Source organism: Protopterus annectens, chromosome 14.part0, assembly GCF_019279795.1.
Source record: "Protopterus annectens isolate FY-2018-M chromosome 14.part0, PAN1.0, whole genome shotgun sequence".
In the NCBI taxonomy this organism is placed as follows: domain Eukaryota; kingdom Metazoa; phylum Chordata; order Ceratodontiformes; family Protopteridae; genus Protopterus; species Protopterus annectens.
Genome location: NC_056748.1, coordinates 739,153,364 through 739,225,452, shown reverse-complemented (window position 1 = coordinate 739,225,452; position 72,089 = coordinate 739,153,364).

Sequence of the window (72,089 nt, the reverse complement as noted above, 5' to 3'; positions counted from 1 at the left end):
AAATTAGCCCAAAATGGCCAATAAACTACTAACTTATGGGCTGAAACCACTCCTCCAGGGACAGATAGGCTGCTCAAAGCTCCCCTCTCTCACAGGTGAACAGAGACACTTCCTTCTATCCAAGTAAGGTATGGGCAACACAGAAACTTGTAACACAGCCCTGGATTCAGTAATAACCTGAAAACTGGACTATACTAGTTCAGGAAGGCAGGAAACAAGTATATATATATATATATATATATATATATATATATATATATATATATATATATATATTTTTTTTTTTCAGAAAATAGAGCAGATACAATCAAAACAACACTTTAAATGCACAGAAAAGGCTATCGCACTTTAGTGTGTAGCCGACAACAGTTAAACAGATTATTTAAACACAAAAATTACTTAATTCAAGTGCAGGCAGCAAATAAGTACAATATGTAGCAATAACAAACTTTTTAAATCACAGATTCGCTAAAAAAACTGGCGTTTTAGGCGGAATTAGTTAAGACAGCAAGAAAAGCAGAAAAATGATACTTAATCACTCCAAAGTCTCTCTTTTGTCTCTCTGCTGCAGTAGACTCTGCAGAACTCCTGGAAGGCACTTGCTGAGCAGAATACAAGCACAAAAACTGCACAAATGTGTTTTTTATAGCAGGGAAGTGAAAAAGAAATTAGCCCAAAATGGCCAATAAACTACTAACTTCTGGGCTGAAACCACTCCTCCAGGAACAGATAGGCTGTGCAAAGCTCTCCTGTCTCACAGGTGAACAGAGAAACTTCCTTCTATCCAAGTAGGGTAAGGGCAGAGACTTTCATGGGCTGATGATAAGGGTCTATATTATAACATCGAAATCTACAAAGATCAAATGTTATAATATTGACCCCATAATGTCGAACGCTGAAAACAGCGAAGGTGCAGGACACCGAATTCTTTCCCTGGGAAAGAATTCGGTGGGCCGTTGCTGTGGCTTCGCTGTTTTCAGCGTTCGATATGTTGGAACATTACGGGTCAGATTCAGGTAAGTGTGCGATTGTGTGTAGGTTAGGGTTAGGGAGCGGGTTAGGTGAGTTAGGGTTAGGGAGCGGGTCAGGTAAGTGAGCGGTTATGTGGACATTAAGGTTAGGGCGCGGGTCAGGTAAGTGTGCGATTGTGTGTAGGTTAGGGGGCAGGTTAGGTGAGTTAGGGTTAGGGTGCGGGTCAGGTAAGTGTGCGGTTGTGTGTAGGTTAGGGTTAGGGGGTGGGTTAGGTGAGTTAGGGTTAGGGCGCGGGTGAGTGTGAGATAGTGAAGGACCTTAGGGTTAGGGATGGGTTAAGGTAAGTGGATAGCTAGTAGTGTATGTAAAGTTTAGTTTAGGTTTAGGTGTAGGATTTTAAGTGTATGTGTGTGGATTGCTGTTTTTTGTGTGTGTTTGTGTTGTGTATGTGTTTCTTGGAATAGCAAATTTTTTCCCTAGGAAAAAAAATTGCTATTCTAACTGTTCGATGTTTTCGGATTTCGGTGTTTAGGGTTCGATATTATAACATTCGATCTTTGTAGATTTTGCTGTTATAATATAGACCCGATGATAATACCCTCCATTACTTGTCACCCTGACATGGACTTTCATGGGGTGATGATAATACCCTCCATTACATATCCCCCAAGTGGACTTAATCCTGGGGTGTTGATAATACCCTCACATTTTGTGTCACCCTGACATGGACTTTCATTGAGTGATGACAATACCCCCGTATTATGTGTCTCCCGAGAGGGCCTCATGATGAGTTGATGATAACACCTCACCATTATGTGTCACCCTGACATGGACTTACTTGGGAGATGATAACACCCTATTACATTTCTACTGAGTGAACCTCATCATGGGATGATGATAATACCACCCGTTACATGTCACCCTGACATGGACATTCATGGTGTGATGATAATACTCCCCCAATATGTGTCTTCCGAGTGGACCTCATCACGGGATGATGATAATACCCCCATTACGTGTCACTGTGACATGGACTTTCATGGGGTGATGAAAATACCTCACCAGATGAAAATACCCCACCATTATGTGTCTTCCCAGCAGACCTCATCATGGGGTGAAGATAATATCCCCCCAGTAAGTCTCACCCTGAAATGGATTTTCATTGGGTGATAATAATGCCATCCCATTACGTGTCTCTTCAGCAGCCCTCATCATGGAGTGATGAGAATACCCCCGATTACATGTCACCCTGGCATGGACTTTCATGGGGTGATGATAGTACCCCCATTATGTCTCCCAAGTGGAGCTCATCATGGGGTGAATGTAATTGTCAGCTATTACGTGTCACCCTGACTGGACTTTCATGAGGTGATGAAAGTGCCCCCCTTTACGTGTCTCCCAAGCGGACCTCATCATGGGGTGATAATACCCCCATTGCATGTCACACTGACATAGACTTTCATGGGGTGATGATACTACCCCATTACATGTCACCCAAGTGGACCTCATCATGGGGTGATCATCATACCTCCCCATTATGTGTCACTCTGACATGGATTTTCATGGGTGATGATACCCCCCATTACATGTCAGCCTGAGATGGACTATCATGGGGTAATGATAATAACCCCATATTATGTTTCTCCCAAGTGGACCTCATCATGGGCTGATGATAGTACCATCCCATTACGTTTCTCCCTTGCTGACTTCATCATGGGGTTATGATAATGCCCCAAATCATTTGTCACCCTGAGATGGACTTTGATCGGGTGATAATACCCCACATTATGTGTCTCCTGAGTGGACCTCATCATGGGGTGGTGATAATACCCCCATTATGTGTCACCCTGACATGGACTTTGATGGGGTGATGATAATATCCCCTCATTACGTATCTCCCAAGTGGACATCACATGGGGTAATTATAATACCCTCATTAAGTGTCAGCCTGACATTGACATTCATGGGGTGACAATAATACCCCCCATTACATGTCTCTGGAGATGACTTCATCATGGGGTGATGATAATAGCCCCTCATTACGTCACCCTGACATGGACATTCATGGGGTGATGATAATACGCTCCATTACGTGTCTCCCTAGTGGATCTCATTATGGGGTGATGATAATTCCCCCATTACATGTCACCTTGACATGGACTTTCATGGGGTGATAATACCCCCCATTACGAGTCATGCTGACATGGACTTTTATGGGTTGATGATAATGCCACCTCTATTACCTGTCTCCTGAGTGGACCTCATCATGGGGTGATGATAATACCCCCCATTAATTATCACCCTGACATTGACTTTCATGGGGTGATAATTTCCCCCTATGTGTCTCCCATACAAACCTCACCATGGGGTGATGAGAATACCCACATTACATGTCACCCTGACATGCACTTTCATGGAGTGATGATAATACTCCCCCTTTACATGACTCCCAAGCGGTCCTCATCATGGGGGTGATGAGAATAACCCCATTACATGTTACCCTCACATGGACTTTCATGGGGTCATGATAATACCCCTCCATTATGTGTCTCCTTAGCTGACCTCATCATGGGGTGATGATAGTACCCCCCATTACGTCTCACTCAGACATGGACTTTCATGGGGTGATGAAAATCACCCCCATAACGCATCTCCCAAACAGAGTTCATCATGGGGTGGTGATAATACCCCCGATTTCCTATCACCCTGATATGGGCTTTCATGGGATGAAGATAATCCCCCTATTACGTATCTCCTGAGTGGACCGCATCATGGTGTGATGATAATACCCCACAACTATGTGTCTTCCGAGCAGGCCTCATCATGGGGTGATGATAATACCCCCAATTATGTGTCTCCCTGACATGGACTTTCAATGAGTGATGATAATACCCTCCCATTACATGTCTTCTGAGGTGACCTCATCATGGGGTGATGATAATAGCCCCCATTACGTGTCACTCTGACATGGACTTTCATTAGGTGATGATAATACCCCCCATTGAGGTCCACCCTGACATGGACTTAATGGAGTGATGATAATCCTCCCCATTATGTGTCTCATGAGCAGACCTCATCATGGGGTAATGAGAATAACCTCCAATATGTGTCAACCTTACACGGTCTTTCATGGGGTGATGATAATACCCCCCGTTACATGTCTCCCAAGCGGACCTCATCATGGAGTGATGGGTATACCACAGATTATGTGTCACCCTGACATGGACTTTCATATGGTGCTGATAATACCACCCCAACTACGTGTCTCCCGAGCAGCCCTCATCATGGGGTGATGATAATACCTCCCCATTATGTGTCACCCTGACATGGACTTCATGCTGTTGTTATAATCCCCCAATTCCGTGTCTTCCGACCAGACATCATCATTGTGTGATGATAATACCCCCTATTATGTGTCACCCTGACATAGACTGCATGGGATGATGATAATCCCTCCCCATTACATGTCTCTTGAACAGACCTCATCATGGGGTGATGATAATAACCCCCATTTCATTTAACTCTGACATGGACTTTCATTGGGCGATAATACCCCTACCATGTATCTCCTGAGCGGACCGCATCTTGAGGTGATGATAATACCCCCCATTAAGTGTCATCCTGACATGGACTTCATGTGCTGATAATACCTCTCCATTATGTGTCTCAAGAGCAGACCTTATCATGCAGTGATGAGAATACCCTTCATTACGTGTTACCTTAACATGGACTTTCATGCGGTGATGATAATACCACACCATTACATGTCTCCGTGAGCGGCCCTCATCATGGGATGATGATCATACCCCCCATTGCATGTCACCCTGACATGGACTTCATGGGGTGATAAGACCCCCCTATCCATGTCTCCCAAGAGGAAGTCATCATCATCATGGTGTGATGATAATACCCCCTATTACATGTCACTCTAACAAGGACTTCATGGGATGAAGATAATACCCCTCCATTATGTATCTCCTTAGTGGACCTCATCATTTGGTGATGATAATACCAACCATTACTTGTCACCCAGACATGGACTTTCATGGGATGATAATACCCCCCATTAAGTGCCACCCTGACATGGACTTCATAGGGTGACGATAATATCTCCCATTCCGTGTCTCCCAACAGGACATCATCATCATCATCATCATGGTGTGATGATAATACCCCCCCTGTTATGTGTCACCCTGACAAGGACTTCATGGGATGAAGATAATACCCCTCCATTATGTATCTCCTTAGTGGACATCATCATTTAGTGATGATAACACCACCCATTACGTATCTCCTGGGCACACCTCATCATCGGTTGATGATAATACCCACCTATTACATATCATCCTGACATGGACTTTCATGGGGTGATTATAATAACCCCCATTAGTTGTCTCCCAAGTGGACCTCATCATGGGGTGATGGTAATACCCCCCATTTCATGTCACTCTGACATGGACTTTCATGGGGTGATGATAATAACCCCTGCCTATGCGTCTCTTGAGTAGACCTCATCATGGGGTGATGATAATAGCCCCATTACATGTCTTCCAAGGGGACCTCATCATCTGGTGATGATAATAGCCCTCATTATGTGTCACCTAGACATGGACTTCATGGGGTGATGATAATACCCACCCACTGCATGTCTCCAGAGTGCACCTCATCATGGGATGAGAATACCTTCTATTATGTGTCACCCTGACATGAACTTTCATGGGGTGATGAAATGCCCTCCATTATGTGAGTCCAAGTGAACGTCATCATGAGGTGAAGATAGCCCCATTACGTGTCACCCTGACATAGACTTTCATGGGGTGATGATAATACCCCCATTATACATGTCTTCCAAGCGGACTGTATCATGAGGTGATGATAATATTCCCCCCATTAAGTGTCACCCTGACATGGACTTCATGGGATTATAATACCCCCAATTATGTGTCTCCAGAGTGGACCTCATCATGGGGTGAAGATAACATGGGTACATGTTTTTTTTTCCCAAAGGGGATAATTATACATTTCTTGGCATTGAGCTTGAGCCCATGGCTCTGGCACCAAGTATCTGTTTCTGTAAGGCCCTTTTGTAGAGTATCCACATCATTTGGGGATTCAATAATGGCTCCCACTTTGCAGTCATCTGCAAACTTTGTTAGCCAGAGTCCCTTAGTGTTGGCCTGTACTTCAGAGAAGTAGATGCCAAACAAGAGAGGTCCCAGGACTGAACCCTGAGGTACTCCACTTGTCACTTGTCTGGAGCTGGATTTGGGGTCAGCTACTTTTACAGTGTGGGTTCTGTCAATAAGCCAGTTGGCAAACCATCGAGTGACGTAGGGATTAATGCCCAGCTTAGTAAGTTTATCTATGATTCCAGAGTGTGGGATGGTGTCAAAGGCCTTGGCGAGGTCCAGATAGGCTGTGTGGACTGCCTTACCCTTGTCCACGGCTCTGGAGACTGATTTGAAGAAGTCAATCAGGTTCAGGAGACAAGATCGGCCCTTCACGAACCCAAACTGGGTGGGATCCAGTGTTTTAAGGTTGCCAATGTCTTTGTTTATAAATTCCATGATAATACGTTCCATGGCCTTGCAGATTAGGCTCATCAGACTGATTTCCCTTTTGGGAAAAAAACATGTACCCATGAATTACCACATAGGTGGCAGTACACTAATAAGAGACTTAGGGACACAGGTGGACAGTGGTCTTACCTTCAATAACCACATCGTCACAACAGTCAGGAAATCCTTCTATGTGGCACACCTCATCACTAAGGGCTTTTCATCCAGAAAAAATGAGGTCATTGTCCCACTGTACTCATCCCTCATTAGACCCATTATAGAATACAATGCCCTGTTTGGTATGTACCTCTCAAGACATCTGCAAGAACTTGAAAGGCCGCAGAAATACCTCAGTAAAAGAATCACAGGCCTAAAGCAGATGACCTATGCTGACCACCTTAAAAAACTCCAGCTATACTCTGTCACATATTGTCTACTCCAAGGCAATCTCTGCTTAACATACAAGGCCATGTCAAACCCAGAGCTGTTGGACATGCTACACTTAAAGAAATCCCAATCCCTCAGAGCCACATGCTCCAGGGATCTAAACCTTGTCATCACAATAAACAAAACATGCTGGCGGGAAATATTCCTGACCCAGAGACTCCCCAGACTCTGGAATAGACTGCCCATACATGTCAAGCAAAGCACCTCTTTGGCCCTCTTCAAAAGGAACCTTGATAATTGGATGGGAGAAAGGAAATTCACCCTGGGGATCACGTCAGTCGCCCTGCTAGACAGGGGTTCAGGGAAGTAAATAGTGTGGGAAGAAATAGCCAGGGAATTGTTATGGCTAGACTTATATAGGCCCTAGGGCCGATAGCCTAGTCCCAACCTATGAACCTATAATACCCTATTACATGTCACCCTATCATGGACTTTCATGGGGTGATTATAATACACCCATTATGTTTCTCCCAAGTGGACCTCATCATGGGGTTATGATAATACCCCCCATTATGTGTCATGCTAACATGGACTACATGAGATGATGATAATGCCCTCACATTACGTGTCTCCTGAGCGAGCCTCATCAGGGGGTGAAGATAATACAACCATTACATGTCAGACTGTCATGGACTTTCATGGGGTAATTATAATACCCCCATTACGTGTCTCCTAAGTGAACTTCATCATGGGGTGATGATAATACCCCCATTATGTGTCACCCTGACATGGACTTTCATGGGGTGATGGTAATACCCCCTATTACGTGTCTCCCAAGCAAACCTCATCAGGGGTGATGATAACACCCCACTCAATGTCTACTGAGTGGACGTCATTATGGTGTGATGATAATACCCCCCTATTACATGTTATCCTGATATGGACTTCATGGGATGATGGTAATACCCCTTCATTACGTGCCTCCTTAGCAGACTTCATCATGGGGTGATGATAATAACCCTCCATTATGTGTCTCCTTAGCAGACTTCCTCAAGGGGTGATGATAATACCCCCCATTACATGTCTCCCGAGCGGACCTCATCATGGGGTGATGATAAACCTCCCCATTATGTGTCATCTTGACATGAACTTTCATGGGGTGATTATAATATCCCCACATTACGTGTCTCCCAAGAGGACCTCATCATGGCATGATAATAACCCCCATTATATGTGACTCTGACATGGACTTTCATGGGATGATGATATTCCCCCATTACATGTCTCTCAAACAAACCTTATCACGTGGTAATGATAATACCCCCCATTTCATGTCACCCTGATATGGACTTTCATGGGGTGATGATAATACTCCCCGACTATGTCTCTCCTGAGCGGACATCATCATGGGGTGATAATAATACCCCCCATTATGTGTCTCCCAAACGTACCCCATCATGGGGTGATGATAATACCCCCATTACATGTCACCCTGACATTGACTTTCATGGTGTGATGATAATACCCCCCGATTACTTGTCTCCAGAGCGGACCTCATCATGGGGTGATGAGAATACCCTCCATTATATGTCTCCCAAGCAGAGATCATCATGGGGTGATGATTATACCACACAATATGTGTCACCCTGACATGGACTTTCATGTGGGCTTGATAATACCCCCCATTACATGTCTCCCGAGTGGACATCATCATAGGGTGATGAAAATACCCCCCATTATGTGTCACGCTGACATAGACTTTCATTGGGTGATGATTATACCACCCCATTACGTGTCTCCTGAGGAGACCTCATCATGGGGTGATGATAATACCCCCCCATTACATATCACCCTGACAAGAACTTCATGGGGTGATGATAATACCCCCCATTCCGTGTCTCTCGAGCGGATGTCGTCATGGCGTGATGATAAAACCCTCCCTATTATGTGTCACTCTGACATGGACTTAATGGGGTGATGATAATACCCCCATTGTGTGTCTCCTGAGTGGACCTCATCACTGGGTGATTATAATACTCCTCCATTATGTGTCACCCTGACATGGACTTTCATGGGATGATGATATTACCCCCCATTACATGTCTCCAGAGTGGACCTCATCATGGGGTGATGATAATACCCCCCCATTACATGACGGCCTGACATGGACTTTCATGGGGTGATGATAATACCCCCCATTCCGTGTCTCCTGAGCAAACCTCATCATGGTGTGATGATAATATCCCCCCATTATGTGTCACCCTGGCATGGACTTTCATGGAGTGATGATACTACCCTCCATTACATCTCTCCCGATTACACCGCATCACAGGGTGATAATAATAACCCCCCCATTATGTGTCACCCTGACATGGAGTTTCATGTAGTAATTATAATACCACCCATTACATGTCTCCCGATCAAACTTCATCATGGGCTGATGATAATAATCACTCATAATGCGATGGACTTTCATGCTCTGATGATAATATCCCCTAATTACATGTCTCCCGATCGGACACTATTATTGGGTGGTGATAATACCCAACAAACCACAACCGAAAACCTTCCCAGAATAAAGGCGCAGTAGTAAGGATAAACAGCAAACTTTAAGTAGCAAAGCTTTCAGGTATCCAGTACCCTTCTTCAGTGCTTAATAACCAGCATGAAATAATCACAATTCTTATACATATCACTTAATCACACAGCCAATAAAAAAGAACAATTTATAATATGATAAGTGCTATATAATACGTTTTTTTAAAGCTATAGACTCCTAAAACCTATATACAAAATTTTATATGCAAAATCTTTGTAGACAATTTTAACCTAAAGAGTCATCTGTTTGAGTTTTAAAACAGGTTTAACCCAAACCATCTGATTAACACCAGACGGATATTCAGCATGTAGTCGTAAAATCCATTGATATTCCTTATTTTCTAATTTAGTATTTAAATCTCCTCTTCTGATAGATCTCATCACAACTTCCATAACCCTAAACTTGAAACTGTGGGTGACATTTTCAGACACCTGCTTAGCTAAGGAACTAGACAGTACACCCCTTTTAATTTCAGAATTATGCTCTATAATCCTGTCCTTTAGACATCTATTTGACTTGCCCAAGTAAAAAACATGTACATTTTGTACAGGTAGCCAGGTAAATAATATTACTAGTGTTGCAAGTAGCAAAACATTTAAAGGTAAGGAAATTTTACTATTAGGAGGCATAAATGTATTATTTCCCTCAAAGAGAGCACAACAACAACAGTTGTGCAGGAAAATGTACTGTGCTTAGACCATCTTTTTTGTGATTTCACTATCTGCATGTCCTTATAGCATAATCTGTTTTTAAGATTCATACATTTTTATATGTAAACACGGGTCTATGACTAATAGTGTTGTTAAGCTCAGGTAAACTCCTGAGAATACCCTGATTATTGGTCACATAATTTCTAATGCCTTCACTACATCTACTATATGTAGTCATGTATTGAACACCCTGTGTATAAGCATTATTGTTTTACTTATCATGGTTACTTGGTATTTCACCAAAAAAGGGGGATATGCCGAATCTCTGTTAGATAAAACATAACCTTTGACGTCTTCTAACATTTCATCCTCATAGCCCCTCTCTCTAAATGAAGCCAAGGTTTCAACAATCTGAGAAATGCATTTAGAATCATTAGTATTCAATCTACTCATATGCATCACTTGACTTTTGACAATACCCTTATACACATGAGGGGGTGCATACTTTTTCTGTGCAAATATTTATTTTTATTTACTTCATTCTTAAAAACAGAAGTTTGTATTTCTGTTCCATCATACATAACACTAACATCCAAAAATTCCATGCTATGATGTGAATAATGCATAGAAAAATATAAAACATTCGTAGTAGTATTAAGATAATCAGCCTAAGCAATTAATTAACTTTCACTCCCCTCCCACACAAAAAAGATATCGTCCACAAACCTCTTAAAAAATGCGACTTTTCTAACATAGTGATTTGAGTTGAGATTAACATAAAGATCCTTCCTCTCATTTAAAACTAATGTTGCATAACTGTTAGCAATGGGGGTGCCCATGACAACCCCCATAATTTGATGGTAATATTTATTATCATGTACAAATACGTTACTCTCTAGAACACTATCCAGCAATTGACAGATTGTTTTTGTCTACCTGTTCCATAGTTGAACTTATTTAACAGTTGTCTAATAGCTGTAATGCCATAATCATTTGGTATCATGGTAAAGAGTGATTTAATGTCAAGGGTCACCATGATATAAGTGTTAGACATTTTCGTTCTAAACCATGTATTAAACTGTTTAAGAAAATCTACTGTGTCTTTAATAAAACTCCTTACATATTTCAAATAATTAGCTCACCCTAAAGAAATATCTTCCGTAGCCCAGCCACGCCCAGATACAGTGGGCCTCATTGGTGGTTTGTGGACAGATTTGTGCAATTTAGGTATACCATAAAGAATTGGAGGCACTGGATGAGAGACGGTTAGATATATAAATAACTCTAATGAAATATCATTCATTACTTGTAAATCATACAATAGTATGTTGATTTTGTTAATAATTTCATCAACTTGAGTACAATTGACTTCCTTAAAAGCTGTTCTATCATTTACTATTTCTAACATACTTTGATGGTAATCAGTTTTGTTCATTATTACAATAGCCCCTCCCTTGTCGGCTTCCTTAATAATAATGTCATCATTGGGTTCTAATTCATGCAAAGCTTGTTTCTCATATTTAGTTAAATTGTACATACATTTAAATTTATTATTCTGATAAAAATTCCTAATCTGTGTTTCACAAGAATTATAGAAAGCCTGCACAATGGGATGGCTTTTTGGAATAAATGTCCTGCTACATTTATACTGCAAAGGAACATTCGAACATGAAGTGCCATATAGCAACTTTAAGTCTAAGTTTTGTACAAATAAACAAGGTAGTGGTCTCAGTGCCAAGCCAAAAAAAAAAAAAAAAAACAATAAACCAAAATTAGGCACAGTGAACCCAGCTAAAGGACAAAATTTCTTTAATCCAAATATGTAACAAACGGAAAAAACATAGCAATTAACGCTGTATAAATAGTTCCTCATACGTTTTTGTCAAAAAACAACTTCTTCAAATAAATTTGACCTCACTAAATACCTCCATGAATGACCTAACCAGTTTAAATAGACCAATGAAAAAACAACTTGCATTAATTGATGTGAAACAATCAAACCTTAAAGACATAAGTTGAATTTAAAAACAATTTAAAATGCATGAAAAATATATGTATATATCAAGACCTATATAATAAAACATAAAATTAAAGTGAAATGCTAAAATTCCTTAAAATATGTAAAAGAAGAAAAACAATAATAAAATATAATAAACAATAGAGTACTACCACCATCTGGTGGAATAATTACACATTACAAATAAAATGAATTAATTTTCTGAAAAAAGATTCATGACCCTCAAAGATGACATAAAATTAATAAATATTTAAATATAGAAGAATAAAAAAGTATATAGGTTTTAAAATTGTTAAAAGTTAACCATAAACAAGTATTATCATTTGGCAGACCTTAATTTCAGAACAGGTTTTATGGATAACATTTCATTAAGACCGTGGGGGTACTGGCATCCAAAACAATTTGCCAGTATAACTCCCTGTATTCCAGACGGGTCTCCCATGGACCTCCCCTAGAATCTAAGGGGACAACTTCAATTACAAAAAACTGGAATTCAGCTTTATCACAATTTTCCTGATGTTTATATAAAGCATTGTTATCCTTTCTTTTTCTAATGTCATAACCATGCTCATACATTCTCTGCCTCAATCTCCTTTCGGTCTTGCCAACATAAAAAGAATCGCACATCCCACATAGGGCAATATATACCATCCCAGTGGTGTTGCAATTAGCAAAGCCTTTTGTAACAATATGTTTATTCCAGCATTTCAAAAAAATGGAGTCACTTTCTTTTATATTAAAAAAGTGTGGACAATTACCACATTTACGAGTCCCTTTTTTGTTACTAGAATACAATCCACTGTTTGCCCCTTCCAAAATTTTCTCAACATTTCGTCCCTTTCTATATACACATTTAAAAGGTTTTTTCAAATATGTAATTCAGATCTGACAAACTAGCAAATGTGTTCCATTCTTTGGAATTTCAGAGATGGGGGATGAAGAAAACGTATAATAATGAGGAGAATTTATTGGATGTCCCAATACAAGATAAGGAATACCTGTCTGCCATGGTTACCACCTTTGATGGTGAGAGTAATTTGGTTAGGAGGATTGTCACCAAAGAATGGAACAAATTTGCTAGTCTGTCAGATTTGAATTACATATTTGAAAAACCTTTTAAATGTGTATATAGAAAGGGACGAATTATTAAGAACATTTTGGAAGGGTCAAACAGTGGATTGTATTCTAGTAACAAAAAAGGGATTTTTAAATGTGGTAATTGTCCACACTGTTTTAATATAAAAGAAGGTGACTCCATTTTTTTGAAATGCAGAGGTAAACATATTGTTACAAAAGGCTTTGCTAATTGCAACCCATCTGGAATACAGGGAATTATACTGGCAAATTGTTTTGGATGCCAGTATACCCTGGTCTTAATGAAATGTTATCCATAAATCCTGTTCTGAAATTAAGGTCTACCAAATTATAGCACTTTTTTATGGTCTAACTTGCAACAATTTTAAAACCTGTATACTTTTTTATTCTTCTATATTTAAATATTTATTAATTTTATGTCATCTTTGAGGGTCATGAATCTTTTTACAGAAAATTAATTATTTTTATTTGTAAGGTGTAATTATTCCACCAGATGGCGGTAGTACTCTGTTGTTTATTGTATTTTATTATTGTTTTTCTTTTACATATTTTGAGGAATTTTAGCATTTCACTTTAATTTTATGTTTTAATATATAGGTCTTGATATATACATATATTTTTCATGCATTTTAAATTGTTTTTAAATTCAACTTATATCTTTAAGGATTGATTGTTTCACATCAATTAATGCAAGTTGTTTTTTCATTGGTCTATTTAAACTGGTTAGGTCATTCATGGAGGTATTTAGTGAGGTCAAGTTTATTTGAAGAAGTTTTTTTTTTGACAAAAACGTATGAGGAACTGTTTATACAGCGTTAGTTGCTATGTTTTTTTCGTTTGTTACATGTTTGGATTAAAGAAAGTTTTGTCCTTTAGCTGGGTTCACTGTGCCTAATTTTGGTTTCGTACAAATAATTTCAAGTCAGTCAGTGCATCCTCTAACCCTAAATTTGTTCCAGGTAATGTGGAAGGGTTAAAGGTTTTAAGAGTCTATTGCTTTAAAAGCATATTAGATAGCACTTAATTGTATTGTAAATTGTTTTTTTTTATTGGCTGTGTGATTAACTGATATGTATAAGAACTGTGATTAATTTATACTGGTTATTAAGCACTGAAGAAGGGTACTGGATACCTGAAAGCTTTGCTACTTCATTTATTGTTCTTATTAAATTGATTGCTGCTTTATATGGGTTGGAGACAGTGGCACTGACAAAAAGGCAGGAGTTTGAGCTGGATGTGGCAGAGTTAAAGATGTTAAGATTTGCACTGGGTGTGACGAGGGTGGACAGGATTAGGAATAAATATATTAGAGGGTCAGCCCAGGTTGGAAGGTTTGGAGACAAAGCCAGAGAGGCAAGATTACGTTGGTTTGGACATGTGCTGAGGAGGGATGCTGAGTATATTGGGAAAATGATGCTAAGGATGAAGCTACCAGGTAGCAGGAAAAGAGGATGGCCTAAGATAAGGTTTATGGATATGGTGAGAGAGGACATGTAGGTGGTTGGTGTGACAGAGCACGATGCAGATTAAAGGAAGAAATGGAAACAGATGATCCGCTGTGGTGACCCCTAATGGGAACAGTCGAAAGAAGATGATGATGATTAAACTGATTGCTGCTCTACATTGGTGCTAGTTGTTTTGTTGAAGTTTGGTGACAATACCCCCATTACGTGTCTCCTAATTCCACCTCATCATGGGGTGATGATAATAATATGTCCCCAATAGGTGTCACCTTGACATGGACTTTCATGGAGATATGATAATTCCCCCATTACATGTCTCCCGATCGGACCTAATCACGGGGTGATGATAATACCCCACTAGATGTTACAATTGCCTCATGTACACAGACAACCCTCTCCTCCTCCCACAAAACACAAATACATGCGAGAGATGCAACTATACAGCCAAACTGGAGGCTGAGCTCTCTCAACATAGGACTGGCAAGACCAGTCAGGAGGAGAAGGTTACCACACACACTATAGACCCAGTCTCACATAGTACCATTACAACCTCAAATCATACACATAAACACACAACGACATACTCGGAGGCTCTGATCAAAAATCTACCAAAACAGCAGAGGCCACCAAAGCAGACACCCAAACAACCACCACCTCAGAACACAACACCTGCAACACATAGACCTCACAGTCAGAGTGTCAAACAGTCACAGCCCTTAAGGCCAAACACAATGCCAGACACACTAGTCATTGGTGACTCCATAGTCAGACACACTGACGTCCCACTCACCAGACTGAGTAAGGAGAAGGTCACAGTAAGCTGCCTGTTGGGCTAGAATCCGCCACATAACGCAAGCACTCAGGTCTCTCAACAGCAGGTACAAATATGACTCAGTCATTGTCCACGCTGGTGTAAATGACCTGAGACGTACCTCCTTGGACTACATGAAAAGAGACATTGAGGAGCTCTCTGATTATGTAGCCCAGGCAGGTATGACCCTGACCTTGAGCAGTATCCTACCTTCACCAAGAATGATGCTACAATACAGAGATAAGATGATCAGCTTTAACAATTGGCTTAAACATTGGTGTCATTCAAAGGGATCCAGTATCTGTCTGCCTGGGATGACATGCTGGACAAGCCACGCTGCTTCGCAAGGGACGGCTTGCACCTGTCACCCTGGGATTCGGATATTGGCAAAGGCTCTTGCCACCCCATAGTGCCATTTTTAGGCAAGGCTCAAATTCTAAACCTACCACCCTAGAACACAAAAAGGAAAAAACTAAGGGTAATGCTGCTCAATGCCAGAAGTCTAAATCTCAAAATGCACGACTCGAGGCCCTTCTCAGTATGGAGAACATCGATGTCTGTGCTGTGACAGAAACCTGGTTCAAGGCTCCTGAGAGCACCCCAGCTATCAGGTTTTACCTCATATCATGTTCCGGCCCCAAAATCCGGACAATACCAAGAAAGGAGGGTATCCATATTCATCAAGGACACCCACACCTCAAGACTGGTGGCAACACACGATGCATCGGAGACCATCCAGGTGCAATTAACCATAGGCAAGACTGCTCTGCAAATTGTAGCATGTTACAGGCCACCCTCACAAACTCAGGAACCTCACATGGCCTTCCTGAAAACACTAGAGGGGATAAATGTATCACCAAACACCATCATACTAGGTGACTTCAATTACCCTAATATAGACTGGGAACACTACTCAAGCCCAAACACCCTAGCCCAAAAGTTCCTGGAATTCATAAACTCAAATGCCATGGAACAACTAGTCACCACCCCACAAGAGGAGATAACATACTTGATCTCATCATCACGAACATGGGAGCACAATGTTCAACACCAGAAGTATACCCCTCACTGGTGAGATCAGATCACAAACTAATCTCGCTGGAAGTCCTCATCCCACCCCCACCTGAAATAAAAAAGACCACAGTAAAGAACTTCTCAAAAGCCGAGTTCACACTTCTAAAGACTAGTGTGGTCTCCTTTAAGGCCCCGAGCAGTGAAAACAGTACTCAAGCCGCTGAATCACTTACAAATGTCTTCTACCAGCACCTGCAGGACTGCATGGATAAGGCAATCCCAAGCAAAACAAAGACTCTTTGTACCAAAGGCAAGCGTCCAGTCTGGTGGACCCCAGCCATAAACAAACTCTACAACAAAAGGAGGAAGCTACTACAAGATAGAGCAAAATCCTTAAAAGGTAAGACACCCTTGATCACTATAAGTAAAAAACTAAGAGCTCTCATAAAATCATCCAAAGCAAATTTCGAGAGAAAAATAGCTAAAGACTCAAAAGACAATCATAAGGCCTTCTTTAGCTATGTTAGGAGGAAACTCCCAGATATGCTCAGAACTAGTTCAAAATGATGTGAAGATTACTGATCCTACAGACATTGCCAACATACTGGCTGACAGGTTCAGTGCAAACTTCTCCCCTCCCCAAAGGAGAGATATCTATACCAAACGAGTGCAGCCCCCAAACATCTCCAGCCCAAGTGAGAACTGCTCTCCAAAGCAAAAACACAGCATCCATGGGACCTGATGGTGTCCCCGGCTGTGTGCTCCACGAACTCAATGAGGAATTAAACCCACAGCTAGGACAGCTGTTTAATCAAAGTCTTACCTCTGGATACGTGCCAGGAGTGGCACTGCAACTGTGGTCCCACTTCACAAAGGCGGTGCCTCCACAGACCCTGGAAATTACCGCCCATTAGCTTGACAAGCCTTATCTGCAAAGCCATGGAGAGGATCATAATGGACCTCATAAATAAAGACATAGGAATTTGCAGACTTTGGATCCAACCCAGTTTGGCTTTGTCAAAGGCAGATCATGCCTTTTAAACTTGGTTGACTTTTGAAACAGTCACCAAAGCCATTGATGAGGAAAGGCAGTCCATACAGCCTACCTCGATCTGGCTAAGGCCTTGATACAATATCCCACTCGGGTATCATTGAAAAACTCATCAGCTTAAATGTTAACCCATACATCACAAGATGGGTTGCAAACTGGCTGAGTGACAGAACCCACAGGGTCAGAGTTGCTGGCGCCATGTCAGACTCAAAGCCTGTCACAAGTGGTGTCCCACAGGGCTCAGTCCTGGGCCCACTCTTGTTTGGCATCTACTTTTCCAGTACAAGCAAACACAGGAGGGTTATGGCTGACAAAGTTTGCAGATGACTGCAAACTGGGCGCCATAGTAGAAAACACATCTGACACAGATATCCTTCAGAAGGGTCTCACAGAAACGGATAACTGGTGCCAGAGCCATGGCCTAAAGTTAAATGCCAAAAATGCATAGTCATACCCTTCGGGAAAAACAAGGTTACCCCTAGCTACCAAATAGGTGGCAATCCACTGAGCACAGAAGAAGTTATCAGGGACCTGGGGACCCAGGTTGATAGTAGTCTGTCATTCGACACCCATGTAGCTAAAGTAGTTAGGAAGACCTTCTACATTGCCCACCTTATCATGAAGGGATTCTCATCTAGATCAAGGGAGGTCATAGTCTCCTTTACTCATCACTCATCAGACCAATGATTGAGTACAATGCCCCATTCGGAATGTATCTGACCCGACACTTGCAGCAGCTGGAGAGGCCACAAAAGTTCCTCACCAAAAGGATAAAGGGTCTCAAAATCTCTCCTCTGCCCGACTGAAAGAACTCCAGCTCTATTCAGTCGCTTACCGCTGCTCAGAGGTGACCTTTGCCTAACATACAAGGCCATGTCAAACCCAGATTTGATGAATATGCTTCACCTCAAAAATCTAGATCCATCAGAGCCACAAGGCGGAGACTTAAACCTCGACACGGCTATTAATAGGACGTGCTGGAGGGATAGATTCATCACCCAAAGACTCCCTATGCTGTGGAACAAAATCCCGGTACATGTGAGGCAGAGCACCTCGCTGGCCTTGTTCAAGAGAAATCTTGACCAATGGATGAGAGATCGCAGATATACCCCAGGGATTACCTCAGTGTCACTGCTCGACAGAAGCACAGCAAAATAATGGGTATAGTTCCCCATACTAAAGGGGTGGCGTAAGCCACAAAACGATGGGCTAGGCTTGTAAATGCCCTCGGGCAGATAGCCTAGTATGAACCTATGAACCTATGAACCTATATGCTACCCTGACAGGGACTTTCATGGGGTGATGATAATATTCCCCATTACGTGTCCCCCAAGTGGACATCATCATGGGGAGATGATAATACCTCCCTATTAAGTGTCACCCTGACATGGACTTTCATGGGGAGATGATCATACCACCCCGTTACATTTCTACTGAGTGGACCTCAACATGGGATGATGATAATACCCCCCATTATGTGCCACCCTGACATGGACATTCATGGGGTGATGATAATACACCCCCAATATGTGTCTCCCGAGTGGACCTCATCATGGGATGATGATAATACCCCCATTACGTGTCACCGTGACATGGACTTTCATGGGGTGATGATAATATCCCACCATTATGCCCGAGCGGATGTCATCATGGGGTGATAATATCCCCACCATTATGTGTCACCCTGACATGGATTTTCATGGGGTGATGATAGTGTCATCCCATTACGTGTCTCTTCAGTGGACCTCATCATGGAGTGATGAGAATACCCCCCATCGCATGTCACCCTGACATGGACTTTCATGGGGTGATGATAATACCCCCCCATTACAAGTCTTCCGAGTGGAGCTCATCATGTGGTGAATGTAATTGCCCACTGTTATGTGTCACCCTAACTGGACTTTCATGAGGTGATGAAAATGCCCCCATTATGTGTCTCCCAAGTGGACCTCATCATGGGGTGATAATACCCCTATTGCGTCACCCTGAATAGACTTTCATGGGGTGATGATAATACCCCCCATTACATGTTACATGAGTGAACCTCATCATGGGGTGATCATAATACCTCCCCATTATGTGTCCCCCTGACATAGACTTTCATGGGTGATGATAGCACTCCCCATTACGTGTCTTCCAAGTGGACCACATCATGTGGTGATGATAATACCCCCAATTATGTGTCTCCCTGACATGGACTTTCATGGGGATGATGATAATACAACCCATTACGTGGCAACCTGATATGGACTATCATGGGGTGATGATAACACCCCCACATTATGTTTCTCCCAAGTGGACCTCATCATGGGCTAATGATAGTACTGTCCCATTACATTTCTCCCTTGCTGACTTCATCAGGAGGTTATGATAATATCCCAAATCATATCAACCTGAGATGGATTTTGATAGGGGGATGACAATACCCCACATTATGTGTTTCCTGAGTGGACCTCATCATGGGGTGATGATAATACCCCCATTACGTGTCACCCTGACATGGACTTTCATGGGGAGATGATAATACACCAAATTACATGTCAGCCTGATATTGACATTCATGGGGTGACAATAATACCTCCCATTACGTGTCTCTGGAGATGACCTCATCATGGGGTGAGGATAATAGCCCCCATTATGTCACCCTGATGAGTACTTTCATGGGGTGATGATAATACACCCCATTACGTTTCTCCCTAGTGGACCTCATCATGCGGTGATGAAAATTCCCCCCATTACATGTCACCTTGACATATACTTTCATGGGGTGATAATTCCCCCATTGCGAGTCATGCCGACACGGACTTTTATGGGGTGATGATATTGCCACCCTATTACCAGTCTCCTGAGTAGACCTCTTCATGGGGTGATGATAATACCCCCATTATTTGTCACCCTGACATGGACTTTCATGGGGTGATGATAATTCCCCCCCTATTATGTGTCTCCCATACAGAACTCATCATGGGGTGATGAGAATACCCACATTACGTGTCAAAAGCAAAAACTGGGGGTAACGCTACTCAATGCTAGAAGTCTAAATTTCAAAATGCACTCACTCGAGGCACTCCTTAAAATGGAGAACATCGATATCTGTGCAGTGACTGAGACCTGGTTCAAGGCTCCAGAGAGCACCCCTGCACTACCAGGCTATAACTCATACCATACTTTTCGGCCATCTAACCTGGACCGAAACACCAAAAGTGGGGGTGTGTCCATATTCATTAAGGATATCCACACCTCCAGGCTAGTTGCTCAGCATAATGCATCCGAGGTTATCCAAGTGCAACTAACTCTTGGCAAAACTGCAATCCAAATGGTAGCTTGCTACAGATCCCCCACCATGCCCCAGGATTCCCACTCCTCTTTTCTTGATGTACTGGAAAATATTAGGTATCAACCAAACACCCTAATAATGGGTGACTTCAACTACCCCACCATTAACTGGGAAAACTACTCATGTACTAACTCCTTAGCGCAACACTTTCTGGAATTCATAAACTCCAATGCCCTAGATCAACTTATCCACACCCCCACCAGGGGCAACAATATCCTAGACCTAGTTATTACCAACATGAGTGACCGGTGTTCCACACCTGAAATCAACTCCTCGTTGGTCCGATCCGACCATAAGCTAATTACCCTTGATATCCACATCCCACCCCCACCCCCCATTAAAGAAACCACAGTAAGAAATTTCTCCAAAGCCAACTTCATGCTTCTTAAGACAGAAGTAGTGAACTTCATGACACCCATGCAGATGGACAATACAGTTACAACTGCTGAATCCTACACAAATGTGCTCTATAAGCACCTACATGAGTGCATGGATCATGCTATCCCGAACAGAACCAAGACGCTATCCTCAAAAAAAAGGAAGCCAATCTGGTGGTCCACTGCCATAAACAAACTGTACAACAGAAGGAAGAAACTGTTGCAAAAGAGACTAAAATCCCATGAGTGGAGGAGCTCCCCGGTCAGCCTCAGTAAGAAGCTGAGATCCCTTATAAGATCCTCCAAAGCTAGCTACGAAAATAAAATTGCCACTAATTCCAAGGACAACCACAAAACATTCTATAGCTATGTCAAGAATCTCAATGGCAACACCCAGATCGGCTCTGAGTTACAGCACAAAGGCATGAAAATTACAGAACCAACTGATATTGCCAGCATCCTGGCAGATAGGTTCAGTGCTAACTTTACCCCCCCCACCCCCTAAAGGGCCCATATCTATACAGGAAAAATGCAGAGTCCCTGTAATCACAACTATGCAGGTGAAAGCTACACTCTCTAAAGCCAAAAACACAGCATCCATGGGACCGGACAACATCCCAAGCTGCGTTTTACATGAACTTCAGAATGAACTGGCTCCCCACTTAAGCACCATGTTCAATAATAGCCTCGCATCAGGCTTTGTGCCCACTGAATGGCGCACAGCAACAGTTATCCCACTCCACAAAGGGAGAGCCACCACTGATCCCGGGAACTATAGATCTATTAGCCTGACGAGCCTGGTCTGCAAAGCCATGGAACGTATCATCATGGAACTCATAAACAAAGACATTGGTAACCACCAAACTCTGAATCCCACCCAGTTTGGGTTTGTGAAAGGCAGATCATGCCTCCTGAACCTGATCGACTTCTTTGAGGCAGTCACCAAAGCCGTAGATGAGGGTAAAGTGGTTCACACAGCCTATCTTGACCTCGCCAAGGCTTTCGACACCATCCCCCATTCTGGAATTATAGCTAAAGTCAATAAACTAGGCATAAATCCCTACGTCACAAGATGGGTTGCCAGCTGGCTCACTGACAAAACCCACACTGTAAAAGTTGCAGACTCCAAATCTGACCTCAAACCAGTGGCAAGTGGAGTACCACAGGGTTCCGTTCTGGGACCTCTCCTGTTTGGTATCTACTTCTCTGAAGTACAGGCTAACACAGAAGGCCTCTGGCTAACGAAGTTTGCAGATGACTGCATACTAGGAGCCATACTCAAGTCCCCAAATGATGTGAACATCCTACAGAAGGGCCTCTCTGAGACAGATGCCTGGTGTCAGAGCCATGGCCTCAAGCTCAATGCCAAAAAGTGCAGTGTCATCCCCTTTGGTAAAAACTCTGTACCCTTGAACTACCACATAGGCAGCAATCTACTTAACACTGAATGCGTGATAAGAGACCTTGGGACCCAGGTGGACAGTAGTCTCTCCTTTGATAGTCACATTGCCACAGTAGTCAGGAAGTCCTTCTACGTGGCACACCTCATCATAAAAGGGTTCTCATCCAGGAAAAAAGAGGTCATCGTTACCCTCTACTCATCACTCATTAGACCCATTATAGAGTACAACGCCCCTTTTGGAATGTACCTCACAAGACATCTGCAGCAGCTGGAAAGGCCACAGAAGTACCTCACAAAGAGGATTACTGGACTCAAACAAATGCCCTACACTGACCGCCTCAAAAAACTCCAGCTTCACTCCGTAGCATATCACCTACTCAGAGGTGATCTCTGCCTAACATATAAAGCTATGTAAAACCCAGAGCTGTTGGACATGCTACACCTAAAGAAATCCCAATCCCTCTGAGCTACACGCTCTAGGGACCTAAACCTTGTCACCACAATAAACAGGACATGCTGGAGTGATAGAATCCTATCCCAGAGACTTCCCATACTCTGGAACAGGCTACCCATCTATGTCAAGCAAAGTTCTTCATTAGCACTCTTCAAGAAAAATCTTGATGAGTGGATGGGAAATAGGAAGTACACCCCAGGGATCACTTCTGTGTCTCTGCTCGTCATTGGCACAGGAAAATAACTTTCTTGGGTGGCGTAAGCCAGGGAACCTTGTTGGCTAGGCTTGCATAGGCCCTTGGGCCAATAGCCTAGTACCTACCTATGAACCCTGACATGGACATTCATGGAGTGATGATAATACTCCCCATTAAGTGACTCCAGAGTGGACCTCATCATGGGATGATGAGAATAACCTCCATTACATGTTACCCTGACATGGACTTTCATGGGGTGATAATACCCCTCCATTACGTGTCTCCTTAGCGGACCTCATCATGGGGTGATGATAATGCACCCCCATTATATGTCATCCTGACATGAACTTTCATGCGGTGATAATACCCTCCATTATGAGTCACCCTGACATGTATTTTCATGGGGTCATGATAATACCCCCCTATTACCTGTCTCCTGAGAGGACCTTACCATGGGGTGACAATAATATCCCTCATTACTTGTCACCCTGATACTGACTTTCATGGGGTGATGATAATTCCTCCCTCTTATGGGTCTCCCTTGCAGACCTCATTATGGGCTGATGAGAATACCCTCATTACATGTCACCCTGACATGGACTTTCATGGAGTGATGATAATACTCCCCCATTATGTGACTCCCAAGAGATCCTCATCATGGGGTGATGAGAATAACCACATTACATGTCACCCTGACATGGACTTTCATGGGGTGATGATAATACCCCTCCATTACATGTCTTCTTAGTGGACCTCATCATGGGGTGATGATAATACCCCATTACATCTCACTCAGACATGGACTTTCATGAGGCGATGATAATACTCCAATTAGGTGTCTCCCAAGCAGACCTCTTCATGGGGTGATAATAATACACTCCCATTACTTGTCATCCTGACATGGTCTTTCATGGGGTGATTAAAATATCCCCAACTGCGTGTCTCCCAAGTGGACCTCATCATGAGATGATGATAATACCCCCCACTGCATATTACCCTGACGTGGACTTTCATGGAGTAATAATCCCCCCATTACATGTCTCCCGAACAGACCTCATCATGCGGGTGATGATAATACCTCTCATTATGTGTCTCCCTGATATGGATTTTCAATGGGTGATGATATTACCCTGCCATTACATGTCTTCTGAAGGACCTCATCATGCGGTGATGATAATAGCCCTCATTACGTGTCACCCTGACATGGACTTAATGGGGTGATGATAATCCTCCCCATTATGTGTCTCATGAGCAGACCTCATCATGGAGTAATGGGAATAACCTCCAATACGTGCCAACTTGACATAGTCTTTCATGGGTTGATGATAATACCCCACATTACGTGTCAACCAAGCAGACATCATCATGGGGTGATGAGTATACCACAGATTACGTGTCACCCTGACATGGAGTTTCATGTGGTGCTGATAATACCACCCCTGCTACGTATCTCCCGAGTGAACCTCATCATAGGGTGATGATAATACCCCCCATTATATGTCACCCTGACATGGACTTCATGGTGTGATGATAATCCCCTCGTTCCATGTCTCCCGACCAGACATCATTATGGTGTGATGATAATACTCCCTATTTTGTGTCACCCTGACATAGACTGCATGGGGTGATTATAATACCCCTCCATTACATGTCTCTTTAGTGGACCTCATCATGGGGTCATAATAATACCACCCCATTCCGTGCACCCAGACTTGGACTTTCATGGGGTGATGATAATCCCACCCCGATTACATGTCTCCCGAGCGGACCTCATTAAGGGATGATGATAATACCTCCCATTACATGTCACCCTGACATAGATTTTCATGCGATGATGATAGTCCCTCCCATTACATGTCTCTCGAACAGACCTCATCATGGATTGATGATAATACCCCCCATTTCATGTAATCCTGACATGGACATTCATTGGGTGATAATACCCTCCACTATGTGTCTCCTGAGTGGACCTCATCATGGGGTGATGATAAAACCCACCCATTATGTGTCATCCTGACATGGACTTTCATGGGGTGATTATAATATCCTCACATTATGTGTCTCCCAAGCAGACCTCATCATGGCATGATAATAATCCCATTACATGTGACTCTGACATGGACTTTCATGGGATGATGATATTCCCCCATTACATGTCTCTCAAACAAACCGCATTATGGGGTAATGATAATACCCCCATTTCATATCACCCTGACATGGACTTTCATAGGGTGATGATAATACTCCCATTATGTGTCTCCCAAGCAGACATCATCATGTGGTGATGAAAATACCCTACTTTACGTGTCACCCTGACATGGACTTGTATGGGGTGATGAAATACCTCCTCATTACTTGTCTCCTGAGCGGACCTCTTCATGGAGTGATGGTAAAACCCGCATTACATGTCACCCTGACATGCACTTTCATGGGGTGATGGTAATACCCCCTCATTATGTCTCAACCTGACATTGACTTTCATGGGTTGATGATAATACCTCCCTATTACATGTCTCCTGAGTGGACCTCATCATGGGATGATGATAATACCCCCCATTACTTGCCTCCCGAGTGGACCCCTTCATGGTGTGATGATGATACTACCCCCATTACGTGTCTCCCTAGCGGACCTCATCATGGTGTTATGATAACAGTACATGTCAACCAGACATGGACTTTCATGGGGTGATGATAGTACCCCTCCATTACATGTCTCCTGAGTGGACCTCATCATGAGGTGATGACAATATCCCACTACTATGTGTCATTCTAACATTCACTTTCTTCAGGTGATGATAATACTTCCCCATTACATGTCTCCCGAGCAGTCTTCATCATGAGGTGATGATAATACCCCCCCATTACGTGTTACCCTGATATGGACTTTCATGGGCTGATAATTCACACCATTACATTTTCCCAAGTGGACCTCATCATGGGGTGATGATAATACCCTCCCAGTACTTGTCACCCTAACATGGACTTTAATGGGGTGATGATAATACCCCCATTACATGTCACCCTAATATGGACTTTTATGCGGTGAAGATAATACCCCCCCATTATGTGTCACTCTGACATAGACTTTAATGGGGAGATGATAATACCCCCAATACGTATCACCCTGACATGGACTTCAATGGGGTGATGATAATACCCCCATTATGTATCTCCCGAGTGGACATCATCATGGGGTGATGATAATACCCCGCCATTACATGTTACCATGACATGCACTTTCATGGGGTGATGCTAATATCTCCCCATTATGTGAGACCCTGACATGGACATTCATATGGTGATGATAATACCCCCCATTATGTGTCACCCTGATGTGGACTTTCATGGGGTGATGATAATACCCCCATTATGTGTCACCCTGACATAGACTTTCATGGGGTGGTGATACTACCCCCATTATGTGTCACCCAAGCAGACCTCATTATGGGGTGATGATAATACTCATATTACATGTATGTGTCACCCTGACATGGAGTTTCACAGGCTGATGAAAATACCACCCCATTACGTGTCTCCCAAGAGGACCCCATAATGGTATGATGATAATACCCCTTTATTACATATCACTCTGAGATGGACCCTCATGGGGTGATGATAATACCACCGATTACTTGTGTCCAGAGCGGACCTCATCATGGCGTGATGACAACACCCGTTCTATTACATATCACCCTGACATGGACTTTCTTCGGGTGATGATAAAACCCCCTCAATATGTGTCTGCCAAGAAGACCACATCATGGGGTGAAGATAATACCCCCCATTATGTGTCACCCTGACATGGACTTTCATGGGGTGATAATACCCCGCATTACATGTCTCCTTGAGATGGATTTTCACTGCGTGATGATAATACCCAACATTACATGTCTCCTGAGCAGACCTCATGGGGTGATGATAATGCCCCCATTACATCTCACCCTGAGATGTACTTTCCTGAGTTGATGATACTACCTCCCCATTACATATCTCCCACGTGGACCTCATCATCGGGTAATGATAATATCCTCCATTACGTGTCAGCCTGACATGGACTTTCATGGAGTGATGATGATATCCCCATTACGTTTCTCCAGAGCGAACCTCATCATGGGATGATAATCCCCCCATTACTTGTCAGTCTGACATTGACTTACATGGGGTGATAATACCCCCATTATGTGTCACCGGAGCGGACATCGTCATGGTGTGATGATAATGCCCACACATTACCTGTCACCCTGACATGTACTTTCATGGGGTTACCCCCCATTACATGTCTCCCAGAGCAGACCTCATAATGGGGTGATGATAATAACCCCCATTACATGTCACCCTGACATGGACGTTCATGGGGTGATGATAATATCCCCATTACATGTCTATTGAGTGAACCTCATCATGGGGTGATGATAATAGCCCATTTTACATGTCACGCTAACATGGACTTTTATGAGGTAATGATACCCTCCATTACATCTACCAAGTAAATGTCAACATGGGGTGATGATAATAACCTCCATCCCATGTGACCCTGATATGGATTTTCATGGGGTGATGATACCCCCCATTACATGTCAGCTTGCCATGGACATTCTTGGGGTGATGATAATTACCCCCATTATGTGTCACCCTGACATGGACTTTCATGGTGAGATGGTAATACCCCCATTACATATCCCTTGAGCTGACCTTTTCATGGAGTGATGGTAATACCCCTCATTATGTGTCAATCTGACATCGACTTTCATGGGTTGATGATAATACCCCCCATTATGTGTCTACCGAGCAGACCTCATCATGGTGTGATGATAACAATATGTGTCACCCTGGCATGGACTTTCATGTAGTGATGATAATACCCCCCATTACGTGTCTCTCTAGTGGACCTCATCATGGTGTGATGATAACAATATGTGTCAACCAGACATGGACTTTCATGGGGTGATGATAGTACCCCTCCATTACATGTCTCCTGAGCAGACCTCATCATGGGGTGATGATAATACCCCCCATTACATGTCACCCTGACATGCATTTTCATGGGGTGATGCTAATATCTCCCCATTATGTGAGACCCTGACATGGACGTTCATGTGGTGATGATTATACCCCCATTACGTGTCACCCTGATATGGACTTTCATGGGGTGATGATAATACCCCCTGTTACGTGTCACCCTGATGTGGACTTTCATGGGGTGATGATAGCCCCCATTATGTGTCACCCTGACATGGACTTTCATGGGGTGGCAATAATACCCCCCATTATGTGTCACCTGAGCAGACCTCATTATGGGGTGATGATAATACCTCCCATTATGTGTACATGTCACCCTGACATGGACTTTTATGGTATGATGAAAATATCACCCCATTACATGTCTCCCAAGAGAACCTCATAATGGTGTGATGATAATAATCCCTGATTACATGTCACTCTGAGATGGACCCTCATGGGGTGATGATAATACCACCCATTACTTGCCTTCAGAGCAGACCTCATCATGGTCTGATGACAACATCCCCACTATTACATGTCACCCTGACATGGACTTTCTTGGGGTGATGATAAAACCCCCTCAATATGTGTCTGTCAAGCGGACCACATCATGGGATGAAGATAATACCCCCATTACATCTCACCCTAACATGTACTTTCCTGAGATGATGATGTGATACCTCTATTACGTGTCTCCTGTGTGGACCTCACCATCGGGTGATGATGATACCCACATTATGTGTCAGTCTGACATGGACTTTCATGGGTGATGATAATACCCCCATTACATTTCTCTGGAGTGGACCTCATCATGGGTTGATAATACTACCCGTTACTTGTCACCCTGACATCGACTTACATAGGGTGATAATACTCCCCATTATGTGTCACCTGAGCGGAGATCATCATGATGTAATGATAATGCCCCCACATTACCTGTCACCCTGACATGTACTTTCATGGGGTTACCCCCATTACATGTCTCCCAGATCAGACCTCATAATGGAGTGATGATAATAACCCCCATTATGTGTCGCCATGACATGGACTTTCATGGGGTGATGATAATACCCCCCATTATGTGTCTACTGAGTGAACCTCATCATGGGGTAATGATAATAGCCCATTTTATGTGTCATGCTAACATGGACTTTTATGGGGTAATTATAATACCCTCCATTATATGTCTACCTAGTAAATGTCAACATGGGGTGATGATAACCCCATTCCATGTGACCCTGATATGGATTTTCATGGGGTGATGATGATACCCCCATTACATGTCACCTTGCCATGGACTTTCTTGGAGTGATGATAATACCCCCATTACATGTCACCCTGACATGGACTTTCATGGGGTGATGATAATACTCCCCATTACATGTTACCCTAACATGGACTTTCATGGGGTGATGATAATACCCCACCATTATGTGTCACCCTGACATGGACTTTCATTGGGTGATGATAATTATCCGCCATTACTTGTCTCCTGAGTGGACCACATCATGGGGTGATAATACACCCCATTACTTGTCACCCTGAGATGGACCTTCATGGGTTGATACCATACATTATGTGTCTCCCGAGGAGACCTCATCACGTGCTGATGATAATACCTCCCATTAAGTGTCACTCTGAGATGGACTTCCATGTGAAGATGATAATGCCCCCTAATATGTGTCCCCCAAGAGGAAATCATCATGGGTGATAATACCCCCCCATTGTTTCACCTACATGGACTTTCATTGGATGATGATATTACTGCCCATTAGATGTCTCCAAGCTGACTTCATCATGGGGTAATGATAATACCCTGACATGGACTTTCATGCACTGATGCTAACATCCCTCCCATTACATATCACCCTGACATGGACTTTCATTTGTTGATGATAATACCCCCTATTACATGTCACCCTGACATGGACTTGTATGGGGTGATGATAATACACCTACATTATGTGTCACCCTGACATGAACTTTTATGTGGTGAAGATAATACCCCCCATTTCATGTCTCCTGAGAAGACATCATAGGGTGATGATAATGCCCCCTATTATGTTCCAACATGACGTGGACTTTCAAGGGGTGATAATAATACCCTCCATTACATCATTCCCAAAAAGAATTCATCATGGGGTGATGATAATACCCCCCATTATGTGCCTCCCAGACATGGACTTTCATGGCGTGATGATAATACCCGCCCATTACTTCTCTCCCAAGTGGTAACACCCCCATTATGTGTCATCCTGACATGGACTTTCATTGGGTGATAATACCCCATTACATGTCCCCAAACAGACCTCATCATGGGGTGATGGCAATACGCTTATTACGTGTCACCCTAACATGGACTTTCATGGGGTGGTGATAACTCCCCCCATTACATGTCTCCCTGACATGGACTTTTATGGGGTGATAATAATACTCCCCATTACATTTCACCCTTGACATGGACTTTCTTGGGGTGATAATAATACCCCCATTTTGTCACCCTGAGATGGAATTTCATGGTTTGATGATAATACCCCTCATTATGTGACTCCCAAGCAGACCTTATCATTGGGTGATGATAATAACCCAAATAACATGTCACCCTGATGTGGACTTTCATGGGGTGATGATAATTCCCCCCATTACATCTCTCCCAATCAGACATCATCATGGGGTGATGATAATACCCCCATTATGTCTCACTCTGACATATACTTTTATGGGGTGATGATAATATCCCCATTACGTGACTCCTGGGCGTACCTCATCATGGGGTTATGATAATAATCCCCCATTACATATCACCCTGATATGGACTTTCATGGCGTGATGACAATACCCCATTACATGTCACCCTGACATGGACTTTCATGGGTTGATGATAATACCCCCCAATATGTGTTTCCTGATTGGACCTCATCATGGGGTGATGGTAATACCCCCATTATGTGTCACCTTGACATGGACATTCATGGGGTGATGATAAGACCCTCCATTATATGTCTCCTGAGTTGACCTCATCATGGGGTGATGATAATACCCCCATTACATGTCACCCTGCTACTGACGTACATGGGGTGATGATAATATTCCCCATTATGTGACTCCCAAGCAGACCTTATCATTGGGTGATGATAATAACCCCAATTACATGCCACCCTGACATGGACTTTCATGGAGTGATGATAATACCCCCATTACATGTCTCCCAATCAGACATCATCATGGGGTGATGATAATACCCCCATTGTGTCTCACTCTGACATATACTTTTATGGGGTGATGATAATATCCCCCATTACGTGACTCCTGGGCGGACCTCATCATGGGGTTATGATAATAATCCCCCATTACATATCACCCTGACATGGACTTTCATGGCGTGATGATAATACCCCATTACATGTCACCCTGACATGGACTTTCATGGGGTGATGATAATACCCCCCAATATGTGTTTCCTGAGTGGACCTCATCATGGGGTGATGATAATACCCCCATTATGTGTCACCATAACATGGACTTTCATGGGGTGATGATAAGCCCCTCCATTATATGTCTCCTGAGTTAATCTCATCATGGGGTGATGATAATACCCCCATTACATGTCACCCTGCTACTGACTTACATGGGGTGATGATAATACCCCCCATTACATGTCGCCAGGATATGGACTTTCATGAGGTGATAATTCCCTCCATTACGTGTCATCTAGACATGGACTTTCAGGGGGTGATGATAACACCCCGCATCACATTTCAGTCTGACAAGGACTTTCTTGATATGATGAAAATACCCTCCCATTACGTGTCACCCTGAGATGGATTTTCAGGGCATGATGATAATACCCTCCACATTACGTGTCTCCCAAGCAGACCTCATTATGTGGTGATAATACCCCCCCATTATATGTCACCCTGACATGGACTTTCATGGGGTGATGACAATATCCCCATTACGTGTCTCCCAAACAGACCTCATCATGGGGTGATGATAATTACCCCCATTATGTTTCGCCCGAGCAGACCTCATCATGGGGTGATGATAATACCACTCCATTACGTGTCACCCTGACATGGACTTTCATGGGATTATGATAATACCACACCATTATGTGTCTCCCATGTGAACCGCATCATGGGGCAGTAATACCCCTCTTTATTTGTCACCATGACATGGACCTTCATATGATAATAGCACCATACATCACGTATCTCCCCAGCAGATCTCATCAAGGGGTGATGATAACACCCAGCCATTACATGTTATCCTGACATGGACTTTCATGGGGTGATGCTACCATCCCCCCATTACGTGTCACCCTGACATGGACTTTCCTGTGATATTGGTAATACCCTCCATTGCATGTCATCCTGACATGGACTTTCATGGGATGATAATAATGCCCCCATTACGTATCACCCTGACATGGACTTATATGGGGTGATGATAATACCCTCCATTACACGTCACCTTGACATGAACTTTCATGGGGTGAAGATAATACACCCATTATGTGTGTCCTGTGCAGACATCATGTGATGATGAAAATACCACCCAATTAAGTGCCACCCTGATGTGGACTTTCATGGGGTGATGATAATACTCCCCAATTATGTGTCTCCCGAGCAGATCTCATCATAGAGTGATGATAATTCCTCCCATTATGTACCACACTGACATGGACTTTCATGGGGTGATGAGAATACCCCCATTACGTGTCTCCCGAGTGGACCTCATTATGGGGTGTTGGTAACACCCCCATTATTCACCTAAAAAGCGAATTTCTAACTGATCTGTACTTTAAAAAGTTTAAATTGCATTTGCCTTCTGCTTTTTACAGTTTTTGCACTTGTTTTATATCAATTTAAGTCATTTTTGTATTGTATAATTGTTGTAGGCTACACACTAAATTACGGTAGCCTGTTTATAGCATTTACAGTGTTTTCTGTGTGTTTTTCTGCTGTTTCCTGAAAAAAACCAAAACAAAAAAAAAAAAAAACAAATATTCTCTTTTCCCTCCTTTGCTGAACTAGATTAGTCCAGATTTCAGGTTTTGCTGAATTGTGGACTGTGGTATAGTTTCCTGTGTTGCCCATATCCTTACTTGGATAGGAGGAAGCTTCTCTGTTCACCAGTGAGAGTGGGGAGTTTTGAGCAGCCTATCTGTCCCTGGAGGAGTGGTCTCAACCCTGAAACTAGTAGCTTATTGGCCGTTTTGGGTCAATTCCTATCTCTTTCAGTTTCCCTACTTTAAAACCTGCATTTGCGCGATTTTGCACGATTTTGCGCATAGCGCAGCGCTTAAACGGGTTTAAACTATTCCCGGCTCCACAAAGTCTGCTCTTCACTTTTTCCCTTAGAACTGTTCTAAATCTCAAAGTAAGCACTCTATTTTCATTCTAAAGCCCTGTAGTTGCTCATATAAGTAATCTTATAAGTAAGCACTAATAAACTAAAGCACTACACCCTCTTATACTCCCTTTAAGTACTTGGCTCCCTATTGGTCCTTTTTGATCAGTCAAAAAGTAGTTCCTTATACTATTCTAGCATGTCCAAAAGTCAGTTTCGGGTTTACTCTCCAGTCCAGCTGGTGAATCTGGGAATCTTGAGGCAATGTTACAACTGCCTTATGTACACAGACCACCCTCTCCTCCTCCCAACAAGTTCAAATATATGAGAGAGATGCAACTATATAGCCAAACTGGAGGCTGAGCTCTCTCAACCCAGTACTGGTGCAGTCAGTCAGGAGGAGAAGGTAACCACACACACCACAAATCCAGTCTCACATAGACCTATCGCAACAGGAAACCAAACACATAAACACACAAAAACATACTCGGAGGCTCTAAATAAAACTCTGCCCAAGCAGCAGAGACCTTCAAAGCAGACATCCAAGCAACCGCTACCCCAGAACAATACCCATGTATCACATAGTTCACAAAGTCAGTGTGCCACACAGTCACAGCCCTTAAGGCTAAACAACACACCTAATGCACTTGTAATAGGTGACTCTATTGTCAGACAGACTGACGTCCCACTCACCAGGCTGAACAAGGAGGAGGTCACTGTAAGCTGCCTGTCGGGTGCCAGGATCCGCCACATAACACAAGCACTCAGGTCACTCCAAAGCAAGTACAAATATGACTCCGTCATTGTCCATGCTGGTGTGAATGACCTGAGACGTACCTCCCTGGACTACATGAAAGAGACATAGAAGAGCTCTCTGATCATGTAGCCTAGGCTGGTATGACCCTGACCTTGAGTAGCATCTTAACCTCACCAAGAATGATGCCACAGTATAAAGACAAAATGATCAATTTTAACAATTGGCTAAAGTATTGGTGTCATTCAAAGGGGATCCAGTGTCTGTCAGCCTGGGATGACATGCTCGACAAGCCACATTGCTTCGCTAGGGACGGCTTGCACCTGTCACCCCTGGGCTTTCGAATACTGTCTAAGGCTCTTGCCACCCCCATAGTGTCTTTTTTAGGCAAGGCTCAAAAGACAAACCCACCTCCATAAACAACACAAGGAAAAAGAAACTAAGGGTAATGCTGCTCAACGCCAGAAGTCTAAACCTCAAGATGCACGCACTCGAGGCTCTCCTCAGTATGGAGAATATCAATATCTGTGCAGTAACAGAAACCTGGTTCAAGGCTCCTGAGAGCACCCCAGCACTACCAGGTTATACCTCATACAATGCTTTTCGGCCCCAAAACTCGGACCGAACCATGAAAGGAGGGGGAGTATCCATATTCATCAAAGATACCCACATCTCCAGGTTAGTGGCACTGCACAAAGCATCGGAGACCATCCATGTGCAACTAACAGTGGGCAAAACTGCCTTTCAGTTTGTAGCCTGCTACAGACCACCCTCCCAAACTCAGGAACCCCACTCAGCTTTCCTGAGAACACTGGAGAATATGAAGGTCTCTCCAAACACCATTATAATGGGTGACCTCAACTACCCAAACATAGACTGGGAGCACTACTCAAGCCCCAACACCCACACCCAATGGTTCCTAGAATTTATAAACTCAAATGCTATGGAACAACTGGTCACCACTCCCACAAGAGGGGAAAACATATTGGACCTGATCATCACCAACATGGGGACTCTATGTTCCATACCAGAGGTATACCCCTCATTGGTAAGATCTGACCATAAATTAATCTCACTGTACATCCATATCCCATCCCCACCCCCAGCCAAGGAAACCACGGTGAAGAACTTCTCAAAAACAAACTTCACACTTCTCAAAACTGAGGTGGAATCCTTCAAAGCCCCCAGGCCAGTGGAAAATATGGCCCAAACTGCAGAATCCTTTACAAACGCATTCTATGGACACCTACAGGAATGCATGGATCGTGCTATCCCAAATAAAACCAAGACTCACTCCTCCAAAGGCAGGAGACCCCAGCCATAAGTAAGCTATACAACAGAAGGAGAAAGCTACTACATGATAGAGCAAAATCCCAAAAAGGGAAGGCATCTCTGATCAGTACTAGCAAGAAACTACGATCCCTCATAAAATCATCTAAGGCCAGCTTCGAAAGAAAAATTGCACAAGACACTAAAGATAATCACAAGGCCTTTTTTAGTTATGTCAGGAACCTAGGTGGCAACTCCCAGATATGCTCTGAGTTAGTGCAAAATGACAAAAAATACACTGAACCCACAGACATTGCCAACATCCTGGCAGACAGGTTCAGTGCAAACTTCTCCCCCCTTCCCCACCAAAAGAGCAAATGTCTATCCCAACAGATTGTAGCCTCCCTGACATCACATTTGCACAGGTGAGAGCTGCCCTCTCCAAAGCAAAAAACACAGCATCAATGGGACCGGATGGTGTCCCAGGCTGCGTCTTACACAAGCTCCGAGAAGAACTGAACCCTCACATAAAGTCACTGTTCAATCTCAGCCTTACTACAGGATATATACCCAAGGAATGGCGTACAGCAACAGTGGTCCCACTCCACAAAGGTGGTGCCACAACGGACCCCGGAAACTATCGCCCTATAAGCCTGACTAGCCTGGTCTGCAAAGCTATGGAGCGTATCATCATGGAACTCATAAACAAAGACATTGGGAACCTCCAAACACTGGATCCTACCCAATTTGGCTTTGTTAAGGGCAGATCTTGCCTCTTGAACCTGGTCGACTTCTTTGAAACAGTGACCAAGGCCATAGATGAAGGGAAGGTAGTCCACACAGCCTAGCTGGACCTCGAAAAAGCCTTCGACACAATACCCCACTCGGGCATCATAAATAAGCTCACCAGCTTAAATATCAACCCCTATGTCACACGATGGGTTGCAAACTGGCTAAGGGATAGAACCCACATGTTCAGAATTGCAGGTGCCATGTCAGACTCTAAACCAGTTACAAGTGGCATCCCACAAGGCTCAGTCATGGGACCTCTCTTGTTCGGTATATATTTCTCTGAGGTACAGGCTAACACGGGAGGACTATGGCTGACCAAGTTCACAGATGACTGCAAACTGGGTGCCATAATCGACTCACCGACTGATGCAAGCATCCTCCAAAAGTGTCTCACAGAGATGGATAACTGATGCCAGAGCCGTGGCCTAAAGCAAAATGCCAAAAAGTGCATAGTCATCCCCTTTGGGAGAAACAAAGTGCCCACAAATTACCACATAGGTGGTAATCCATTAAGTATGGAAGAAGTAATTAGGGATTTGGGGACCCATGTAGATAGCAATCTCTCCTTTGACAATCACATTGCCAAAGTGGTTACAAAGACCTTCTATATAGCCCACCTTATCATGAAAGGGTTCACATCTAGATCAAGAGAGGTCATTGTGCCCCTCTACTCATCACTCATCAGGCCTATAATTGAATACAATGCCCCATTTGGGATGTACCTTACCCGACACCTGCAGCAACTGGAAAGACCCAAAAAGTACCTCACCAAGAGGATCAAGGGACTCAAACAGATGCCCTATGCAGTTAGGCTAAAGAAACTCCAGCTCTACTCAGTTGCTTACCACCTACTTAGAGGCGATCTGTGCCTGACGTATAAAGCCATGTCCACCCCAGAATTAATGGACATGCTCCACCTCAGGAAGTCCAAATCCCTTAGAGCTACATGCTCCAGGGACTTAAACCTCAGCACAGAAATAAATAGGACATGCTGGAGGGACAGATTCATATCCCAGAGGCTCCCCTCACTCTGGAACAAAATCCCAATCCATGTTAGGCTGAGCCCCTCAATGACCCTCTTCAAGAGAAATCTTGACGAGTGGATGGGAGATCATAGGTTTACCCCTGGGATCTCTTCTGTGTCCCTACTAGACAGAGGCACAGTAAACTAACCTTAAAAGGGCTATCTTCTGTGACCTACTATACAGAGGCACAGTCAACTAATCTAAAAGGGTGGCGAAAGCCAAACACACTCTGGCTAGGCTTATAAATGCCCTAGGGCAGATAGCCTAGTATCAACCTATGAACCTATGAACTTATTATGTGTTATCCTGACTTTCATGGAGTTCTGATAATTTCTCCCATTATGTGTCTCCTGAGTGGACATCATCATAGAGTGATTGTAATAGCCACCCATTGTGTCACCCTGACATGGACTTTCATGGGGTGATGATAATACCCCCCATTGTGTGTCTCCTGAGCAGACCTCATCATGGAGTGATGGTAATACCACCATTACGTGTCACCCTGACATGCACTTTCATGGTAATACCCCCCATTATGTATCCCTTGATCAGACCTCATCATGGGGTGATGGTAATGCCCCTCATTTTTCATGGGTTGATGATAATACCCCCTATTATGTGTCTCCCGAGCGGACTCATCATGCTGTGATGATAATACCCCCAATGTATCACCCTGACATGGACTTGCTTGGGGTGACGATAATACCTCCCATTACACGTCACCATGACATAGACTTTCATGGGGTGATGATAATCCCCCCATTATATGTTTTTAAGCTGACCTCATCATGGGGTGATGACAATACCACCTATTTACGTGTCACCCTGACATGGACTTTCATCAGGTGGTGATTACCCCCCCCATTACGTGTCTCCTGTGCGGACCTTATAATGGGGTGATGATGCTACTACCCCATTACATGTCCTCCTGACATACACTTTCATGGTATGATGATGACACCCCCCATTACATTTCACCATGACATAGACTTTCTTGGGGTGATTATAATATCCCCTCAGTATGTGTCATCCTGAGATGGACTTTCACAGCGTGATGATAATACCCCTCATTATGTGTCTCCTGAGCAGACCTGATCATGGGGTGATGATAATACACCTCTTTACATGTCACCCTGAGATGGACTTTCATGGGGTGATGATAATACCCCCCATTACGTGTCTCCCAGGCAGACCTCAGCATGGGGTGATGATAAAACCCTCCATTGTGTATCACCCTGACATGGACTTTCAAGGGGTGATACCACACATTACATGTATCCTGTGCGGACCTAATCATGGGGTGATAATACCCCCATTACATGTCACCCTGAGATGGACTTTCATGGGGAGATGATACCCTAATACCCACCATTATGTGTGCCCCTCACATCAACTTACATGGGGTGATGATAAGGGTCTATATTATATTCTCAAAAGCCGACAATGTCAAATCTGACATTGTCGGCATGAGAATACTGAATGCTCAGAATCTCGAGTGTGTAAACGGAAATCTCCTTAAGAGGAGATTTCCGTTTACTGCACTGTAGTGCTGTTTCGGAGTCAGCATATTAAAGTAATGTGGGGTGTGGGGGGGGTACACAGGGGCTTGCCTCCTTGCTTAAATCCATTAGGGTACTTTTTTTCTTTTTTGTGTTTGTCTTTTTAGACACTTGGGATTCTGAGCATTTGATATTCTCATGCTGACAATGTCAAATTCGGCATTGTTGGCTTTCGAGAATATAATATAGACCCGATGATAATACCTCCCATTACGTGTCTCCTGAGCGGACCTCATCATGGGGTGATAATAATATCCTGCCATTACATGTCATCCTGACATGGACTTTCATGGAGTGATGCTAATATCCCCCCATTACGAGCCACCCTGACATGGACATTCATTTGGTGAGGATAATACCTCCAGTACATCACCCTGAGATGGACTTTCATCGGGTGATGATAATACCCCCATTACATGTCTCCCAAGTGGACCTCATCATGGTGTGATAATAATACCCCCATTATGTGTCTCTGGAATGGACCCCTTCATGGGGTGATGATAATACCTCCCATTATGTGTCACCCTGACATGGAATTTCATGGGGTGATGATAATACAACATCCCTAAGTCCCAGTTTTTGCAGATTAATCACATTTGTTCCACTGAGAATGCATTTATATTACAACAACAGGATCTATTTAATAGGTTTCTCAGTAGGGGCTATAATGCTTATGACATAAATAAGGTCTGTTCATTTGCCTCAGAACAATCCAGATCAAATCTTTTGCAGTATGAACATACCTCTAACAATTCGGATAGATATCTAGCTCAACCCATACACCTGGTCACCTCTTTTGAACATAACGTCAATGCATTTAGACAGATTATTGACAACAATTCGGACATATTGATGGCCAATGAAAAACTGTCAGAATTATCATCATCCCAATGTTTATTTTCTTATCGCAGAGGTCCCACACTAAATTCTTATTTTACCCATTACAAACATACGTCCCCTTCTGATACACAGCAGGTCACATTATTTGGTGACAAATTGGTAGGTAGTATTTCTTGTGGTCACTGTTCTGCCTGTGCATATGTTTTGAAGACTAAAGAAGTCACCAGCAATACTACCTCTAAGATATAGCTTATCCGGTCCTTTGGGAATTGTAGCAGTGACTGGGTCATATATTTAGCAACCTGTTTTTGTTCCACTTTTTATGTAGGACAAACATCTCGGCCAATGAGGTTTCGTATAACTGAACAACTCAGTGACATCAGAAATAAAAGAATGCCCAATTCATTATTTAAGCATACCATGACCCATGCCACAGCTCAGTTTAAGTTCACTATAACAGATAAAGTCCAGGGCAATAAGATGTGCAAAGCAGGATGGCATACCATTTTGAATAAAAAATAATCTAGTTGGATTATTAGGCTGGGTGATTTGTTCAAGCCTGGCCTTAATGAGCTTGGTTAAATTTGATATGAACTAATAGGAAGATTACTCTTATTATTTGTTTTATTATTTAAATGAACAATCATTTTGTGTGTTATAGCACTAAAGAAAGCATTACTATTGCCAAAACCGGTTTGCTTATTATTTTGGAGTTGCCAAAATAAAGTATTGAATATTATTCTAAACTCCTTTGGTGCTGGTCAATTTTTGTGTTTATGGTTCAGTTGGTTCAGTCCATGCACCTTGTCGTACTTGTGTGGTTTTTGTGTTTTTCTGAGATGATAATACCTCCCCATTACGTGTCCCCCAAGTGGACCTCATCATGGTTTGATGATAATACCCCCCATTACATGTCACTCTGAGATGGTCTCTCATTGGTGGATGATAATACCCCCCATTTTGTCTCCTGAGTGGACCTCAGCATGGGTTGATGACAACACCCCCTCCATTACATGACTTGGACCCGGACATGGGCTTGCTTTGGGTGATGAAAATACCCCCTCATTCCATGTCTGCCAAGCAGACCTCATCATGGGGAAGTGATTATATCCCCCATTCAGTGTCACTCTGACATGGATTTTCATGGGGTGATGATAATACCCCCCAGTGCATGTCTACCGAGCAGACCTCATATGGGGTGATGATAATATCCCTGATTAAGTGCAGTGCTGATGTGGACTTTCATGAGGTGATGATAATACTCCCCGATACATGTCTCCTGAGTGGACCTCATCATGAGGTGATGAGAATACCCCCCATTATGTGCCACTCTGACATTGACTTTCATGGGGTGATGATAATACCCCCATTACATGTCTCCTGAGCAGACCTCATCATGGTGTGATGGTAATACCACCCATTACATATATCCAAAGCGGACCTCATCATGGGGTGATGGTAATACCCCCATTATGGGTCACCCCTGACATGGACCTTCATGGGGTGGTGATAATACCCCCTTTACATATATCCAGAGTGGACCTCATCAGTGGGTAATGGTAATACCCCCCATTATGGGTCACCCTAACATGGATTTTCATGGGGTGATGATAATACCCCCATTTCATGTCTCCAAAGTGGACATCATCATGGGGTGATGATAACAACCCTCATTGTGTTACTTTTACATGGACTTTCATGGGGTGGTCATACCCCCATAATGTGTCTCCCGAGTGGACTTCATCATGGGGTGATGATAACACCCCCCATTATGTGTCACCATGACATGGACTTTGATGGGGTAATGATAATCCCCCACATTATATGTCTCCTGAGCTGACCTCATCATGGGGTGATGATAATACACCCCATTATGTGTCACCCTGACATGGACTTTCATGGGATGAAGATAATACCCTCCCAATACGTGTCTTCCAAGCAGACCTCAGCATGGTGTGATGATAATACCCCCATTATGTGTCACCGTGATATGGACTCTCATGGGGTGATAATTCCTCTCCATTACTGTTACCCTGACCTGGACTTTTAAGGGGTGGTGATAATACCCACCATTAAGTTCCCCCTGACATGGACTTTCTTGTGGTGATGGTAATACCCCTCCATTACATGTCACCCTGAGATGGACTTTCAAGACATGATGATAATACCAACCCATTACGTGTCTGCCAAGCCGACCTCATCATGGGGTGATGATAATACCCCCATTATGTGTCCCCTGAAATAGACTTTCATGGGATGATGATAATATTCCCCCCACTATGTGTTTCCTGAGCGAACCTCATCATATGGTGATTATACCCCCCATTACATGTCACCCTGACATGGACTTTCATGGAGTAATGATAATGCCCCCCCATTACATGTCTCACACGTGAACCTCATCATGGGGTGATGATAACAACCCCCACTACATGTCACCCTAACATGGATTTCATGGGGTGACGATAATAGCCCCACATAACTTGTCACCCTGACATGAACTTTCATGGTGTGATGATGATACCTCGCCATTATGTCACCCTGACATGGACTTTCATGGGAGATGATAAAACCCCCCATTATGTTTCACCCTGACATGGACTTTCATGGGGTGATGATAATCCCCTACATTACGTCTCTCCTCAGCGGACCTCATCATTGGGTGTTGATAATACCCCCATTACATGTCACCCTGACAGGGAGTTTCATGGAGTGATGATAAAGCCCCCCACTATGTGTCTCCCGAAAGCACCACATCATGGGGGGATGATAATGCCCGCCATTACCTGTCAGCATGCCATGGACTTTCATGGGGTGATGATAATACCCCTCAATTAAGTGTCACACTGATATGGACTTTCTTGGGGTGATGATAATACCCCCATTACATATCTCCCGAGTGGTCCTCATCATGAGGTAATGATAATACCCCCCACTAAATGTCACCCTGACATGGACCTTCATGGGGTGATAACACCCAACATTACATGTCTCCTGAGCAGACCTCATCAGGGGTGATAATACCACCATATTACATGTCACCCTGAGATGGACTTTCATGGGGAGATGATAATACTCCCATATTAGTTTTCTTCCGAGTGGACCGCATCATAGTCTGATAATAATACATCCCCCATTACTTGTCACCATGACATGGATTTTCATGTGGTGATGATAATACCCCTGCATTATGTTTCTCCTGAACAGACCTCATCATTTGATGATGATAGTACCTCCCCATTATGCGCCATCCTTACATGGACCTTCTTGGGGTGACAACACCCCACATTACCTGTCTCCCAAAGAAACTTAAACATGGGGTGATAACACCCCCCCATTCCATGTCACCATGCCATGGACTTTCATGAGGTGATAATAATACCCTTCAGTTACGTGTCATGCTGACTTGGACTTTCTTGGGGTAATGATAATACCCCATGCATTGTGTCTCCTGAGCAGACCTCATCATTTGATGATGATAGTACCTCCCCATTATGTGTCACCCTTACATGGACCTTCTTGCAGTGATAACACCCCACATTACCTGTCTCCCAAAGGGACTTCATCATGGGGTAATGATACCCCCATTCCATGTCACCCTGATATTGACTTTCATGTGGAGATGTTAATACCCCCATTACATGTCTCCCATGCAGACCTCATCATGGGGTGATGATAATACCCCGCCATTACATGTCAACCTGACATGGACTTTTATGGGGTAATGATCATCATCATCATCTTCTTTTGGCTGTTCCCATTAGGGGTCGCCACAGCAGATCATCTCTTTCCCTTTCTTCCTGTCCTCTGCATCATGCTCTTTCACACCAACCGCCTGCATGTCCTCTCTCACCACATCCATAAACCTCATCTTAGGCCTTCCTCTTTTCCTCTTACCTGGCCGCTCCATCCTTAGCATCCTTTTCCCAATATACCCAGCATCCCTCCTCAGCACATGTCCAAACCAATGCAATCTTGCCTTTCTTGCTTTGTCTCCAAACTGTCCAACCTGAGCTGACGCTCTAATATACTGATTCCTAATCCTGTCCATCCTAGTCACACCCAGTGCAAATCTTAACATCTTTAACTCTGCCACATCCAGCTCTGACTCCTGCCTTTTTGACAATGCTGCCATCTCCAACCCATATAACATAGCTGGTATCACTACCCTCTTGTAGACCTTCCCTTTCACTCTTATTGGTACCCGTCTGACACAAATCACTCCTGACACTCTTCTCCACCCATTCCACCCTGCCTATACTCTCTTCTTCATCTCTCTTCCACACTCACCATTACTCTGAACTGTTGATCCCAAGTACTTAAACTCATCCACATTTACCAACTGTACTCCCTGCATCCTCACCGTTCCTCTACCCTCCCTCTCATTTACACACATATATTCTGTTTTAGCCCTGCTGACCTTCATTCCTCTCCTCTCTAAAGCATATCTCCACCTCTCCAGGGTCTCCTCAACCTGGTCCCTACTCTCACTACATATCACAATGTCATCTGCAAACATCATAGCCCACGGGGCTTCCTGTCTAATCTCATCTGTCAACCTTTCCATCACCACTGCAAATAAGAAAGGGCTCAGAGCTGATCCTTGATGTAATCCCACCTCCAGCTTAAACGTATCTGTCACTCCCACCGCAGTCCTCACCAATGTCACACTACCCTTGTACATATCCTGTACCACTCTTACATACTTCTCTGCCACTCCCGACTTCCTCATACAATACCACAACTCCTCTCTAGGCACCTTGTCATATGCTTTTTCTAAGTCCACAAAGACACAATGCAACTCCTTCTGACCTTCTCTGTATTTCTCCAACAACACTCTCAGAGCAAATATTGCATCTGTAGTGCTCTTTCCTGGCATGAAATCATACTGCTGATCACTAATCATCACCTCCCTTCTTAACCTAGCTTCCACTACTGTTTCCCATAACTTCAAGCTGTGACTGATCAATTTTATCCCTCTGTAGTTACTGCAGCTCTGCACATCACCCTTATTCTTAAAGATAGGTACCAAAACACTTTTTCTCCACTCCTCAGGCATCCTCTGACTTTCCAAAATTTCATTAAACAAGCTGGTTAAAAATTCCACTGCCATTTCTCCTAAGCACCTTCATGCTTCCACTGGTATGTCATCTGGGCCAACAGCCTTTCCATTCTTCATCGTCATCATAGCTGTCCTTACTTCCGCCTTGCTAATCTGCTTCACTTCCTGATTCACTATCCCCACATCATCCAGCCTTCTCTCTCTCTCATTCTCTTCATTCATCAGCCCTTCAAAGTACTCTTTCCATCTACTCAACACACTCTCCTCACTTGTGAGTACGTTTCCCTCACTGTCCTTTATCACCCTTACCTGCTGCACATCTTTCCCAGCTCTGTCCCTCTGTCTAGCCAATCGGTACAGGTCCTTTTCTCCCTCTTTAGTGTCCAATCTCTCATACAACTCTCTATATGCCTTATCCTTAGCCTTCGCCACCTCTCTCTTTGCCATGTGCCTCATCTCCTTATACTCATGTCTACTTTCTTCCTCTCTTTGACAGTCCCACTTCTTCCTCACCAGACTCTTCCTCTGTATACTCTCCTGTACTTCCTCATTCCACCACCATGTCTCCTTGTCCTCCTTCCTCTGTCCAGATGTCACACCAAGCACCTTCCTAGCAGTCTCCCTTACTAGCTCTGCTGTAGTTACCCAGCTATTTGGTAACTCTTCATTGCCTCCCAGTGCCTGTCTTAACTCTTCCCTGAACTCCATCTCACAATCACCCTTTTTAACTTCCACCATTTAATCCTTGGCACTGCTTTCACACTCCTCCTCTGCTTCTTGATCACCAACATCATCCTGCAGACCATCATTCTATGCTGCTTAACTACACTTTCCCCAGTCACCACTTTACAGTCTCCAATCTCCTTCAGACTGGCCCTCCTACATAGGATATAATCCACCTAAGTGCATCTTCCTCCACTCTTGTATGTCACCCTATGCTCCTCCCTCTTCTTAAAATACGTATTCACCACAGCCATGTCCATCCTTTTCACAAAATCCACAGTCATCTGACCTTCTGCAGTCCTCTCCTTAACACCATACCTACCCATCACTTCCTCATCCCCTCTGTTCACTTCACCAACATGCCCATTGAAGTCCGCTCCAATCACTAGTCTATCACCCTTGGGTACACTCACCACCACTTCATCCAACTCACTCCAAAATGTTTCTTTCTCATCCATCGCACACCCAACTTGTGGAGCATATGCACTAACAACATTCATCATTACACCATCAATTTCAAGCTTCATAAACATCACTCTATCAGACACTCTCTTCACCTCCAAAACACTCTTGGCATACTGTTCCATTAGGATAACCCCTACCCCATTTCTTCTGCCATCCACACCATGATAGAACAATTTGAACCTGCCTCCTATACACTTGGCCTTACTTCCCTTCCATCTGGTCTCTTGCATGCACAATATATCAACCTTCCTTCTCTCCATCATATCAGCTAGCTCTCTCCCTATACCAGTCATACTGCCAACATTCAAAGTTCCTACCCTCAGTACTACACTCTTAACCTTCCTCCTTTCTTCCTGCCTTCGGGCATACATTCCCCCTCCTCTTCTTCTTCGGCCAACAGTAGCCCAATTTCCACCAGCACCCTGTTGGCTAACAGTACTGGTGGCGGTCGTTGTTAACCCGGGCCTTGACCGATCCGGTATGTAATTATGAAAAGTTCTCCGCATCAGTAAATTTTTGGCAGAGGTTTTACGCCAGATGCCCTTCCTGACGCAACCCTCCCCATTTATCCAGGCTTGGGACTGGCACAAAGAAATGCACTGAGCGGACCTCATCAATGGGTGAAGACAATACCCCACTATTACGTGTGATGCTAACATTCACTTTCTTGGGGTGATGATAATACTTCCCCATTACGTGACTCCTGAGCAGTCCTCAATATGAGGTGATGATAATACTCCCATTACTTGTCACCCTGATATTGACTTTTATGCGTTGATGATAATACCACCCCATTACGTGTCACTCTGGCATAGACTTTAATGGGGTGATGATAATACCCCCAATATGTGTCACCCTGACATGGACTTTCATGAGGTGATGATAATACCCCCTATTATGCGTCTCCCGAATTGACATCATCATGGGGTGATAATAGCCCCCCATTACATGTCACCCTGACATGGACATTCATAATGTGATTATAATACCCCCATTGTGTGTCTCACTAGTAGACCTCATCATGGAGAGATGATAATTCCCCACCATTGCATGTCATCCTGACATGACCTTTCATGGGGTGATGCTAATATCACCCATTACATGACACCCTGACATGAACTTTCATGGGTCATGATAATACCCTCGGTACATGTCACCATGGCATGGACTTTCATGGGGTGATGATAATACCCCCATTATATCTCCCAGGTGGTCGTAATCATGATGTGCTGATAATACTCCCATTACATGTCTCCCTAGAAGTCCTCATTATGACATGATGATAATACCCCCCCCCATTACGTGTTACCCTGATATGGAGTTTCATGGGCTGATGATAATTCCCACCATTACATGTCTCCCAAGTGGACCTCATCATGGGGTGATGATAATACCCCCCATTACATGTCACTCTGACATGGACTCTCATGGGGTGATAATAATACCACCATTACTTATCTCCCAGTTGGACCTCATCATGGGGTGATGAGAACACCCCCTCTATTACATGACTTGGACTCTGACATCGACTTTCTTGGGGTGATGATAATACCCCCTCATTATATGTCTCCCAAGCAGACCTCATCATGCAGAGATGACAATACCCCCCATTAAGTGTCACCCTGATATGGATTTTCATGGGGGAGGTGATGATTATCCCCCATTACATGTACCTCAAGCAGACCTTATCATGGGTGATGATAACACCCCCTGATTAAGTGCCACCCTAATGTGGACTTTCATGCGGTGATGAGAATACTCCCCAATATGTGTCTCCTGAGCGGACCTCATCATGGGGTGTTGAGAATACCCCCTATTATGTGCCACCCTGACATTGACTTTCATGGGATGATGGTCATACCCCCATTACCTGTCTCCCGAGCAGACCTCTTCATGGGGTGATGGTAATACCATCCATTATGTGTCAAGCTGACATGAACTTTCATTGGGTGATGCTAATAATCCCCCATTACGTATCTCCTGAGTGGACCTCATTATGGGGTGATGGTAATACACCCCATTATGAGTCACCCTGATATGGACTTTCATGGAGTGGTGATAATACCCCCCATAATGTGTCTTCTGAGCAGACTTCATCATGTGGTGATGATAACCCCTCTATTATGTGTCACCATAACATAGGCTTTTCATGGGGTGATGATAATCCCACCCATTACATGTCTATCGAGCAGACCTCATCATGCAGTAATGATAATAACCTCCACTGTGTCATCCTTACATGTACTTTCATGGGGTGATAATACCCCCCATAATGTGTCTCCCAAGCAGACTTCATCTTGGGGTGATAACACCCCCCATTATGTGTCACCATGACATGGACTTTCATGGGGTGATGATAATCCCCCCATTACATGTCTCCCAAGCAGACCTCTTCATGGGGTGATGATAATACTCCCCCATTGTGTTACCCTAACATGGACTCTCATGGGGTGATGCTAATTACCCCATTACATCTCCTGAGCTGACCTCATCATGGTGTGATGTTACCCCCCATTATGTGTCACCCTGACATGGACTTTCATGGGGTGAAGATAATACCCCTCCATTATATGTCTCCCGATCAGACCTCATTATGGGTTGATGATAATACCCTCCATTATGTGTCACCCTGACATGGAATCTCATGGGGTGATGATAATGCCCCCACATTACATGTCTGCCAGAGCGGACCTCATAATATGATCGTAATACCCCCCATTAAGTGTCACCTTGACATGGACATTCATGGGTGATGATAATACCACCCCATTACATGTCTGCCAAGTGGATCTCATCATAAGGTGATGATAGTACCACCCTTTAGATGTCACCCTGACATGGACTTTCATGGGGTAAAGATAATGACCCCATTACGTGTCTCATGAGCAAACATCATCATGGGGTGATAATACCCCCCACTATGTGCAACCCTGACATGGACTTTCATGGGTCATGATAATACCCCCATTATGTGTCACCATGGCATGGACTTTCATGGGGTGATGATAATCCCCCGCATTATGTGTCTCCTCAGTGGACCTCATCATAGGCTGACAGTACCCCCATTACATGTCATCCTGACATGGACCTTCTTTGGGTGATAATAGCCCCCTATTATGTGTTTCCCAAGCATACCTCTTCAAGGAGTGATGATAATACCCTGCCACAGTGGAGATCATCATAAGGTGATGATAATACCCCCAATATGTGTCTCCCGAGCAGACCTCATCATGGGATGATGATAATACCCCCCCATTACATGTCACCCTGACAGGGACTTTCATGGGGTGATGATAATAACCCTCCTTTATGTGTCTCCCGAGCAGACCTCATCATGGGGTGATGATAATACCCCACATTACATGTCACCATGCCATCAGCTTTCATGTGGTGTTGATAATACCCCTCCATTACGTGCCACGCTGACATGGACTTTCTTGGGGTGATGATAATATCCCCAACTATGTGTCTCCCAAATAGTCCTTATCATGGGATAATGATAAAACCCCTGTTTATGTGTCACCCTGACATGGGCCTTCATGGGGTGATAACACCCCATATTACATGTGTCTTGCACGGACCTCATCATGGGGTGATGACAGTACCACCCTATTATGTGTCACCCTGAGATGGACTCACATGGGGAGATGATAATAGACCCCCATTACTTTTCTCCAGAGTGGACCTCATCATGATGTGATAATAATACTCCCCCATTACGTGTCACCGTGACATGGACTTTCATGGGGTGATGATAATACCCCCGATTACATTTTTCACGAGTGGACCTCATCATGGGGTGATGATAATACACCGCCATTACATGTCACCCTGACATGGACTTTCATGTGGTGATGATAATACCCCCCATTACATATCACCTTGACATGGACCTTTATGGGATGATGATAATACCCTCACATTATATGTCTCCTGAACAATTCTCATCATTTGGTGATGATAATACCTCCCCATTATGTGTCACCCTTACATGGACCTTCTTGGAAGATAACACCCCCACATTACATGTCTCCCTGAAATTGACTTTCATGGGGAGATGATAATATGCCCATTACATGTCTCCTGAGTGGACATCATCATGGGGTGATGATAATACCCCCATTACATGTCACCCTGACATGGAATTTCATGGGGTGATGATAATACCACTCTATTACATGTTTCACAAGTGGACCTCATCATGGTTTGAAAATAATATCCTGTGATTACGTGTCTCCAGAGCGGACCTCATCATGGGGTAATAATACCCCCCATTACTTGTCACCCCACCTAGGACTTTCATGGGGTGATGATAATACCCCCCATTACACATCTCCAGAGCGGACCTCATCATGGTATGATGATAATACCCTGTCATTACGTATCACCTTGACATGGACTTTCAGGGGCTGATGATAATACCCCCCATTACATGTCTCTCGAGTAGACCTCATCATGGGGTGGTGATAATACCCCCATTACATGTCACCCTGAGAGAGACTTTCATGGGGTGATGATAATACCCCTCTGTTACGTGTCTCCAGAGCGGACGTCAGCATGGGATGATGATACCCCCCCATTACATGACATCCTGACATTGACTTTCATTGGGTGATGATAATACCCCCAATTATGTGTCTCCCAAATAGACCTCATCATGGGGGGCTAATAATAATACCACCCATTATGTGTCACCCAGACATGGACTTTCATTGGGTGATGATAATACCCCCATTACCTCTCCCTCATGGATCTCATCATGGTGTGATGACAATTACCCCATTACATGTCATGTTGACATGCACGTTTTTAGGGTGATGATAATACCCCCCATTACATGTCTCCTGAGCAGTCCTCATCATGGGGTGATGATAATACCCCCCATTACATGTCACCCTGACATGGACTTTCATGGAGTGAAGATAATAGCACCCCATTGTGTCTCCCCAACTTGGACTTTCATGGGGTGATCATGATATCCCACCATTACATGTCACACTGACATGGACTTTCATGGGTGATGATAATACCCCACATTATGTGTCTCCTCATTGGACCTCATCATGGGGTGATGATAATACCCCACCTTTATGTGTCGCCACAGAGGACCTCATCATTGGGTGATGATAATACCCCCCAATACGTGTCTCCTGAGTGGACCTCATCATGGGGTGATGATAATATCCCCCATACATTTCACCATGCCATGGACTTTCATGGGGTGATGATAATACCCCTCCATTATGTCATGCTGACATGGACTTTCTTGGGGTGATGATAATACCCCCAATTACATATTTCCCAAGTGGTCCTCATCATGGGGTAATGATAATACCCTCTTTACGTGTCACCCTGACATGGGCCTTCATGGGGTGATAACACCCCACATTGCATGTCTCCCAAGCAGACCTTATCATGGGGTGATGATAATACCACCCTATTATGTCACCCTGAGATGGACTTTCATGGGGAGATGATAATACCTCCCATTACATTTCTCTCGAGTGGACATCATCATGGTGTGATAATAATACTCCCCTATTACATGTCAGCATGACATGGACTTTCATGGGGTGATGATAAAATCCCGATTACGTGTCTCCTGAGTGCACCTCATCATGGAGTGATGATAATATCCCACCATCATGTGTCACCCTGACATGGACTTTCATATGGTGATGATAATACCCCCATTATGTATCACCCTGACATGGACTTTCATGGGGTGATGGTAATACCCCCACATTATGTGTCTCCTGAGGGGACTTCATTAGTTGGTGATGATAATACCTTCCCATTATGTGTCACCCTTACATGTACCTTCTTGGAGGGATGATAACATCCCACATTACATGTCTCCCGAAGGGACCTCAATATGGGGTGATAACAACCTCCATTAAGTATCACCATGAGATTGACTTTCATAGGGTGATGATAATACCCCCCATTACATGTCTCCTGAGCGGACCTTATCATGGGGTATTGATAATACCTCCCATTACATATCACCCTGACATGGAATTTCATGGGGTGATGATAATACCCCCTATTATGTGTTTCTCAAGTGGACCTCATCATGGGGTGAGGATAATACACCATGATTATGTATCTCCAGAGCGGACCTTATCATGGGGTGATGATAATACCCCATTACTTGTCACCCTGACTAGGACTTTCATGGTGTGATGGTAATACTTCCCATTATGCATCTACAGAGCGGATCTCATAATGGGATGATGATAATACCCCCCATTACTTGTCACCCTGACATGGACTTTCATGGGGTGAGGATAATACTCTCCCATTACATGTCTCCCAAATGGACCTCATAATGAGGTAATGATAATACCCACCCATTACGTGTCACCCTGACATGGACTTTCATGGGGTGATGATAATACCCCCAATCATGTGTCACCCTGACATGGACTTTCATTGGATGAAGATAATACCCCCCATTATGTGTCTCCCGAGTAGACCTCATCATGGTTTGATGATAATACGTGTCACCATGACATAGACTTTCATGGGGTGATGATAACCCCCTTTACGTGTCTCCCAAGTGGACCGCATCAAACGGTGATGACAATACCATCCCATTATGTGTCACACTGACATGGACTTCCTTGGGATGACGATAATACCCATCCATTACATGTCAACCGAGCGGTCCTCATCATGAGGTGATGATAATACCCCCCATTTTGTGTGTGCTGACATGGACTTTCACAGGGATGATTATAATACTCCCAATATGTGTCTCCCAAGTGGACCTCATCATGGGGTGATAATAATACCCCCCATTACAGGTCACCCTGATATGGACTTCCATTCGGTGATGATAATACTGCCATTATGTGTCACTCTGACATAGACTTTAATGGGGTGATGATAGTACTCCCTCCAAATATGTGTCACCCTGACATGGCCTTTCATGGGGTGATGATAATACTCCCCCATTTTGGGCCTCTTGAGTGGACCTCATCATGGGGTGATGATAAAACCCCCCTCATTACGTGTCACCCTGACATGGACTTTCATGGGGTGATGAAAATACCCCCCATTACATGTCTCCCGAGTGGACCTCATCATGGGGTGATGATAATATCCCCATTATGTGCCACTCTGACATGGACTTTCATGCAGTGATAATAACACCCCCCATTCCATGTCACCCTGACAAGGACTTTCATAGTGTGATTATAATACCCCCCATTATGTGTCACCCTGACATGGACTTTCATAGGGTGACGATAATACCCCGCATTATGATTCACCCTGACATGGACTTTCATGGTGTGATGATAATACCCCCGTATTACGTGTCTCCTAAGTGGACCTCATCATAGGTTCATAGGTTCTTAGATTAGTACTAGGCTAACTACCTTTGTGGCCCATTTCAAGCCTAGCCAATTACCCCATGTGAGAATCAAACCCTGCACCTTGTGTCTGTAAGGTAAGCACTTTAACCATTATGCCAACCTTCCACCCTTATTGGGATGATGATAATACCTCCCCATTATGTGTCACCCTGACAGGGACTTTCATGGAGTGATGATAATACCCCCATTATGTGTCTCCCGAGTGGACTTCATCATGGGGTGATGATAATATTTTCCATTAAGAGTCACCCTGAGATGGACTTTCATGGGAGATGACAATACCCCCCAATTATGTGTCTCCAGAGTGGACCTCATCATAGGGTGATGATATTACCCCTCATTACATGTCACCCTTACATGGACTTTCATAGGTTGATGATAATACTCCCCAATACGTGTCTCCCGAGTGGACGTAATCATGAGGTTATGATAATAACCCCCCATTATGTGTCACCCTGATATGGAATTTAATGGTGTGATCATAGTAGCCTCCATTAAATGTCTCCTGAGCTACCTCATCATGAGGTGATGATAATACCCCCATTACATGACTCATGAGCAGACCTCATCATGTAGTGATGATAATACCCCCATTACGTGTCTCCCAAGAAGACCTCATCATGAGGTGATGATAACATCCTTCCATTACATGGCACCCTGACATGGACTTTTATGCGGTGATGATAATACTCATTACATTTCACCTTTACATGGACTTTCATGGTGTGATGATAATTCCCCCCAGATATGTATTATCCTGACATAGACTTTCATGGGGTGAGGATAATACCATAGCATTATGTGTCTCCCAAATGGTCCTCATCATGGGGTGATGATAATACCCCCCCTTTATGTGTCACCCTGACATGGAACTTCATGAGGTGATACCCCACTTTATGTGTATCCCAAGTGAACCTAATCATGTGTGGATGATAATACTTCCTCATTACATGTCACCCTTACATGGACTTTCACAGGTTGATGATAATACAACCCAATATGTGTCTCCCGAGCGGACCTAATCATGAGGTGATGATAATAACCCCCACATTACGTGTCACCCTGACATGGAATTTAATGGCATGATGATAATATCCCCCATTATGTGTCTCCCGAGAAGACCTTATCATGGGGTGATGATAATACTTCCCATTACATGTCACCCTGAAATGGACTTTCATGAGGTGATGATAGTACCCCCCATTACGTGTCTGCTGAATGACCTCATCATGAGGTGATGATTATACCCTCCATTACGTGACTCATGAGTGGACCTCATTATAGAGTGATGATAATACCCCCCATTATGTGTCTTCCAAGAAGACCTCATCATGAGGTGATGATAACATCCTTCTATTACATGTCACCCTGACATGGACTTTTATGGGGTGATGATAATACCCCTCATTACATGTCACCTTTACATGGACTTTCATGGCATGATGATAATTCCTCCCAGTTATGTATTATCCTGACATAGACTTTCATAGGGTGAGGATAATACCCTAGCATTATGTGTCTACCAAATGGACCTCAGCATGGGATGATGATAATACCCCCTTTTATGTGTCATCCTGACATGGACCTTCATGGGGTGATACCCCACTTTACGTGTATCCCAAGTGGGCCTAAGCACTTGTGGATGATAATACTCCCCCATTACATGTCACCCTGAGATAGACTTTCATTGGGAGATGATAACACCCCCCATTACGTGTCCCCAAGTGGACCTCATCATGGGGGATAATACCCCCATTATGTCACCCTCACATGGACTGTCATGGGATGATGATAATACCCCCCATTACGTGTCTCCAGAGCAGACCTCATCATGGGGTGATGATAATACCCCGTCATTACATGTCATCCTGACATGGACTTTCATGTGGTGATGATAATACCCCCCATCACGTGTCTCTCAAGTGGACCTTATCATGGCGTGATGATTATACCCCCAGTACATGTCTCCCGAGCAGACCCCTTCATGGGGTGATGATAAACCCCCCATTATGGGTCACCCTGACATGGACTTTCATGAGGTGATTATAATACCCCCATTACATGTCTCCCAAGTGGACTTCATCTTGGTGTGATGATAATACCCCCCATTACATGTCACTCTGAGATAGACTCTCATGGAGTGATGATAATACCCCCATTATGTGTCTTCCAAGTGGACCTCATCATGGGGTGATGACAACACCCCCTCTGTTACATGACTTGGACCCTGACATGGACTTTCTTGGGGTGATGATAATACCCCCTCATTACATGTCTCCCCAGTGGACCTCATCATGGGGTAATGGTAATACCACTCATTACATGTCACCCTGACATGAACTTTCATGTGGTGATGATTACAAGCAGAAAATGATTGATTTCAACAATTGGCTAAGTTTCTGGAGTCACTCTAAGGGAATCCAGTATATATTTGCCTGTGATGGCATAATTGACAGACCTTGATGCTTTGCCAGAGATGGCCTGCATCTGTCACCCCTGGGCTTCCGAATACTGGCCAAGGCTTTTACCACCCCTATAGTGCCTTTTTTAGGTGGTGTTCCAAAGATGAAATTACTACCGTAACAGCTACAAACAAATGCAATCTGAATGTCATGCTGCTCAATGCTAGAAGTCTAAATCTCAAAATGCACTCACTTGAAGCACTCCTTAAAATGGAGAACATCGACATTTGTGCTGTAACAGAGACCTGGTTCAAAGCAGCAGAAAGCACCCCTGCACTACCAGGCTATAACTCATTCCACACCTTTCAGCCCCAGAACTTGGACCATAGTTCCAAAGACGGTGGTGTTTCCATATTCATAAAGGATGTGCACACCTCCAGACTGGTAGCTCAACATAATGCATCAGAGATACTTCAGGTGCAGCTAACATTGGGTAAAACAGTGATTCAGATCATAGCCTGCTATAGGTCCTCAACCATGTCCCAAGACTCACACTCCACGTTCCTAAGCACCCTGGAGAATATTAGGGTCCAACCTAACATTCTCTTACTAGGCAACTTCAACTACCCCTCTCTTAACTGGGTAAACTACTCATGTACCAATACACTTGCCCAATGTTTCCTGGAGTTCATTAATTTCAATGTCCTTTACCAGCTTGTTCTTACCCCCACTAGAGGTAGCAACATCCTTGACCTGGTCATTACTAACATGAGCGACCGTTGCTCTACACCAATAGTCAGCTCCACCCTGGTTAGATCCGACCACAAACTAATCACCTTGGAAATCCACCCCCCCCCCGGCAAAGGTAACCACCGTGAAAAACTCCAGAACTAACTTTGGGCTCCTAAAAACAGAAGTGGCTAACTTCATGGCACCCATGCAAATGGAAAATAGTTGCGTGACCACAGAATCATACACCAATGCAGTGTACAAACACATACACAAATGCATGGATCTCACCATACCAAATAGAACTAAGATGCTGTCCTCCAAGAAAGGAAGTCAATCTGGTGGTCCCCTGCTATAAACTAACTCTACACCAGAAGGAGGAAACTGATGGGGAATAAGCTGATGTCCCAAGACTGGAAAAACTCCCTTATCAGCCTCAACAAAAAGTTGAGATAACTCATCAAATCCTCTAAAGCTAGTTATGAAAACAGAATTGCAGCAAATAGTAAAGACAACCACAAGGCCTTCTATAGTTATCTAATAAATCTCCATGGCAATACCCAGATTTTCTCTGAACTACTACACAATGGTTCCTCCTATACTGAGCCAACAGATATTGCCAGTATAATGGCCGACAATTCAGTGCCACCTTTACCCCTCCACCCCAAAGGACCAATCACAATACCAGTACATTGCCAGGCACCCAGTACTACTGCTGCATAGGTTAAAATAGCAATGTCCAAGGTCAAGAATACAGCTTCTACGGGACCTGGCAATATCCCTGGTTGTGTTCTACATGAACTACAGAGTGAACTGACACCTCACCTGTGTGCCCTGTTCAATCACAGCCTCACCTCAGGCTTTGTCCCTACCGAATGGTGCACTGCTACAGTCAACCCTCTCCACAAAGGAGGAGTGACTACAGACCCTGGGGACTATCCTCCCATTAGCCTGATGAGTCTGATATGCAAAGCTATGGAACGCATCATCATGGACCTAATAAACCAGGATATAGGGAATCTCCAAACTCTGGATCCCACACAGTTTGGTTTTGTGAAGGGTAAATCATGTCTGCTCAACTTGGTTGACTTCTTTGAGTCAGTCACCAGAGCTGTGGATGAAGGCAAGGTGGTTCATACAGCCTACCTTTTTTTTCTGGCCAAGGCTTTTGATACCATTCCCCACTCAGGAATCATAGAAAAACTCACTAAGCTTGGCATCAACCCCTATATCACTAGGTGGGTTGCAAACTGGTGCACAGATAGAACCCACAGTGTACAAGTAGCTGACTCCAAGTCACACTGCCGACTAGTCATGAGTGGAATCCCACAGGGTTCGGTCCTGGGTCCTCTTCTGTTTGGAACCTACTTCTCTGAAGTCCAGGCCAACATGAAGGGACTCTGGCTGACAAAGTCTGCAGATGATTGCAAGTTGAGAGCTTTCATTAACTTCCCAAGTGATGTTGACATCCTACAGAATGGCCTCACTGAGACCAATGACTGTTGTCAGAACCATGGCCTTAAGCTCAATGCCAAAAAACATGTTGTCATCCCCTTTGGGAAAAACCCGGTTCCCACGAATTACTACATTGATGGTAGTACACTGAACACAGAAGGTGTTATAAGAGATCTGGGAACACAAGTTGACAGCAACCTTTCTTTTGATCACCACATTGCCACTGTGGTCAGAAAGTCCTTCTATGTGGCACATCTCATTACTAAGGGTTTTGCATCCAGGAAGAAAGAGGTCATTGTCTCCCTCTACTCTTCCCTCATTAGGCTAGTCATCGAGTACAATGCCCCATTTGGCATGTACCTCACTAGACAACTGTAACAACTGGAGAGGTCACAAAAGTACCTCACAAAGAGGCCTTAAACACTTGTCCTATATGGACAGACTCAAAAAAACTCCAACTATTTTCTGTCTCATATTGCCTACTTAGAGGTGATCTCTGCTTGACTTACAAAGCCATGTCTGACCCAGCTCTGTTAGAAATGCTACATCTAAAGAAATCCCAATCCCTCCATACCACATGCTCCAGAGACCTCAACCTCATTACCACAATTAACAGAACATGCTGGAGGGACATGTTCATAACCCAAAGACTGCCCATGCAGACTTCTCATACATGTCAAGCAGAGCACCTCACGGACCCTCTTCAAGAGAAATCTTGATGATTGGATGGGAAACAGAAAATTCACCCCAGGGATAACTCCAGTGGCTCTACTCAACAGAGGCACTGGGAACTAAGGTTGGGTGGCATTATGCCAGGGTAATCCTATGGATAGGCTTGTAAAGGCCCCAGGCCATTAGCTTAGTACACACCTATGAACCTATAATACCCCCATTATGTATCTCCTGAGTGGACCTCATCATGGTTTGATGGTAATACCCCCCATTACGGGTCACCCTGACATAGACTTTCATAGGATAATGATATTATACCCCCATTACATGTCTACCCAGCGGTCCTCATCATGAAGTGATGATGTCACCCTGACATGGACATTCATGGGGATGATGATAATACCCCCATTACTTGTCTCCCAAGTGGTCCTCATCATGGGGTGATGGTAATACCCCCCATTACATGTCACCCTGACATGTACTTTCATGGGGTGATGATAATACCCCCATTATGTGTCTCCCAAGCGGACCTCATCATGAGGTGATAATACCCCCCATTACATGTCATCCTGACATGGTCTTTCATAGGGTGATAATACCTCCCATTACGTGTCTCCCTGACTTGGACTTTCTTGGGGTGATGATAATATTGTCCCATTACCTGTCACTCTGACATAGAATTTCATGGGGTGATGATAATACCCCAACATTACGTGTCTCCCAAGTGGACTTTATCATGGGGTGATGGTAATACCCCCTATTATGTGTCATCCTGACATGGACTTTCATGGGCTGATAATACCCCACCATTATGTGTGTCCCATGTGGACCTCAAAATGGGGTGATGATAATTCTCTCCATTACGTGTCACCCTGACATGGACTTTCATGGGGTGAAATGATAATGCCCCCCCATTACATGCCACTCTGACAAAGACTTTCATGGGGTGATGATAATACCCCCATTACATTTCACCCTGACATGGATTTTCATGGGTTGATGATAACACCATCGCATTACATGTCTGCTAAATGGACCTCGTCATGGAGTGATTATAATACTCCCCATTATGTGTCACCATGACGTGGTATTTCATAGGGTGATGATAATACCCCCCATTATTTGTCACCATGACATGGACTTTCATGTTTCCCGAGCAGACTTTATCATGGGGGATAATACCCCCCATTACGTGTCACCCAGATATGGACTTTCATGGGGTGATGATAATACCCACCATTACTTGTCACCCTAACATGGACTTTCATGGTGTGATGATAATACCCAGCCATTACATGTCACCCTGACATGCACTTTCATGGGGTGTGATAATACTCCCCACATTACGTGTCACCCTAACATGGACTTTTATGGGGTGATGATAACACCCCTGCATTATGTGTCTCCTGAGCAGACCTCATCATTAGGTGATGATAATACCCCCCATTACGTGTCACCTTGACATGGACTTTCATGGGGTGATGCTAATATTCCCCCACTGCATATCACCCTGACATGGACTTTTATGGGGTGATGAAAATACCACCATTACGTGTCACCCTGACATGAACTTTCATGGGGTGATGTTAATACCCCCCCCATTGCAACCCATGAATGTCCATGTCAGGGTGACATGTAATTGGGGGGGTATTATCATCACCCCATGATGAGGTCAACTCAATTGACACATAATGGAGGATATTATCATAACCCCATAAAAATCCATGTCATGGTGTCACATAATGCGGGGGAATATCATCACGACATGAAAGTCCATATCAGGGAGACACTTAATGTGGAGATATTATCTTCACCCCATGAAGAGGTCTGCTTGTGAAACACATATTGGGGATATTATCATCACCCCATGAAAGTTCATGTCAGGGTGACACGTAATGGGGAGGTATTATCATCACCCCATGGTGAGGTCCACTCTGGAGACGAGTTTTAGGGAGTTTTATCATCACCCCATGATGAGGTGCTCCCAGGAGACGCGTAATGAGGTTATTATCATCAACCCATGATGAGGCCCGCTTGGGAGACATATAATAAGGGGTATTATCATCACCTCATGAAAGTCCATGTCAGGGTGACAATACGTAATGGGGGGTATTATCATCACCTCATGATGAGGACCTCTCAGGAGACACAGAATGGCGGGGTACTATCATTACCTCATGAAAGTCCATGTCAGGGTTACACCTAATGGGAGGGTATTATCATCACCCCATGAAAGTCAATGTCACAGTGACATGTAATGTGGGGTATTACAATCACCCCATGATGAGGTCACTCAGGAGACCAATAATGGGGAGTATTATCATCACCTTGTGAAAGTCCATGTCATGGAGACACAGAATAGAGGGTATTATCATCAGACCATGAAAGTCCATGCCAGGGTGGCATATAATGGGGGTATTATCATACCATGATGGGGTCCACTTGGAAGACACGTATTGGGGAGTATTATCATCACCACATGATGAGGTCCACTCGGGAGACATGTAATCAGGGGTATCATCACCCCATTATGAGGTCTGCTCAGGAGTCAAGTAATGGGGTGGTATTATCATCACCCCGTGATGAGGTCCACTCAGGAGACATGTAATGGGGGTATTATCATCACCTCATGATGAGATGTCCTCAGGAGACAGGTAATGGTGGTATTCTCATCAACTTATGATGAGTTCCATTCGGGAGACATGTAATGGGTGTATTATTATCACAAACAGCCAGCATGTGGGTGAAAAAGGCACAAAAAAACAAAAAACGTTTGGATTAAGCCAAAAAGCTAAACCCTTTTATTGTCCATACTGGTTTTGGCTGCAAAGCCTTCATTAGTGGAAAAACATTGTAAAACAAAACACACAATCCTACCTAAATAGACCCTCCCCCACCAACAGAAAAACAGCCCTGCCCGCTATAACACCAAAAGTCACTCCTTCCATAAAACACAAATAGCAGTTCAAAAGGGTTAGCCTATAACCAAATCAGCACCACTGTAAGAAAATAATATACATAAGGAAGGAGTGACTTTTGGTGTTATAGTGGGCAGGGCTATTTTTCTATTAGTGGGAGGGGGGGGTCTATTTAGGTAGGATTGTGTGTTTTGTTTTACAATGTGTTTCCACTGATGAAGGCTTTGCAGCTGAAACTGGTATGGACAATAAAAGGGTTTAGCCTTTTGGCAAATCCAAATTTTTTTTGTTTTTTTGTGCCTTTTTCACCCACATGCTGGCTATTCGTGTTTACTTCAGGATTTGGTTCAGCCTTGCATTGTCATGCGTGCAGAGTGCTTTTTACTGTGCTAGTTGCTTTTACTCTGCTGTTGGCTGGATGTTGGCACTATCTTCTTGGTACACTAGGATTTCTTCATCATCAGTGGGAATTTAGCCCTGTTGTTTCAGGTTAGGTCAGTCGGACCTGTTCAATTTTGATATATTACAGTCATGTCACCCTTTCTGGGTTCAGCACTAGTCTTCATTTGGAATTACAGGGATTTAGTTCAGCGTTTTGGCCTAACACAAGATGGCAGCTTGAACAGTGGTGTATCAGCTTCCATTTATGAGTCGTTGGGCTTGTTGGATTTATTGTAGGGCATTGTTGCAGTACTTTTTATTGATGTTAGTGACGAGATCATCGTAATCTTTCAGGTACTGTTGAAGTCCTACCGATTCGGGACATCGCATTCATTGTATACAGCAATTTAGGACTTATGGGACTTATTATATCATAGTCCTTTATGTGTTTTGAATTTTTGTGTGTATATATATTCATTTTTTTTGAGTTGTTACATACTCATATTGTGTTTTGGTAACAATAAAGGGACTGGCATTAATAGCTAATTTTTCGGTGGTAAGCAAGTGGCGGTGAATATCGCAGTTTACTTGAGTATTTCAACATCCTAATGGGCTGGTTTGCTGCATTTGGAGTTCTTTGAACAACTTGTGCACTGCACGTAGGGACAATTTGGTGTATTAGTCCAGGGATAGCTCATTCTTTAACATATTTGAATGAGCGGATGGTTGGACTTATTGTTTTACTCATTACGGCATATTCATTTCATTACCTGAGGCACAAACTATTTTTTGGATTTAGCATTTTCACATTTTATGCCTGTAGGTGCCACTGTATGGAAATATATGCCATGGTTGGGAGATAACGATTCCAAATCAGACATTTGATATGTATGTTTACTCAATACATTTTTAAGTTGGGCCTTTTCCAACGGAGTTTATTGTTTGATAAGTGTATTGTGTACTGTGCAACTTTTCTGTCAACTGTGATATAGATAACTATTGCTTAATCTTGTAGAGGTGTTAATAATACTATTAAGGAGCTACTACAAGGAATGGCTTTGTGAGTTAACTATTAATCAGGATTTTGGTCACTTCATACCATATCATTACAGAAATGTACTGTATATGACTTTATAACATGTTCAATACGATATTGGTTAGTTTTGATACGTGTGTAGTTCTAGGTGCGGATGAATAAGATCATTTGGCCTATTTTGAATTCTGATATACCCAAAATTGTTCGGTGTCATGAAGGAGTTATGTGTTTGGTTAGCATATGGAGACATGTTTTTTCCGTATATGTGTATCTGAGGGAAATTGGTGTGATTTTCATAACTATATTTATCTTTATGGGGAATTTTTTATATAGGAGATTATGATCATTATCTGATCTTATTCTCTAGTATCCTTTGTGATAGATTTACTTATTGCCCTATTTTCCTGACTTATACATTAATAGAAAGACATTTTTAACAGCATTCCCATTCGTGTGGATTCTGTTATTTTATGAAAGTAATTTACCATCTGGATTTCTCAGTGCAAGTATCGCTGGGTATTGTTTGCATTCAGTTTGATCTGATTGGATATCTGCTGGTCTTGGAATAAATTCCCGAAATAAATTTTTTTCTTTTGGATGTGGACAAGAGTCCCTATTGTCTTTTTTTATTTTTATCCCCAGGGTGTGGGTTCATTACCATTATTTATGGGCTAGTTGGGTAGCTTTTTTGCACAAGGTACTTCATCTCTTGGTCCCTTTCATGGATCTATTAGCCGGAGTTAAGGTGGGCTAATTGTGAGCTTATTGTCATGAACTTGGAAAGTATTCTTAATGGGTTATGTGCTGATAAAGATGACATCAGAGTGTTTGGTATTACAAATATGAACAGCACTAACCAGAATCTTTCCGATTTGGATCCTATGGATGGCTGCAATTTAGCTTTCAGCAAACTAGGCAGGGGGATGAAAACCCTGAGAGGAAATATTTGGCACCTTAAGTTTTTTAGAGCTTATGAAAATAAGGATATTGCGCCTAGAGGCCTCAGAGTTTGGGTCCAGCCTTTGGTTGGTAGGCTGGATAAGACTCTGACTAAGGACTGGGATTCTGCACTTCAGCAGGCCTCTATGTCCTTTGTACACATTTTGAGTTCATATTATGAACGGATGATTGACCTAAATATAGCTAAAGTTAAAATGTGCTGTGAGGAAACCAGAAAGTTTGAGGGTCAACCACAGTATGTTACTTGTTTGAATAAGCTATCCAAGGAGCTTTTAAGTTTTGAAAAACAGACACGCGATAAAAAATGAGAAAATTCAATAGGGACGTAACAGATTATCACAAGGATAAACCCTTTGAGTTGTCCAAATCAGTGAAGTTTTCCGACACCAGTAGATCCATGAGGGTCAATAGTAAGAAAAGACCCAGATCCATTCTTAAAAGGATGGATACTAATTTCAGAAGTACATCGGATGAGGAATCCTCTTATACTGATATAGATGGTGCCAGCACCCATGATTCTCCCACCCCAAAAAAAAACAATACGGATCACCCTTTAGAACTGGTGGGAGGTGGGGGGACAGAAAACATAGGAATAGGAACAGGAATAACTATGGTAGAGGGACTTTTACATACTCTGATGACACATTAGGCCATAATTGTCAAAATGTTTTTAATATTTCCAGTGTAATTTTAACAGAAGAGCAAAAGCAACTCCTTAATAAAGGTTTGAACTATGTGCCCAGTTTCTTTGTGGATGAAAGTACTATGGTATCTAATTTATATGATTTCTGCCATAGAGTCAATCTTAAGTTGTTTTTCTCTGGTGATAATTCTCAAAGATCTAATGATTTTAGATTTCACAGGTCGGATTTTCAGCCTCTGATGAACAAACATGTTTCTATTTTTTTGCAGGCTGTCCTCAGGCATTTACATTTCAACATGGTGGATTCTTTAGTACTGGGTCATAATGTTACTACTGGGCAAAGTGAAGCATTATGTCAGCTTAAGAATAACCATAGTGTGGTTATTTTACCTGCGGATAAAGGAGGGGCAGTAGTCGTAATGGATACAGATTATTATCTGGATGAGGGTAAGGGACAGTTGTCCAACCCACGGCATTATATGGCTATACCCCTGGATCCCATGCCAAATTTTAAGAGGGATATTGATTCATTTTTGAGTCAGGTGGTAGAAGAGGGTATTATTAGTGAAATGACCAAAACCCATCTCACTGTTAGGCACCCACAGAAACAGATTTTGTACCTTTTACCGAAAATTCTTAAATCTTTAACCAAGCCTCCAGGCCGACCTATAGTGTCTGGGATTGGCTCCTTGACTGAACCTCTCTCAGCATTTTTGACCCAGTATCTTAAACCCCTCTTGACTTTTATTAGGGCACGAATACAGGATACCACACAGTTTTTGAAAATTATATCAGAAACACAATTGGAACCTGGGTGGTTGCTTTGCACCCTTGATGTTAAGGCCCTGTATACTAATATTCCCCATTGGGCCGGTCTTGAGGCCCTACAATTTTGGTTGGAACGTGCCAATTTGTATTCTGCAGGTTTTAATACATTGCTCCTATGTATGACGGAACATGTACTAACTAAGAACATTTTTTACTTCCAGGGAGAATGCTATTGGCAAATACAGGGCACGGCCATGGGTGCTTCTTTTGCACCGATTTATGCAGATCTGTTCATGGCCTTCCTGGAAGAATAGCTTATTTTTGATTCTTTACATAATATTTTTTTGGATGAAATTGACATTTGGCGAAGATATCTGGATGATTGCTAGATGGTATGGCGGTCTGATACAAATTATTTGGATGAGTTTGTTCTATACCTGAATGAAAATAAATGGGGTATTGAATTCACTCTAAATATGGACATTGATGAAATCAATTTTTTGGATGTCACTGTTCTAAGGAATGTGGACAATACTCCAAGTACTAGAGTATTCTGCAAATACCCCCAATACAATAATTTACTTCATGCTACTAGTTTACATCCTAGCCATACCATCCGCAACATCCCCAAATCTCAATTTCTCCGTATGAAGAGAATTAGTTCCACCATGCAGGATTATGATCTGTCCCATCAAGATCTTTGTGACAGGTTTATAAATAGGGGATACAGGGAATTTGACATTATATCAGCTAGTAATTGGGTTAGTTGTCAGGATAGGGATTCTTTATTGGAATACAAAACCAAAACTAGAGCAGACCCTACTGACACCATTTGTTTGTAACCACCTATGGGCGCAACATCAACACTCTTAGAGATACTATACGTACACACTGGAATATTCTATTGGCTAATGATGACCTAAGGACAGTGTTAGGGGCTACATGTCAGTCTTCATTTAGGAAAGGTAAAATATTGGGGTCCCACCTTTCCCATTTCAAACATACCGGCAGTGGGAAGCTATTTATAAACAACTAACAGTATCCGGGGATAATTTGATTGGTATGTTTCCTTGTGGACATTATTCATCATGCCGATATGTTAGTAAACTTAAACAGTTTACCAGCAAAACCACCAGCAAAGTTTATGATATGAAGTTTTTTGGGAACTGTGGGACCGACTGGGTTATCTATCTGGCCACTTGTAAATGTTCATCCTTTTATGTTGTCAGACATCACGTGCACTTAGAACACGAATGTCTGAACATCGCAGTGATATTCATAACAAGCGTGAAACCAATGCATTGTATAGAGATTGTATGACACATACTAATGTGGAATTCCATTTCCTGATTATTGATAGAATTATTGGGAATAGAAATAATAAACAGGGATGGCACAGTATTCTAAACAAAAAAGAAAAACATCGGATCATTAAGTTGGGGGGGGGGTTATTCCCTCCTGGACTTAATGACCACTTATAATGATGCATTCTTAATAATATTTTTCATGGGACCTATTTGGTCTGGATCAGGTTTGCATAGTTCTCTCTTTTTTATCCTCTATTGGAAATTATATATCTTGTTGCATATTCATATGTATATTATTTTCTTAGACTGGTGCTGATTTGGTTAAAGGCTAACCTTTTGAAATGTTATTTGTGTTTTATGGAAGGAGTGACTTTTGGTGTTATAGTGGGCAGGGCTATTTTTCTATTGGTGTGGGGGGGGTCTATTTAGGTAGGATTGTGTGTTTTGTTTTACGATGTTTTTCCACTGATGAAGGCTTTGCAGCCGAAACCAGTATGGACAATAAAAGGATTTAGCCTTTTGGCTTAATCCAAACTTTTTTTGTTTTTTTATGTGTTTTTTACCCACATGCTGGGTATTCGTGTTTACTTCAGGATTTGGTTCAGCCTTGCACTGTCGTACGTGCAGACTGCTTTTTACTGTGGTATTATCATCACCCCATGAAAGTCCATCTCAGTGTGACACGTAATGGGAGGTATTATCATCACCCCATGATGAGGACTGCTTGGCAGACATGTAATGGGGGGTATGATCATCACCCCATAAAAGTCCATTTCAGGGAGACACTTAATGGGGGGGTATTATCACCACCTCATGTAAGTCCAATGCATGGAGACACGTAATGGGGGTATTATCATCGCTCCATGAAAGTCCTTGTCTGGGTGACAAGTAATGAGGGGTATTTGCATCACCCCATGATGAGGTCAACTCGGGAGACAAATAATTGAGGGTATTATCATCACCCCATGAAAGTCCATGTCAAGGTGACATGTAATGGGAGAGTTATCATCGCTGCATGAAAGTCCATGACAGGGAGACATGTACTGGGGGATATTATCATCACCGCATGATGAGGTCTACTCAGGAGAGATGTAATTGGGGGTATTATCATCACCCCATGAATGTTCATGTTAGGGTGAGATGTAATGGGGGTATTATCATCCCCCCATGAAGGGATCCCCTCGTGAAACACATAATGTGGGAGTATTATCACCCCATTAAAGTCCATGTATGGGTGACACATAATGGGGGTATTATCATCACCCCATGAATGCCCATGTCAGGGTGACACTTAATAGAGTGGCTATTATCATCACCCCATGAAAGCCATGTCAGGGTGACACTTAATGGAGGGGCTATTATCATCATCCCATGATGAGGTCTGCTTGGGAAACGTAATAGGGGTTATGATCATCACCCCATGAAAGTCCATTTCAGGGAGACACATAATCATGGGTATTATAATCACCCCATGAAAGTCCATGTCAGGGTGTTACATAATGGGAGGTATTATCATCACAAAAAAGAAATCCCCTGCACGGAAGTAATTGTACGGCCAAAAAGTATCAAGAAGTAAATAAAATAGCCAGCAACTGTAAGCTGTGTATTTATTTGTAAATTACTACATGAAGCACAAGAAAAAACAGACCGTTTTGGCTAATGAATTAACCTAGCCTTCATCAGTGTAACAAATACAAGACATCTTGTGAACCTATATATAGTATATCCTTAATTAATACTAAGATATTATTGGTGAGTTCATAAACATTCATTTAAGCCTGGGCTGAACAGCCCTCCCAATTTAACAATCCACTTCTTTTCCATTGCATTCAATTTTGTGTGCCATCCAGTTTTATGGTTCCTGTCACCTATTATCCTATCTATAATAGCAAAGTGAAAGGATGCTGTAGTGTGTTGTAAAGCATGTTTGGACAAAGCATTGCTCATTCTTTTATGCTTGACATCAGAAAGGTGTTCAGAAATGTGTAACTTAAGGGGTCTAGATGTTTGTCCAATGTAAAATGCATGACAGCTGAAGGTAGCCAGGTATATAACCCAGTCTGTACTGCAATTTGCAAAAAAACTTTATATCAAATACCATACTGCAATTGCTGCTAGAAAAGTTTTTGGTTTTCAAAACTCGAATACAGTTACTGCAATGGCCACAAGGCATGCAGCCAATGATCTTCTCCCCAGAAATAGTAGTCTGAATAGTGTCATGATGAGTGGATAGATGCTGATGTTTGAAGTGGCTAAAGTAAGACCGCAAATGTTTCCCTTTCCTAAAAAAGAACTGACATGTTTCACCTAAATGTTGCGACAAAAAATTATCTGCCAATAGTATATTCCAATGTCTTTTGATGACCTCAATAAGCTTGTTGGTGTTCCTACCATATGTGGTGGTAAAAGGTAATTTCTTAGTTGTAGAGCTTGGTTTTTGTTTATATTTAAGGTGGTCCTTTCTATCAATATTGGCAGCATGGTTACTTGATGTATAAACATAACCCATGTTATATCCTCTCTCTTGAAATCTATGAACTAGATCAGTGCGAAAATGTGCAAAAGAATTATCATCTGAACAGATGCATCTCATCCTGATGAATTGTGACTTAGGAATGTCTTTGGTAATACGGAATGGATGAAAGCTGGATCCATGGAGTAGTGTTATATTCAGGGTATTTACGAAATACTTCTGTATGTAAAGTATTATCAACATTCCTAGATATAAGTATATCTAGGTAGGTAATTTTATCCAGGTGGTAAGTGACAGTAAACTGTAGACCCCACTTATTTTCGTTAAGAGATACCCAATGAGTTCCATAAGGTATTCCACATCAGACCTCCACACCATCCAGCAATCATCCAAATACCTGCACCATATATCAATTTCTCCCAAGTAGATGTTATGTGTGGTATCATAAATAATGTGTTCTTCTATGTAAGCCATGTATAAATCCACATATAGAGGGGCAAATGATGCCCTCATTGCAGTGCCACGCACTTGTAAATAACATTGGTTATCATGAAAGAAGACATTCTTCGTGAGAGCATGTTTTGTCAGAATGATAAGAAAGGTGTTAAAACCAGGTTTGTATAGATTAGATTTCTGTAGCCAATATTCAATAGCACCCAGCCCTGCCCAATGTGGTATATTTGTATATAATGAGCAAACATCTAATGTGCACATTAACCAATGATCCTCAATTTGCATATCATTTGTTATATCCAGAATTTCTATAGTGTCTTGAATTCTGGATCTAATCCATTTAAGTAAGGGTTTAAGAAATTGTGTCAAGAACTGTGATATTGGTTCAGTTAGGGACCCATTACCAGCCACGATAGGTCTGCCTGGAGGATTATGAAGATCTTTGTGGATCTTTGGTAAAAAAAATATATATTGTCTGCTTGGCTCTGGAACAGTAAGGTGATGTTTAATTTGTTCCGTAATGATGCCATTTTGTACTGCTGATTCCAAAAATGTATCTAGTTTTTGTTTATTTAGACATTGGAATATACTATTGGCGGACAATTTTTTGTCGCAATATTTAGGTGAAACATGTCAGTTGTCTTTTAAGAAAGGGAAGAATTTGGAGTCTTACTTTAGCCACTTCAAACATCAGCATCTATCCACTCATCATGACACTATTCAGACTACTATTTCTGGGGAGAAGATCATTGACTGCATGCCTTGTGGCCATTGCAGTAACTGTATTCAGGTTTTGCAGTACAGACTGGGTTATATACCTGGCTACCTGCAGCTGTCATGCATTTTACATTGGACAAACATCTAGACCCCTTAGGTTACATATTTATGAACACCTTTCTGATGTCAAGCATAAAAGAATGAGCAATGCTTTGTCCAAACATGCTTTACAACACACTACAGCATCCTTTCACTTTACTATTATAGATAGGATAATAGGTGATAGGAACCATAAAACTGGATGGCAGACAAAATTGAATGCAATGGAAAAGAAGTGAATTGTTAAACTGGGAGGGCTGTTCAGCCCAGGCTTAAATGAATATTTATGAGCTCACCAATAATATCTTAGTATTAATTAAGGATATACTATATATATATATATATATATATATATATATATATATATATATATATATATATATATATATATGTTCACAAGCTGTCTTGTATTTATTACACAGATGAAGGCTAGGTTAATTCCTTAGCTGAAACCGATATGTTTTTTCTTGTGTTTCATGTAATAATTTACAAATAAATACACAGTGTACAGTTGCTGGCTATTTTTATTACTTGTTGATACATTTTGGCCATGCAATTTCTTCCGTGCAGGGGATTTCTTTCTTAGATGCACCTTTCCTTCCTGCTGGTCATCTGTGGTCTGCTGTGTACACTAGATCTGCATTGGATTCCTATCGGATTCCTTTTGGTTATATTGGAGCTCATACATTTATATTCACTTTGGTTTTGGACTTATTCGGTGTCTTTTACCACCAGGAGCTTATCCTATATTGTGGGACTTCTATGCTCTTTTATTTTATAATTTATGAATGCATCTTTGTGTTTGGACTATGACAGGGCCTGGTCCAACGATAATGTACTTTGCTGCATGTAAGAAATACAACGCCGACTTATGGCTGTCTGTCTGATGGATGGTATGGCATGTTAAGACTTACATTTTTGTCTTTTCGTTTGGGGCCAGTTACATATATGGTGTGTGTAGAACATTTTGATTTGGACATATAATTTTTTCAACTAGAATTCTCTCAGTACAAAATAACTTTCGAAGGTTTCAGCAGTCGTAACGTAGTTGCATTTTTATGCTACAGCGCAGCGGCATGTTTTTTGCTTCTGTTTTTTCACATTAGGACTGTTTATCAAACTGTGTGTTAATTTTCAACGCTAACAACAGGTGCATGCCATACCATTTTATGTTTTTTGGGTCTGTGTTTCGTTTACAATCTCCGACTCATTTTTGGCATGGAACAAATCAAGAAAGGGATATGTAACGAAGGGAATTGTGTTTATCAACCTAACCGATTTGTGATGGCAGTTTTTTATTAATTGCTGGTTGCATTTTGAACTACTAATATTATTGCGATTTGGGAGAATAGAGGATTCAGTTGTTTATTTTGGCATTATGTGGGAAGTTGACTCTGGCCTAGTATTGAAACCATTCATTCTGTTACGGTTCATTTGTTTGTGGTCTCGGAATGAAAGGGACTACATTT